This window comes from Triturus cristatus, chromosome 3_1 (assembly GCF_964204655.1).
Source record: "Triturus cristatus chromosome 3_1, aTriCri1.1, whole genome shotgun sequence".
Classification (NCBI taxonomy): domain Eukaryota; kingdom Metazoa; phylum Chordata; class Amphibia; order Caudata; family Salamandridae; genus Triturus; species Triturus cristatus.
The window spans coordinates 254,892,324-254,964,412 of NC_140583.1; positions in this window are offsets into that span (position 1 = coordinate 254,892,324).

The window sequence follows — 72,089 nt, forward strand, 5'->3', positions numbered from 1 at the left end:
TGTTTTGCCTATTACCCTTGCGCGACGCTAATCCATTTCTGAACATGCTGCGTTTTGAAGAAAACTGTTACAATCTCTCTCCTGCATTAAAAAACTCATGTATGCACATATTCTTTGCCAGGAGGAGCTCGGGGAAAAAAACATAAAAACTGTTTCCCCATGTCCAATTGGTAACCTTCACTTTGCAAGGCTTATTTTTACATATTAATTAGCATATTTTTGTTGTAAGCACACAACCACAATTATTCATGACTGCCTTTTTGTATTTTAAATGTCTCTGCATTGTCAACTTTAAGGAGAATGTGAGTTTGTTTTCACATTGAATGTGAGAAAAGATGAGACATGGAGAACATAAACCAGAGAATGTTTTAGTAGAACAATAGGGCGCATGCAAAACATGGGCTTTACTACAGGTGCACCTTTGAACTCTGCATCAAAGCGAGCAGCTCTTTCAGTGAATTAAGCTACGAAAGCCATATTTTCACGTTCCCTGTATCATGTTATTTGCGTGTACACAGATGCAGGGTATTTAGCTGCTTTCATGGTGTCCACTGCAGGTGTAAAATGATCATATCTAGGTTTTCATATCTGTATAAGCAAAAACTTTGGATACAGTGAATCTAAATAGAAATCTTTTGAATAGTAGTTATTATGAAGAAAATATGGCATGATCCAGCTCCTTTCATTCTTGGGTCTATATTAGACTGTAGTTAGACTCTTAATTCTACAATGGCTTTAAAACAGCCTGGATTTTTTATTGCTTTTTTTATTGTTTAATGTTTCTATGTCATAACAAATTGGTGGGTTAGTCTTAATGGTATGCCTCAGTACTTCGAGGTTCATTATTGTCAGAGCATGCTACAACCACACCACATAACAAGTTCTGAACAGAACAAATTATGTCTGTGAACAGGCCAAACCACAATGAGCATCGAGCAATCTGATAAGGGAAAGGCGAGAAGACACCAGTGACCCACAGCAGTGGGAGCGCAGGCTCCACAGGCAAGCTCAAGTGTTACCGACCTAAAGCTGGCCGCCTCCACACTACCTGAGGGGGCCTGCACCGAATATATGACGTTACAATGTAAACAATTACAATGCATAATTTTATAACACGGTTTTTACATCGCAAATACCATAACATCGCATGATTTTACAATGCATGCCGTTACAATGCATTTTTAAAAACTACCATTACAATGGATTCCATTACAATGCATACCTTTACAATGCATACCATTACAACACATAATACTTTTAGGGCAACAATAGGGTAAGTGTTGGCTAGTTTAGGGGTAAAATTACTATTCCCACTCCAGTGAGTGCAACAGTAAGGAAAGTGTTGAATAGTGTAGGGGTAAACATTACTATTCCCATTTAACCCAAAACCCATACCCACCTTAAAACTATAAAATCTCCATTACTTACCTTATAATGTGTTGTAATGGCATGCATTGTAATGTTATGTGTTGTAATGGCATGCGCTGTAGTGACATGTATTGTAATGGCATGCATTGTAATGGCATGCAATGTAAAGGCAGTTGTGTTGTAACCATTACATTATAAAAGCAGTGCGATGTAATGACTGAGATGTAATGGATGCTTCCCCCTGCACCGCCACACCGCCTGAGCCAGGCCGTGTGGTCCTCTGATCCTCTGGTCTTCTCTTGTCTTGCTGAACCAGAGGCCAGCCAGGGGACTACGGTATTTCGAGAACATGCTCGGAGCCTGCTCGTTGCCTGCAGCAGCTGTTGCACACCCTGCCCCGCCTCATACCTCTCCAACCCCACCTCACTCAAGAAGATTAGACCAGTTAAAAGATTGCAGAGGTTGCAAAACATCAAATTGGCCACAAGACTGATCTTATTCTGTGGCAGAAATTAACCAGAAACAATCCACCTCACTAGGGGTGGGCGATAAACTCCACCACGTGGTGGTTAGTAAAGGTTTTGCCAAAGGTGCGCAGATTAGACCAAACACTGCGAATTCCACCGGAGGAGCGGAGTTTACCACCCACCCCTAATACTCACCCTCAAAGATGAATAATTAGAACACATAGAACAGTCAGGGAAATACCAATAGCGCCTAACAATAAGAAAGAATTTACATTCCTCAACACTCACTAATCACACATAAAAAAGACATCTTCTTAATATACGACAACCTCAATAATGATAAAGAAATATCATTAATGCTACACAAGGAATGATGTTTGTTCGTAGATTTATATAGCGTATTCTATCACCCATGAGGTTATCCAGGCGCTGTCCATGGGCACGGGAAGATTAAGTGATTTGCCCAGAATCACAGGATCTTGTGACAGGACTCGAACCCGGATCCCCAGCTCTCGAGTAGGCAGTGATGAGCGCTACGCCACATTCTCTCCCCTGATGGATATTGTATCAAACATATCTAGAGTCAGAATAATAACAATAATATTGTTGTGTTGTATCGTTGTAATTTATATTATTTTTAAGTATATTTTCTGTATTTTTTTTACATTAAGAGATTGTATTTCTTTCACAATGTTTTTGCATATTAATATTAGAAGCAGGATGATGGTATTATAAAGGAATAAGATGGGGACTAATTTAAAGGTTTTAATTTTATGTTTGTTATTTTTTAAATTGTGTATTGATGAGTATTTATGTTCTTATTTTATATTAAATTATTTTCACAAGGTTATATATATAATTTTTTTAGTACATTTTGTTTCAATATTTTCATATTTTCAAAAAATTGTAATAAGAAAGTTTTTCTGTATATAACATTCTATATATAATTTTATAATGAGTTTTTTGTTTGTTGCTATTTAAAATTATTTTTGTAGATTATATTTTTAATTTAATTACATGTATTTAATTAATTTTAATATATGCAATGGTTTAATTAAAGACATTTGTGTTTTTTACTCATTGGGTGGTGAAAATGTATGTAATGTAACTTTTTTATGTATAATATTGTCAGTGTTTAACTATCTTTTTTACATTTAATTTGTAATGGATTATATTATACAGGTATGCCTCAGAGGGCAGGGCACAGTGTATGTAAAAGGTAGGACATGCACCTTTAAGTTTTACCATTCTATAGTTCATATTTGTTATTTTTTTAAGTAGTACTCCTAATTTATCTTATTGGTATACTTATATGGCTTTCTGTAATATACAAATTTCACTGCAATGTCTACTATAATTTTGTATGAGTAATTGGATTTCATATATAAAAGTCCAGCACTGTCCCCAATATGGTAAAATGTGGGGAAGGAATAGTAAATCTGCCCCCCAACATCCAACATTTTCACCAATGTTGTTACATATTGAGTGGAAGTAGTAAATCTAAACCCACCCAAAAGTTCAACACTTTCCTGAATGTGGTCATGTTTGGCATGGGAATAGCAAATATGTAATTCCTAAAGTCCAACAATTTCCCCAATGTGGTAAAGTGCACAGTGGGAATATAAAATGTGAACCACTCAAAGTCTAACACTTTTGCCAATGTGGTTAACTCTGGAGTAGGAACAGAAATGCAACCAGGCAAATGTCCAAAACTTCCTCAATGTAGTTAAGTTTGGAGTGGGCATATCAGATATGAAATTCCCAGAGTCTTACAATTTTTCCAATGTAGTTGAGTTAATAATAATTATGACACTTTCTCCAATGTGGTTAGGTTTGGAAAGGGAATAGAATATGTGATATCCCTAAACTTTTAGCATTTGTTTGTATTTTTCGCTTTGTACATTGAGAATCTTTCACATTTTATTGATATATACATTTTCTGCAAGGCTGGTATACAGAGGCAATGTGTCTGGTGGAGGATGAATGAGACATGAGGTGGAATAAATATTACACAACCTTGGTATTTTGCACCCAGACCTTCAATAGTACCGTCAGCTGGTAATGGAGCAAACCTTTTCAGGGTGATTCATCAAGCAGGGACTGAGGAAAATGGGGGACCCAAGATGTTTGATTTTCATCTTAATTCCTATATATTACAATTTGCTCTCTGATACAGAAACAATGGCTGAAGGGAACTAAAACAAATTTGAAAGTGTTAAAAGTTTACTCAGGATGCATACTTGTTTGTGATTTGGTGTGAATCCATACAGCCATTCTGGAAAAAAATTGTGTTTCTAGAGGGTCTCAGGTTGTGCTTGAAGGGGTTAAAAATTAGGTATATCTAGACTACTATTTTCTAGGTATGCTCTGACTGGCCAATTTTGAAGGGAATAAATCAATCCTTATTGGATGGCCAAACATGAACAAGATTCCTATAATATACTTTGATCTAACTATGTTATGTGTATTTGAACAGCGAACAACTCATCCAGGAGGGTATCTTGGGGCTGAAAACAGAACCGATGTAGGCCAAGCCAGGGCTGTGACTTAGGTGGAGAGGCATGTCTTCAGTTTCTTGTGAAATTCAAGAACTGGGGAAACATCTCTGCTGTGTAGGGGCAGGGTGTTCCAGGTTTTGGGGATGTGGTAGGAGAAGACACAACCACTGGATCTGGTTCTACATATGCTTGGAATGTGTGCGAGCAGGAGTCCGGCTGAGCAGAGCTGCCTGGTAGGTTTGTAGAAGTTGATGGGATTGTTGAGGAAGATGGGGCCAACATTGAAGAATTTTAAGTGTGCGTGAGAAGTTTGAAGAGTGCCCGTTTGTGGCCTGGAAGCCAGTAGAGGTCTTTGAAGTTCAGGTGTGTTGGTGTTAGGGGGTAGTGTGAGTCTGGCTGCTGTGTTCTGTATGCTCTGCAATCTTCTGATCAATTTTGCATTGATTACTATGTAGCATGTTGCCTTAGTCCAGCTTGCTAGTGATGAAGGCCTGAGTGAAGGTTCTGCAAATTATATTAGGAAATCCACTTGAAAATGAGAATCTTCTTGAGTATATTGAATGTGTGGAAACAGGAGGAAGAGGCTGTGTTTACTTGGCTGGTCATGGCAGGCTGGTGGTCAACTTCTATTCCAAGGTTCTTTGCATGGCTGTCCGGGTTGAGCGGGTGTCCAAGTTCCACAGGTGACCATGTGGAGTACCATATGGGGGAGCGGTGTGGCACAGCAGCCAGAGCGGCTGACTCCGGGGCATGGGGCTTCCGGTTCGATCCCCAGCACCGGTAGCAGCTCAGCTCAGCACCATGTGACTCTGGCCAATAGCTCATTTAATCTCCCAATTTGCCCCCAGTACCTTGAGACCCTTAGGGGTGATTAGTTTGTGCTTTACAAATACCGGATTATTGTAGCAAGGTGTTTTTGTCGAAGATGACTACTGCTGACATGTTTTTCTTGACCTTGAGGCAGTTGGATTTCATCTTTCTGGCAACTTCATACATGCATGCAGAAATGTTTGTCTGTGTATTTGATGTATTGTCAGAGAGGGAGAGCACGAAGAGTGTGTAATTTAAATAGGATATGAAGCGGACTCAGCAAGCACAGATGATGCTGGCAAGTAGGACCATGTAGACATTGAATAGTGTGGGACTAAGGGAGGATCCTTGTGTTACTGAGAAGATGAGGTTGGCGGCAGCCGAGGTGAAAGGAGTCTGGTTCGTTGACTGGGTGCAACCTGTAAGGATGAAGCCAATCTGAAGGAGCACGGGTCCTTGAATGCCAGCTTTGGGCAATCATTAAATGAGGATGGGGTGGGAGACGGTGTCTAAAACGGTGGATAGGTCCAGTAGGCATGAGAGCTTCAGTGTCTCCTTTTTCCATGATCAGTTAGATGTCTTCTATGGCGGTAATTAGGGCAGCTTCAGTGCTGTGGTTGGGTCTGAATCCATATTGAATGGTGTCGCAGAGGTGGTGTATTTGAGGTGGCAGTTAGATGTTTCTTCATGATTTTCTTGATGACTTTCTTTGGGAGAGGGAGCAATGAGTTGGGCGGGTATTTGACTAGCATCTTAGGGTCCACTGAGGGTTTCTATATGAGGGTAGATCTGTAGAGTGCTTCCAGGCATCCGGAAAAGCAGCTGCATTGATCGAGTTGTTCAGGATTGGTATGAGTGCCAAAAAATAACCCTGCACCCGAGAAATGTGATTATATTTTATAAACAACGTAGTGTTACTTGTTATACTTGAACACAACAAGGTATCACATTAATTCAGCTTCCCATAGTACATATAGCATTTAATGATGAGAGACTTGATTGTAGTTTATTTTCTGTTCGTCCTTTATTGTATAACCATTAGTTCCTTAAAAACATATTACAATTGCTCTGCCGCCAACACGTTTCATCCCTCTTGGGACTTCTTCAGGGTAGTAAAGTCGAACGCGCTCTGTATCTTATTAATTCCGTACTATGATTTGAGATTTTTTTGTCAGTGTAGATTCCACTCTATTTCATGAGGATTCAAAATTCTCCCCCAATGTCAATATTGCAATGTTGCCATTCTCATGTGCACGACGCACGTCCGTATCGCTATTACACTATTGGTATGAGTGCCATGCTGATAAAGTCTTGTCCTTTACTGAAGACATGATGAGTGGTAGGGGTCCGAGAGTGACAAGTGTCACCGCAGTGCTGGTGGGCCAGGTGGTCAATGTGGTCCTCTGGGTGTATGTTGTGCTGGACTGGAGTGTCCCTGTGTCCTGAAAATTTAAATGAGAGGTTTTAGGAGACAGAAGAGGGGTTTGCTTATACCCTGGACATTGTAAGGTGGTCCCAGAGGGAACCCCACACCCAAACAGAGTCAAACCTAAAAAAAAGATTTTGGGGTGTCCCAATCCGAAAGGACTCTTGCAGAAACCAGTGTGACCCCCCTTGCTCCTACGGGAGTACTGTGGAATCACAGAGGGCTATAGGAAATTGAACCCCACTTTGCATGTAGCAGTCTGCGGGAAAGGCAGCGGTGGGATTGCAAGCCATTTTTCATTTTACAGCTTGGCATGAGTGGCACTCTGCTATCCTATGCTTAAAAAGTTTTTTCTTAAAAGTTTGTCCCGGGACAAAGCTGCACTCTCATCGATTTACGGGCAAAGGCAAAATCTGCAGAATCAGGAACCGGCACATTTGCTGAACTCGTTTCGGATTCATTCATCTTTGATCACAGGCAGCCAGCTTGCGAAATGCGATGCAACTACAAACCACCACTTGATTAACAGCTCCTTTTATTAGTTGCATTGGCAATTTTATCCAAGTGCATTCTGGAACTGATGGTTCTTAGAGTCTCAGACCGTAATGGGTGTTGCAATTTCACCAACTTTATTCATACCCATAGCCCCAGTGTGTTGTAGATTTTGCCATAATGTGTTGTAGACAGCCCTCCAAATGTTCCGTGACAGTCTCTCCAAATGTAAGGCTTCACAGACCTGCATATTGCTCACGCAGCGTTGCAGCCTCACGGTTGGGCCACAGTAAAAACATTTCCAAAAGTTTTTCCAGGGACAAATCTGCACTCTTGTTGATTCAGGGGCAAAGGAAAAATCTGTAGTGTCAGAAACTGGCACATTTCCCTAACACGTTTCTGATCCATTCATCCTTGTTCACAGGCAGCCAGCAAGCAAAATGCGATTCAACTACAAGTCACCACTTAATTAACAGCTCCTTTTATTGGTTCCATGTGCATTTTTATCCAAGTGCATTCTGGAACTGGTGGTTATTAAAGAGTCCCTGACCCCAGTAGGTGTCGCAATTTCACCAAATGTATTAATTTCCATAGTCCCAGTGGGCTGTAGATTTTGCCATAATGAAGCTTATCAGAGCCCTTCCAATGTTTCTTGATAGTCTCTCCAAATGTAAGGATACACAGACCTGCATATTGCACGCGCAGCGTTGCAGCCTCATGGTTGGAACACAGTTACATTTTTTCCAAACGTTTTTCCAGGGACAAATCTGCACTGTCATTAATTCATGGGCCAAGGCAAAATCTGTAGTGTCAGAAACTGGCACATTTGCCTAACCCGTTTCTGATCCATTGGAGTAAGACCTCCGACCCTCGGTCTAGGTCCACTCTCTCCCCGCAGCGCCGCTGTGCCGTCTCTTGCCTCCAGACACCACCCTACTCCTTGGGAGGTTTGAGGCTGCTGCCCGCTTCTGCGCCTGCTGTCCGCTTCAACTGGGACCAGACTGCCTGCAACCACCGTAACCTTTCTCAGCCATTTTTTCCTTAATTATTCCCTGTTGTGCCACTTTTATTGTGCTTATCTGTGTCTTGCTCTAATTCCACCACTGTTTTTATTTTATCGTGCCTGCCTATTCCTTTCGCCTTTCACCGCTGCTGCCCCGGCGGCCCCTCCCCCCTGGAATTCCCCACAGGAATTTCCCCCTGGAATTCCCAGCTCCCACCCCCCAGCCTCTCCTCCCTCTCACCTCCCCTACTTAACGGCAGCCACTGTGCGGTCGCGCAGCGGATGCGTGCAGTGGGCACGCTGCCGGCCCACCAAAGGCAAACACGTCTGCGCCCGTCCGTGACCCTACCCAGGCCAGCGCCAGGAACCCTGGACCTCCAACTACCCATCGCTACAACACCACCACCCTCCTCGCACCCAACCCTGGAAAATTTTGAGAATGCCAACAGGCCTCGCCGAACACGATCCACAGCCAGTTCTCCTGCCTCCACTGCTGCCAGACCCTCACCGCGACCCCGGCCTCCAACACAGCCGACGACAGTACCGGCGACACCCTAAAATGCATCCTCCTCAACATACGCTCCGTACACAAACATGACATGGAAATCTCGAACCTACTCGACTCACTCTCGCCCGACATCGCCTTCTTCACAGAGACCTGGTCCAGCGCATCCTCCACCCTGACAACAGCACCGCCATCCCTGACGGATACAAGATCCGGAGAAAAGACCACCCCAACCACCCAGGAGGGGGCCTCGCCATCGCCCACAAGAGAACCCTCCACCTCACCACCTCAAGCGAAACCTTCCCCTCCGCCGAACACCTGCACTTCCAAATCAAGACCACCCCCAAAACTACACTCGGAGGAACCCTCGTCTACAGACGCCCTGAACACTCCGCCACCACCATCACCGACTTCATCGCACCCCAAGCCATCGCCTCAACAAACTACATACTCATTGGAGACCTGAACTTCCACCTCGACAATCCCAACAACCCCAACTCCACTATCCTTCGTGAAAACGTTGACAGCATTGGACTTAAACACCTCGTCAACACACTGACCCACAGAGCAGGACACACCCTCGACCCCCATCTTCGCGGCAGGAAACAGCGTCCTATTCAGCCACACAACGCAGCGGCCACAGACCAACCACCACTGTGTACACTTCGCATTCAACAAACTCAAAGCACCCAAACCAGCCCCAGGCCTACCACGAAGGAACTGGAGCAAGGTTACCGATGAGCAACTTAACTCCACCCTCACCCGAGACAACCACACCTGGGCACCCGACGCAAATGACGCAGCCTGAGAACTCCACACCTGGATCTCCAACTGCGCAGACGCGCTCACCCCGCTACGCAACCCCGACAGACAAGGTCCCAGGAAAGCCGCCTGGTTCACCACCTCTCTGCAAGAAGTCAGGCGCAACTGCAGACGCCTGGAGAAGAACTGGAGGAACACCAAGACAACCGAAAACCACACCACCTACAAGGACGCCATGACGGACTACCACAACCAGATCAGAGCCACCAAGAGGAACTTCATCCACAACAAAATCCTGGCCAACTCCACTAACTCCAAGGAACTTTTCAGTGTCATTCAAGAATTCACCAACCCACGCAGCGAAGCCACAGACATCACCCCATTCCAAGACCTCTGCGACAAGCTTGGAACCTATTTTCACCTCGTTTTAGGACACCCCCGCGCCGCGCGGCCACCAGCTGCTGCGTGTGCCCCCCCTTCCTTTGTGCCTCGCTGCCCGACTGCCGGCTCGTGACCACGCCCCCTCCTTCGAGCGGCGTGGTCCGTGATCAGCGCTCCTCTCCCTGTGCCCCTGGTTCTCTGTGCAGACTTGTATTTGTGCTTATTTGTGCTTATTGTTGTTTTTCCGCCGTATTGCCTGTAGAATTGTATTTGTGTTCATTGTTGTTTTTTCCGCCGTATTGACTGTCTTTTTCCCGCCTGTTGCCGCCCTCCGTCTTCCCTCCCCGCTCCCCGCTTCCCGCCACCACCGCTGACCCCGCCCCTTTTTTTCCTTCTGTTCCCTCCCCGCTCCCACCTCCCAGCTGCTCCGCCCACCCGCGCACTTGGCCATATATGGCGACCGTGCGACGCAGGTGAGTGTGACCTAGTTTTAGGACACCCCCGCGCCGCACGGCCACCAGCTGCTGCGTGTGCCCCCCCTTCCTTTGTGCCTCGCTGCCCGACTGCCGGCTCGTGACCACGCCCCCTCCTTCGAGCGGCGTGGTCCGTGATCAGCGCTCCTCTCCCTGTGCCCCTGGTTCTCTGTGCAGACTTGTATTTGTGCTTATTTGTGCTTATTGTTGTTTTTCCGCCGTATTGCCTGTAGAATTGTATTTGTGTTCATTGTTGTTTTTTCCGCCGTATTGACTGTCTTTTTCCCGCCTGTTGCCGCCCTCCGTCTTCCCTCCCCGCTCCCCGCTTCCCGCCACCACCGCTGACCCCGCCCCTTTTTTCCTTCTGTTCCCTCCCTGCTCCCGCCTCCCAGCTGCTCCGCCCACCCGCGCACTTCGCCATATATGGTGACCGTGCGAACGCGCAGCGGTCACGCGCAGCGGGCGCGCCGATTGTGCGCCGAAGGCGCGCCAAAGGCAAGCCCGTCTACGCCCGTCCGCGCCTGGACCGCGCCCAGCGCCAGGACCCCTGGCCCACGAGGACCCCGGCCAACCCGCCTGACGTACACCGCCGCCACCCTCAGCGCACTCAACACCGGTCGACTCCCAGGATGGTACCAAGCCACCCCACGACGCACCCACGGACCCTTCAGCTGCCACGCCTGCAAGTTCACCTGCATCCAGACCTGCCTCGCCAAGCCGAAGAAGAACACCAGCAGCAACCACCTCAAGTGCATCCTGCTCAACACCCGCTCCGTCCACAGACACGCCATCGAACTCTGGAACCTCCTAGACGCCACAGCCCCTGACGTTGCCTTCATCACGGAGACCTGGATGAACGCCTCCTCAGCGCCCGACATCGCCATCGCCATCCCAGAAGGCTACAAGATCACCCGGAGGGACCGCAACGCCAACCAGGTGGGAGGAGGCATCGCCATCATCCACAAGAACACCATCCGCATCACGACCAGCACCGACAACACCCCACCGTCCGCCGAACACCTGCATTTCCAGATTCACACCGACCCGAAGACCACCCTCAGAGGCACCCTGATCTACCGACCTCCGGGACCACGCACTCAATTCAGCGAGGACATCGCCGACTTCGTCAGCCCGCACGCCCTCCCCTCCGCTGACTACATCCTCCTGGGGGACTTCAACTTCCACCTGGAGAACAACAACGACTGCAACACCAGCACCCTGCTCGACAACCTCGCCAACCTTGGACTCAAGCAGCTGGTGTCCACCCCCACCCACCTCGCCGGACACACACTCGACGCAATCTTCTCATCCAGCAAAGACATCGCCTTCAGCCACGCCACAGAACTCCACTGGACGGACCACAGATGCATCCACTTCACCTTCAGAAGAACGACGATCCACCACCACCAGCAACAGGTTGCCCGAAGAAGCTGGAACAAGATCACAGCCGACCAGCTCGCCGCTTCCCTGAGCCAGCACCCTCCGGCCAGCTCAGTGAACCCCAGCCAGGCCGCCGACAACCTCTCGAAGTGGATCAGCAAATGCGCAGACGAACTCGCCCCTCTGAGGACCCCGCCCAGCAGACCCGGCAATAAGAGAGCCCCATGGTTCACCGACGAACTCAAGAGCTCCAAGAAGAACTGCTGAGCCCTCGAGAAAGCCTGGAGAAAGGAACCCACGCCGGACAACAGGACCACCCTCAAGCTCGCCACCCGGAAACACCACCAATTGATCCGCACCGCCAAGAAAACTGCATTCAAGAACCGACTGGACAACAACGCACACAACTGCAAGGAACTCTTCAACATCGTGAAAGAGCTCTCCAACCCCAACGCCGGAAACAACGACATCACCCCATCGCAAGACCTCTGCAACTCCCTCGCCTCCTACTTCCACAACAAGATCGCGGACATACACAACAGCTTCAGCACTCAACCGACGCACGCCACGACCGCAGCAACGCCACCCACCACCACCCTCCGCGCCTGGACCCCGGTCAACACCGAAGACACCATCCACATGATGAACTCCGTCCACTCCGGATCTCTGACCGACCCCTGCCCTCACCACGTCTTCAACAAAGCCGACGCTGTCATCGCACCCCACCTGCGGGACATCATCAACACCTCATTCGACACCGCCACCTTCCCCGAGAGCTGGAAGCACGCCGAACTCAGCGATCTACTCAAGAAACCTACAGCAGACCCCACCGAACTCAAGAATTACCGCCCCATCTCTCTACTCCCGTTTCCAGCCAAAGTCATCGAAAAGACCGTCAACAAACAGCTAGCCGCCTTCCTCGAGACGAACGGATCCCTCGACCCATTGCAGTCCGGATTCCATGCCAACCACAGCACAGAGACCGCCCTCATCGCCGCCACTGACGACATCCGAGCCCTGATGGACAACGGAGAAACAGCGGCCCTCATCCTCCTAGACCTCTCCGCTGCTTTCGACACGGTCTGCCACCGCACCCTAGTGCAGCGCCTCAGCAACGTCGGAATCCAGGAGAAGGCACTGGAATGGATCGTCTCCTTCCTCGACGGAAGAACACAAAGAGTCCGCCTACCACCGTACAAGTCAGAGGCCACCGAAGTCATCTGCGGCGTCCCTCAAGGATCCTCGCTGAGCCCTACTCTCTTCAACGTCTACATGAGCCCCCTCGCGGCCATCGCACGCCAACACAACCTCAACATAATCTCCTACGCCGACGACACCCAGCTGATCCTCTCCCTGACCAACGATCCCGCCGCCGCCAGAGCCAACCTGCACGAAGGGATGAGAGAGGTAGCCGAGTGGATGACGACGAGCCGCCTGAGACTGAACTCAGATAAGACGGAGGTCCTCATCCTGGGCTCCTCGCCCTCCGCCTGGGACGACTCCTGGTGGCCCCCCGCCCTGGGCACCGCACCCAAACCGACGGACCACGCACGCAACCTGGGTTTCATCCTGGACTCCTCCCTCTCCATGACCAGGCAAGTCAACGCCGTCTCCTCGTCGTGCTTCAACATCCTGCGCATGCTTCGGAAGATCTTCTGGTGGATCCCCACAGAGACCAGGAAGACCGTCACCCAGGCCCTCGTCACCAGCCGAATGGACTACGGCAACGCACTCTACGCCGGAACCACCGCCAAGATCCAGAAGAGACTCCAGCGCATCCAGAACGCCTCAGCCAGACTCATCCTCGACATCCCACGACACAGCCACATCTCCGGACACCTAAGAGACCTGCACTGGCTCCCGGTCAACAAGAGAATCACCTTCCGCCTCCTTACCCACGCACACAAAGCTCTCCACGATCAAGGCCCGAGCTACCTCAACAACCGCATCAACTTCTACGCTCCCAAACGCCACCTCCGATCTGCCAGCCACGACCTCGCCGCCGTCCCACGCATCCACAGAGCCACTACAGGAGGAAGGTCCTTCTCCTACCTGGCCGCCAAGACCTGGAACTCCCTCCCGGCCGACCTGCGCCTGACCCAAGACCACCTCTCCTTCAGGAAGAAGCTCAAGACCTGGCTGTTCGAGCAGTAGCGGCACCCCCCCCCCCCAGCGCCTTGAGACCCTACGGGTAGGTAGTGCGCTCTATAAATGTCTTTGATTGATTGATTGATTGAAAAAACCTCTACGACAACTTCATCGACCATCCACCAGGCGCCACAGATGGCCCCTCGCCACTTGGAAACACCAGCCAGCCCACCATCTCCAACTGGACACCGATCACGGCCGAAGACACTGCCTCGACCATGAAAAGCATCCACTCGGGGGCCCCCACCGACCGATGCCCCCAACAGATCTACCACAGTCGCGGCCGCCATCGCACCCGAACTACAACGCACCATCAACACCACCTTCAAAACAGGCACCTTTCCAGGCGACTGGAGGCACGCAGAAGTCAGACCCCTGCTCAAGAAGCCCACAGCTGACCCTACCGACCTCAAGAACTATCGGCCCATCACGCTCCTCCCCTCCGCAGCCAAAGTTGCAGAGAAACAGTCAACAGGAAACTGACAGGATTAATTGAAGAGAACGCCATCCTCGACTCATCCCAATCCGGATTCCGAAGCAACCAAGCACAGAGACCGTCCTACTCGCCGCCACAGATGACATTCACACCCTACTGGACCAAGGCCACTCCGCAGCCCTCATCCTACTTGACCTATCAGCAGCATTCAACACCGTCTCCCACCGCACACTAGTCACCAGACTACACGACGCAGGCATACAAGGTACAGCCCTGGACTGGATCCGATCATTCCTCACCAGAAGAAGCCAAAGGATCAGATTACCACCCTTCCTATCCGATCCCACGAAAATCACCTGCGGAGTCCCACAGGGTTCATCCTTGAGCCCCACCCTCTTCAACATCTATATGGCCCCCCTCGCAGCCATTGTTTGACAATATGGCCTCAACATCGTATCCTATGCCAACGACACCCAGCTCATCCTCTCCCTCACCAAAGACCCCATTACTGCCAAACTCAACTTCCAGAAAGGAATGCAAGACGTCGCAGTCTGGATGACCAACAGCTGCCTGAAGCTCAACGCTGAGAAGACAGAAGTCCTCGTCCTCGGTACCACCCCTTCTGCATTGGACAGCACCTTGTGGCCGACCGCCCTCGGAAGCCCAGCTACCCCCTCAGACTACACCAAGAACCTCGGCATCGTACTCGACTCATCACTCACCATGAACCGACAGGCCAACGCTGTCACCTCCAGCTGCTTCAACACCCTCTGCATCCTCCGCAAGACCTTCAAATGGAGCCCCCCCTGAGTCAAGGAAGACAGTCACCCACGCACTCATCACCAGCAGACTTGACTATGGAAATGCAGTCTACGCCGGCATCAACAAGTCCCTACTCCGCAAACTCCAGACAATACAGAACACTGCCGCCAGGCTCTTCCTCTGCCATCCCCGACACGAACACATCAGCCAACACCTACGAAGTCTCCACTGGCTCCCCGTGGAGAAAAGAGTCACTTTTAAAATCCTCACTCATGCCTACAAATGCCTGCATAACAACGGACCCAAATACCTCAACGACAGAATCAACTTCCACGTACCCAAAAGAAACCTCCGATCTTCCAACCTCGCACTGGCCGAAACCCCCACGCATCCACAGAGCAAGAGCAGGCGGAAGATCCTTCTCTCACTTTGCAGCCAAGACCTGGAACGATCTATCAGAAGACATCAGACGCGCCCCCTCCCTGAACACCTTCAGGAAGACCCTCAAGACCTGGCTCTTCGGCTAAACAGATCTGCGGACCCCCCCCCCCCCCCTCTGCGCCTTAAGACCCTCACAGGTGAGTAGCATGCTTACAATTCCCTGATTGATGCCCTGATTGATTGATCCATTCATCTTTGATTACAGGCAGACAGCAAGCGAAATATGATTCAACTACAAACCACCACTTGGTTAACAGCTTCTTTTATTGTATGCATGTGCATTTTTATCCAAGTGCATTCTGGAACTGGTGGTTCTTTAAGAGTCTCTGACCCCAGTGGTTGTCGCAATTTCACCAAATTTATTAATTTTCATAGCCCCCAGTGGACTGCAGATTTTGCCATACTGAAGCTTATCACAGCCCCTCAAATGTTCTGTGGCAGTCTCTCTAAATGTAAGAACACACGGGCCTGCATATTGCTCATGTAGTGGTGCAGCTTTACGGTTGGACCACCGTTTACGTTTTTCCAATAGTTTTTCCAGGGACAAAGCCACACTATTGTTGATTCACGGAAAAAGGCAAAATCTGTAGTATCAGGAACCGGCACATGTGCCTAACGCATTCCGGATCCATTCATCCTTGATCACAGGCAGCCAGCAAGCGAAATGCGATTCAACTACAAACCACCACTTGAATAACAGCTCCTTTTATTGTTAGCTTGTGCATTTTTATCAAGTGTATTCTGAAACTGCATATTGCTGACTTAACGGTGCAACTTCATGATTGGATCACAGTTTAATTTATATACATATGCATACATATACATGTATACACATATACATATGCATACCCATGACACATATACATACATATATTTATATATATATATATAAATATATGTATGTTTATATGTGTATGTGTATATATATATATATATATATATATATATATATATATATATATATATATATATATTTACTATAAAGTTAGGTAGGCACACTCTCAGGAACAGCAAAAAGTTGTCACAGTGTTGCAGGAAGCTGTTTATTCACACAACACATTTCGGCTGCCCAGCAGCATTGGTCACATGTGCATACATCACCACGAGGGTGTCCTTAAAAATGCATGGTAGGAATAAAGAAAGGGACACAATGAACTCTAATGTGTTGGCTATATTGGAACATGGGTCTAAAGAGACCGTGAGAGTAGTACATGCCATGGTGACTGTATATCATGCCAAGTGTTAAAGTGACAAAGCCAAAAGCACAAACAAAGATAACGACAGATAGCCCGGTGATTAAATCAATCGAAATTGGCACCCTGATGGTGAAGGCTAGCTGTGTGGGGCTAAGTGCCCCCTAGGGGTAGCAATGCTACTACTGACCTGGACCAATACGCATCAACTGGCAGGCCCGTAGGCGTGTAGGCATAGTGCCTGAATGTCGCCGCATTCAAAGGTGATTCCCATGAGATATGGGTAGGTCTGGAATGAATGGCAATGTGGTGAATGTCAAAATGATTACTCAAAATGGGTGTGTCATGGGTACCGGACAAGTGTCCCCACTCACGGTTAACAATAATTGCATAATGCATAAAGTTCCACTAAAATAAGCAACTGAAAAAAAATATCATGCAAGAATCTTATCTGTGATGGAATTCCAGAAGTGAAGATGAAGGAAAGGGTAGGGAGGCCCGTGCAGGTGAGTTTGCGGTGAAGGGCCCTTCCTTTCCTCCTACAAAGAAGAAAAAACACAAAAGAAAGTTCGCAACAATGTGCAAGGTTAAAAACACTTAATGTACAAGTTTCATTCTCATTGCAGATGAAAGAAGAGTACGGTTAGGTATAGAGGTGAAAAAATCATTCCTCTTTGAGGTGAACTGCAAGTTCTTCATCCTGGCTAAGCCCTCCCGGGATTGTTGTTTGGAAGTCAACTACGTATTTGGACTACATTTTTCTAAGTTTCAGAGTACTATCCTAACCCCTGTGATCATTGGTGATCTGTTCAATGGCTCAGTAAGTAAGTTGGGAGGAGTCTGGGAAATGCTTGACTTGGAAGTGACGGGCTACCAGATACTTAGGATCTTTGGTATTTACGGCCCTCGTGTGTTCCAAGATTCTCTTATTGGCCATCATGGTGGTGCAACTTATGTACCAGAGTTTACATGGACACTCAGGGCCCGATTCACAGAACAAACTTAAGACTAAATCCTAAACTTAGTACCATTCTGGTATTCACAGAATGCACTTAGTACTTCTGGTATTCACAGAATGAACTTACTACTTTTGCTATTCACAGAATGAACTTAGTACTTTTGCTATTCACAGAATGGATTTACGACTCCTAAACTTACGTCCGCACTCGGGCCGGAAATTCCGGTCCGGAGGCGGAGCTTCTGGGCCGGAGGCGGGGCTTCCGGGCCGGAGGCGGAGCTTCCGGGCCGGAGGCGGAGCTTCCGGCCCGGAGGTGGAGATTTCAGCCATAGCTAAATCGGCCGGAATCCCCACCTCCGGGCCGGAAGCTCCGCCTCCGGCCCGGAAGCTCCGCCTCCGGCCCGGAAGCCCCGCCTCCGGGCCGGAAGCTCCGCCTCCGGGCCGGAATTTCCGGCCCGAGTGCGGACGTAAGTTTAGGAGTCGTAAATCCATTCTGTGAATAGCAAAAGTACTAAGTTCATTTTGTGAATAGCAAAAGTAGTAAGTTCATTCTGTGAATACCAGAAGTACTAAGTGCATTCTGTGAATACCAGAATGGTACTAAGTTTAGGATTTAGTCTTAAGTTTGTTCTGTGAATCGGGCCCCCAATGATGTAGATGATGAAATTGGTGCTGCAGGTGAAAGATTACTTTCTTGGTATGCCCTCGTCTCATTTCCTTGCGCTTCAGGCGGTTCTTGCATGCCTTGCAAAGGCTGCAGGGAAAGAAACCTTGCAGATTATGCATGTTGCCCCCACTGGTCGTAGTGATCTCACTATGAACTAACATGTCCCTGAGGCTGCGCCCTTTCCTGTAAGTAATGAAAGGTCTATCTTCCATGCTGTTACCTATGGTAGTGTCACTTCTGAGGATGACCCAATTTTTTACCAAACTCTGCTTGACATTGCTGGCATTGCCATCACATGTCAGGATGATCCTGGTTCCATCGTCAGAGCATTCTGTTCCGGTGTTTGTCTTGTCAGCAAGTATCTCCTGTCTAGTGATGCTGTCTGCTCTTTCACTGGCCCTCTTTAGGACCCATTTGAGGTACCCTCTTTCCCTGAATCTCATCAACTTGATTTCACGTTCATGTTGTTAAGCTGTCTCGGTGTTGCAGTTCCGTTTGGCTGTTAGTAACTCCCCATAGGGGATACTTCACTTGAGAGTCGCGGGATGGCTGCTCAGTGCATGCAGTAAGCTGTTGCCAGCTGTACTTTTGCGAAAAAGCTCAGTGTGGATGGTTTTCTGCCTGATGCTAACCTTAATGTCAAGATACTCAACCGTGGTGTTGCTAAACTTGCCTGTAAATTGTATGTTGCGGTTGTTGTCATTCAGATTTTTGATGCAGTCAATGGCCAATTTCTCAGTATCTCTCCAAAAATGAAGAGGTCATTAATGTACCTGAGCCATTCTACAACACGGCCAAGATCTTGAGAAGACGTAAGACTCTCGTACAATTCCTCCTCCCACAGGCCCATGAACAGGTTAGCAAAACTTGGTGCAAAGCACGAGCCCGTGCCAGTCCCTGTAGATAGCACCATTGAACAGGAATATATTATTCCTGAGACAATGTGCTATCATCTCCAGGATCATGATGGTGTGCGCCCTGTACCTGATTTGTCTTCTGTGTAAAAAGTGGCGACGCGCTTCAAGTCTTTGTTCATTGTCTATGATAGTGTATATTGAGTTGATGTTGAGGGTGATCAAAAAGTAATCACCCTCCCATTCAATGTTCTGTAGTTTACACAGAAAGTCCTTTGTGTACCTGATGTAAGTCAAGTTTGAATAAGTGATCCCTCAAAAAGTGGTCAACTTATTTGGACACATGTTCAAGAACACTGCCGCTGGACGAAACTATGGGACGTCCTGGTGGGACAAGAGGGTCCTTGTGTATCTTGGGGAAAAAGATACAAAACCGGGACTCACCGCACCTGCCACCTAATTTAGACCACTTCTCGTATGACCTGAATATCCATTTTAAGCAAGGAAGTGCAGGGGTCAAAGGAGCCATAGACAGACTACTAGCCTCGGAGTCTGTACTAGGTGTTATTTCTACTACTTCCTCGTGCCCAAGAAGGATGGAGGCCTCTGTCCTGTCCTGGATCTCAGCCCTCTCAATGCGTTTTTGCACAAGGACAAATTCAAATGCTCATCCTGTCTCAGGTTCTCTCTGTCCTTGATATCAGGGCCTGGCTGGTGGCATCAGACCTGAAGAACACTAATTTACACATCCCCGTCCTGCAGGCCCACAGATTCTATCTGCGGTTCACATTAGGACATGAGCACTTTCAGTTTACCGTGCTCCCTTTTAGCCTCCTCAGTGCCCCTCTGGTGTTCATAAAGGTGATGAAGAGGTCGCTGACCATCTTCAGAAATCTGCTTTCAAAAGCCAGCCTTCCCCTACTTCAGTGACTAGCTGTTGAAGGCAGACTCCCCACAATTAGCTGCTGACCCCCCTTTGCATGATGGCATACCTCCTTACATCTTAATCAACCTGCAGACGTCACATCTGACTCCTACGCAGAACCTGCCATTCATTGGTGCTATTATTGATGTGGTGCAATTGCCTGCCTTTCCTCAGGACCAGCGAGTCAAGAATATCTGAGCCATGATCCTGATGTTTTAGCTTCTATCCTGGTTCTCAGTGAGAATGACTCTGATGCTTTTGGGCTTACTAGCCTCTTACATCCTACTTGCAAACCAGGGCATTTGGCACAAGTGAGTCTCAGTGTGCCCAGTACCAAAGGAACCTGTCAGATTCCATGCAAATGCTGTAGGAGTCATCAAAAGACCTGCAGTGCTAGCTACTCAACTGCAATTAGACCAGCAGCAGAACCCTCTGCCTGCCCCGACTTTAATTGCAGGTGGTGACGGATACATTGCTACTGAGTTTGGAAGCTCATCTGGGAAAGGTGGCTAACAGAGGACTCTGGTCTCCGGCGGAGACCCACCTGCTTCAACATTAATTTGCTGGAGTTGTGGGCAATTTGCTTGCTGTTAAAGGACTTTCTACCCTCCTTCAAGAAGCAACTGGTGAATGTTCTCATGCACAACACCACCTCAATGTGGTACTCCAACAAGTAGGGGAGGTTGGGGTACTAGGTCCTCTGCGTAGAGGCTCTTCATCTCTGGAGTTGGCTGAATCATCAGGGGATCTCTCTCACACCACATGTGGGGACCTTTAAATTCCAGAGTGGACAAATCATCCAGTGGCACCTGGGTGATCGCGAATGGTAGTTGCACATGGAGGTGGCAGTGGGCACCTTTGCCACCACAGTGAATACGCAAAGTCAACACTCTTAAACACTAGAGTTCCCTAGAAGGCACTTGCTCAGAGTTGGATTGCACCCTGGGTGGAGCACAAGACTTCTGTATCCCTTCGCTGCATTGCCTCTCCTGCACTGAGTTCTGAAAAACATCTGGAATGTACAGGCCAAAGTCATTCTAGTGACTCCAGGTTGGGCCAGGAGAGTATCCATCCTCTGCTCATGCTGTCACTTTGGGATGAAGTACGAGAGACATCTTTTGTACTCCCAACAGGGTACTTAGTTTTTACACTGATTGTACCAGAGAACACTGGGTGAATGTTCAGATCTTGAGGAGATTTCTACGTGGAAGAAGGGCAAGATGGTGAACAAAAGGCAAACACAACCACCTACCTCTACCACAAGTTCTTCTGGCTTTTTCTCTATAAGAAAGATCTCCAGCCCAGTGTAGGACTTCTTTTATACTTAGGGCGCTTGAGGACCATATGAGAGATTGCACAATTGGCAGCGAACCAGTTCAATTTTAGGCAGCCAGCTGGGCATTGCGGTACCAGGGGTCAACTGGCTCATCTAAAAAAAAAGAAAAATGCAACTAACTCCTCAAAAGGATAGAGACAAAAGTTGTCGAACCGATAGAAGGAGGTAAAGAAGATGTCACTGTCTTGCACAGAAACCCTGTCGTTCTTGGTGTCAGCTCATCACCTACAGAAACTGTAGCATTGCACAAGGACAAAAGGTACACAGTAGTCACCCACAAAGGAACCAAGGAGCCTACCTGCTGCCCATAGGACACTTGCGGTGGTGGTTTCCTCACAAAGAAAACAATTGTTCCAACAACACACTATCAAATCTATATTCAGCTAGAACCCGCTGTAACACCAAACCCATAAGCTAGTCTATTTATACAACTGGAAGCTGGCCAAAATATTAGCTCTTGTGCTCCTCTCCTTTTCTTCGGTGGAAAGAGAGGAGTTCCTTCCATTTGTGGAGACCCACTGTCCAAAATGTAAGGTTCCAAGCCAAACTAATTTTACATCATGGGGTTTGCTGTGCTGCACCATCGAATACTGGAGTTGTTTAGTGAAGCAATGAAGCAGAGCACTGTTCAGTTTCGGTCCCTTAACCTCACGCCAGACATGGGGAGCATTTGTCAAACCATAGACCACATCTGCATCATTTCACACTGGGGCTGCTTCAACGATGTGGTGCAATACAAGCCCCCGCACCCACCATGCTGTGCGGGGGGGCTCAGGTTTACCTGCAATGGGGGGGTCCTTCATTCATCACTGCAGCCTCTGTGCACACTCATGCACAGTAATAGAAGGAGCCCCCCTCCTGTCAAAAAGCTGCTCCGTGGGAAACCCCAGCTCAGGGCCTTCCCTGAGCACAAAGTATTGTTGACAATGTTGCAAAATAATTGTTGCAAGCAGAGAAGGATGAGGCGAAAAGAGAGCTGTGTGTCTCTGCAGCTGAGCATGTGAGCAGAGAGGAAACTACACAAGTACAGCGAGTGAAGGGAAGGCGGAAGAACGGAGGAGGGGATAGGCGGACACTATAGGCACACAAGTGAGAGATAAGAGAGAAAGTTGTAGGGGTGAGTGGGGCGAAAGAGACAGCGGTAAGAAAGAGATAAGAGACATTTGTGAGAGGTGATAATGAGAAACAATGAGAAAAAGTAGAGCAGAGAGAGTAATGTGAGGCCTCCTGCAGGCCGGCCGGGCAAGGGCCTCGTGGAGGTAAAGGCAGCGCACAAGAATGGACACGGCACTCTGTGGTGATGGTCTGGGCCGGAAGTCACGAGCGACCTCCGCCCGTTTATTTATAATCTCTCTGGCCACGCCTGGCCAGAGAGTGCTACAGTGTGTGTGTATGCTTCCTGCCACCTTACTTCCAGGTGGACAACTAGACCGCTACATCCCATCCCAAATCAGTTCTTTTCTTTCCGACCCAACTGGGTACTCCATGCAAACTCAGATAGCTGGCTGTTCGGCTGTGGATTGGGACGTAAGTTGTACCTGTGTCGCACTGTCTCTGTGCCCCTGGTCGGGCTGGCAGTCCCGGACTCACATGGTGTTTCTGTCGAGCTGTTCTCCTCCGTTCTCACCCTGGCCGGGGACCTTGGACGTGGACTGATGGGGTGGTCACTGTTCGGATCTCTGTCCGCCACGTCGATGCACGGAGTTCCCTCAGCTCTGGGATGATCTTCCTCGGATTCCGGGACTTCTTTGAACCATGATATATTCCTGGTTACTACCTCGCCGTTCCTTTCAGCTGTCACCGCCGTGCCTCTGACCTCCTGTACCAACCATGATCCTACTTCATACGGTGTTCGGAACTTTCCTCCGGGTCTGCGATTTCTTATCTACACGCGGCATCCCAGCCTCAGAGTCCGACTCTTTGCTCTCCTCCGTTGACTGGCTCTGATATTGGTCATGTTCCTCCTGTGCTGAGTTGCGGCCGCATCGTATGGTTCTTGTTCCCATGTGTCCGACACTGGGAAGCTGTCTCGCCGAGGTCCTGCTAACATTAGCGACCACGGGGTCCTCTGAGTCGTGGAGTGTGGTGTACTGTGATATTCTCGTAGAAACTTCTGCAGCACTACCTCGGGGTCCGACTGTTCTGCCATAGCTATGCGCAGGATCTTATTCATGAAGCGCTCTGCTGTGCCATTGGCCTGGGGCCATTGAGGAGTTACACGATGGTGTTTTATTTTCAGCTGCCCCATAAACTCCTGGAATTCTCTTCCTTGAAACGGAGGCCCATTGTCTGTTTTGATGGATCCAGGCAGTCCAAACAGTGAGAATATTTTTAAGAGTGCTGGAGCGAGGTGATTGAACGCTGTGGACGGTAATACCTCCACACACGGGTATTTCGAGTAGCTGTCTACCAGCACTGCTGTGACCCTCCCGTCAGGGAAACTCCCAAAATCTAGACTTACACTTGCCCACGGGGCCGGTGCGGGGTCCTCCGTGATTATTGGAGCTGGTGCCTCGGCAGTCCCAGTCAATTGGCACGCTCGGCAGTTTCTGACTACCTGATCCACGGCCTCTTCCAGCCCGGGGAACCACAGCTTTTCCCGCAGACGGGACTTCATTCTGTTGGCCCCTTGGTGGCCTTCGTGTGCTAGGCTGGTGATTCTGTCCTGTAGGCTTTGTGGGACAACAATTTTTGACCCTCTCAGTAGGACGCCGCTCTCCGTGGTGCTTAGTTCATCCCGCACTCTCCATATCTTCCCAAGACGCACTCTCTCTGCTTCGTTCCACCCTTGCACATTGTTGAGAAAACCGTCCCACGCCCCTGTCTTTATAGTGTCGACCGTCCTTTTGAGGACCATGTCTGATGCCATGTTTGCACTCACTTCCTCACACGACACTGCTTGGGGGCATGCCCATTGGGATACCATATTCACATAGTCTTCGGTCTTTCGTTCTTGCGACTTGTCTGCTTCCTTTTCTTGGCTCGGGTGGCGCGACAGAAAGTCTGCTGGGTTTTTGGCACCTGGGCGGTATACTAATTCCATCTGATATTGTTGTAGTTGTATGGCCCATCTTTCGATCCGTGGTGGTGGATGTGGGGCTGTCCCTCGAAACAACGGCAGCAACGGCTGGTGGTCGGTCACCACTCGGACCGGGTGTCCCCAGATGTATAAGTGGAAATGGTTACATGCCCACTTGATAGCGAGGGCTTCCCGCTCAATTTGTGAATATCTGGATTCTGTTGTGGTTAGAGCTTTGCTCGCGAACGCTAGCGGCACCCAGGTGCCAGGTTCTGTCTCTTGGGTCAGGACTGCTCCCAGTCCTACCGGGCTCGCATCTACGATCAACTCTGTTTGCCGATTGGTGTCAAAGTACGCCATCGTCGTGCTGGCCAGCAACGCTGTCTTGATCTTCTGGAAGGCATCTTCTTCACGTTTGGACCATTGCCATCCGGCGTCCTTTTTTTGGGATTTGGGATAAATCTCCCGCAGTACGTCGCCATCCCCATAAAGCTTCGTACCTCTGATGCAGTGTTCGGTGCTGGTGCCAGTTGGATCGCCTCCGACTTCTTGGGGTCAACTTTTACTCCCTCCGGGCCAAACACATACCCAAAGAATTCAATGTGCCGCTGGAAGAATTGGCATTTCTCTTTGTGTAATGTCACTCCGTACTCTGCTAGCCGCTTCAGAGTTGCTTTTAGTCGGCGGTGGTGCTCCTCAAGTGTGGCAGAATGTATCAGAATGTCATCACTCACATTCATGACTCCTTGCAGTCCCGTTAGTACTTCCTTCACTGTATTCTGGAATATCTCTGCCGCGGATGAAATTCCAAAATTCAATCTGCGGTATCTTCGCAGCCCCAGATGTGTTGAGAATGTGGTGATGTACCGACTGTCTTTATCCAGCTTTAGCTGATGGTACCCAGCATTCAGATCTAATTTTGAAAACCACTGTGCACCATTGAGATCGGCTAGGATGTCATCAACGGTGGGTGTCAAATGTCGTTCTCTTTTAATGGCTTGATTAGGCATTCTCATGTCAATACATATGCGGATCTTGCCAGGTTGGCGGGGCTTTTCCGCAATCACCATTGGGGACACCCAAGGGGTCGGGCCTGATACTTTCTCAATGACGCCTTGCTGTTCCAACTTTATCAGTTCTTGCTCGACCAGTGGGCGTAGGTGAAATGGAATTCTTCTGTGAAGTAGGGCGATTGGTTTCACTGCCGTGTCAATGTGTAGTTTGATGGGAGGTCTTTTAATTGTGCCTAGTCCTTGAAACAGTTGTGGAAACTGTAGTAGAATTTCTTCTGTTTGTGTTGTCTTAACCGCGTTGGCAAACGTGACTAGCGACAGGTCTTCTGCTGTGTGGCTCCCAATCAAAATGTCCGCTTCTTTGTCCACCACGTGGAACGTAGTGGTGACCTCTTGATCTTCTGCCTGCACGGTCACCGTCATTTTCCCCCTTAGCGGGAGTGGTACTTGGCTCCCATACGTGAAGATTCTCACTTTGGAAGGCATTAGTTGAGGTTTTTCTCTGAGCGCTTTGTAGTGTTGAGACCCCATCACATTCACAGAAGCACCAGTGTCTATTAGTGCAGTTACTCGTGTCCCAGCAATGGAGACTTCGCAGGTCGGCTGAGGACGACGTCGTCGTTTGAGGTCACACACGAACGACACGAAATGGCACTCTTCGTCTTCTTCCTCGGAGGAGGAGGCTTCCACGTACTGCAGGCGCCCTGATCCAGCTCGTTGCGGCGTCGTCTGCGCCGTCTCCTCCAGCGTCAACTGCTTCACTTGTCTGTACGGCGTTTTCCGTCCTGCCCAGCTTCTCAGACGTGAGCCTCCTCTGCATACGCTCGCAAAATGGTTGAGAGTGCTGCATTTGGTGCACGATTTACCTTTCGCAGGGCAGTTTTCTGGAGGGTGGTCTTCTTTCCCACAGTATCCGCACTGAGATCTTCTGGGTGTTCGGGTGGGCCACCTCCCTCGAGTGCCACGTGCCCCTGTGCGAAGTGCATCTGCCCTTTCCGTCTTGACAACGACCGTCGGCTCCGCAGCAGTATGGAGGGCTGCTTCCATCGCCGACGCGCGGACATCTGACAGTTCATGTGATCTGGCTAGGATGAGTATGTCCTCTAGCTTAATGCGTGGTTGACGGAGTATGAGCGTTCTTAGCGTTTTGTTGCGACACCCCTGGATCAATTGAGCTCGGGCTTCCTTCACAGGGTCATCCTCGGTGCACGTGCTCGCCAACTCTCTCAGGCGGGCATGAAAGGCGTCCATCGACTCCCCTTCCCTCTGCTTTGCTTGTCGCAGTTTGAATCTCTCATAGTCAGGATTCAGCTGGGGATCAAAGTGTGCATTTAAGGCCCTGACCGCAGCATCATAGTCAGTAGCCGGCCCAGTATTTGGCAGGTGTGCAAACAGTTTATAGATTTCATCCCCAGCAAAATGTAGTAGTAACGAGCGTTTCACTTTGTCGTCTGTTTCTCTAGTGGCAATGAAGTAATTGTCAAGGCGGCTCAGCCACACCTTCCACCTTGGGGACGCCGTCGCGGGGTCGATGAGCTCACTGAAGGGAGGCAGGGTGCTTACTTGGGTGTGAACCGGTGTCACAACAGGCGCAGGCGTCACTTGTTGCCTGCTCGTGCTTGCTGCTTGGTCCACCATGGTCACGGTGAGACAGTGTGCCCTCTAGACTCAATTATCTTGGGACGTATGCTAGCTTCAGCGTATAGCAATGCCGGCGCGGCCGCGCCGTGCTGCGCGGCGGCGAGACAGGGTAGGCCCAGTGCATTCAGCATTTACATCAGTCAAGAAAATCGCTTCCGCTGGCAGCAGGGCCGCTTACGATATGTCCCCCACACTGCTGCACTGCGCAGGCACACCTTCAGATCCTCAGATGCAGGCCTCAGTGGTGGAGAGGGGTAACTGTCCCTGTTGCATTAGCCAATGCTTGATGGCCGTATCAGTAACACCTCGGGAAGGCACACCGGCAGTTTGGGGCCCAGGGAGACCATGCGCGGGACGCGCGAGTAGCAGCGACGTCCGGACACCACGTGCTCGCTGGTAGGCCACAGCGCGTGCACACACGTACCGCCTCACCGTTGGATCAGCGCTGCTCCTGATGTGCACTACTTGCGCTGCTGAGGGCTCCGGGCGACGCGGAACTTTCACCGTGGCAGACAGCCGCTCCGGAGACAGCTGCTCCGGGACACCAGGCGGGCAGCAGGCTCGGGCAGTAGCGGGACAGGATCCGCAGCCTCAGGGCAACGATCGTCGCCACAGTCAGTCGACGCCCCCACCGAGGCACACGCTGACGGGGCAGCACAGGGCAGGTGTCGCCCACCTTCGTCGCCAGTGTGAGGCCTCCTGCAGGCCGGCCGGGCAAGGGCCTCGTGGAGGTAAAGGCAGCGCACAAGAATGGACACGGCACTCTGTGGTGATGGTCTGGGCCGGAAGTCACGAGCGACCTCCGCCCGTTTATTTATAATCTCTCTGGCCACGCCTGGCCAGAGAGTGCTACAGTGTGTGTGTATGCTTCCTGCCACCTTACTTCCAGGTGGACAACTAGACCGCTACAAGTAACACGCTACCCGGGTTAGGTGAGGAATGGGCAGTTCAGGGGGAGGATGGGAAAGACAGCTATGAGAGAGAGGGAGGAGACGGTGTGTGTGAGAGCAGCAAGTGAGAGCTGAGAAGGCAGAACGGCAGCTTACTAAGAAAGAGGTGATAAAGATGCATGTGTTAAAGTGACATCAAGGAGAGAGTGAGGGGAAGGCAGATGAGAGAGAGAAAGAGACAAAGGGGAAGACAAGCGAAAGAGATAGAGAGGGATACTAGAGACAGCTAAGAGGGTGTGAAGAGAGGTGGAGAGAGGGAGAGTCAAAGGTGGAGAACAGTCAGAGAGAGATGGGTGATAAAGAGACAGACATTAGAAAGGGACATCTGAGAGAGAGAGAGCGAGGGGGCTAGAGAGGTGAAAGATAAAACGATAAAGGATATGTGTGTGTGAAAGAGATGAAGGTATCGAGACATGATAGACCGCTGAGAGAGGAAAGGGGAGGCAGATGAGCACTGTTAAAGAGACAGGAGAGACAGATATCTGAAAGAGAGGGGGGTGCAGAGAGGTGTGAGCTTGAGAGTTGATTCAGAAAGAGATGAGAAATACAGCTGAGGGAGAAAAGGACAAATAAAAAGGGATGAGAAAGGGACAGCTGAGAAAGAGAGAGAAACAGGTACAAGAGTTGACAAAGATTCAGGCAAGAACGAAAAGGACAGTTGAGAAAGAGGCAGTGGGAGGTGGGAGAAACAGCTGAAAACAGTGATAGGAGACAGGAAAGAAAATGATTAAAAGAGGCATAACATAACAAAAATCTTTGCTGTTAAAAGAAAAAAACTTCACAAAAACAGGAAAAAAAGTTTTCTTTTTACATTGGTGTGACACCAATGTAAATTAACTTAAATGGTCAAGAGTGTATCACACAAATAATTAATCAAGGAGGACCCAGCTACTTGGTGGTGATCAGTAACAAAGAAATAAAACAAATTTAACTTTAGGGTCAACTGTAGAATTTGCAGTGAGCAATCCATGGTATCTAGGTCAGCATTGGACACCTCCAACCTTTCTAAAAAAAAACACGATGCATTCCTCCCGTGCCTAATCTTGCATTCCCATGAACAGCTGTAACTGAAGATGCAAAGCTGAACTGCTTATGTATGTTGCTTTCATGGGAAAAAAGAGACACATAGTGAGATGCGCATTGCACTTGGAACAGGTAACTTGCTTGAATGAATACCAAATGATGATTCATGTGATGGATGTGCTGGACTTATCCTAGTGAAGCTTGGTATTTCGTGCTTGGATGATTGATCATATAATTCGGATGAACGCTAAGAGTCTTTAATTGCACTTCAGCATCTCTTTGTTCTTCTGAAACTTCTCAGTTTACTTAGACTAAGTAAAACTAAAATTCGCTTTATTTTCTTGTCCAAGAGGCCTGTCTCTTTCTGGAGGAAATAAAATCTGCTAGTCTCGACAACAAAATGCGGAAGAAGGGCCTAAGCCTATCTACAACCATGGGAAAGAAGAGGCCTCAAAAAGACCTACCCCCTGTGGACTTAACAGGGGTTATTTATTTATAATACTGCAGACTAGTGGCTTGAAGTCATGGTCACCCAGAACACAAGCTTGTCCATCCCCCCACTTCTAGAACAAACTTGGAACCAAAGTGTTCTCCACAGAAGGAGTATGGTGGACACTAGGAATGTGCGCATGGAGACACAAGGCATGGAGACCCCAGGCACAGACTTTGTTTTTTCTTTTAGTTTCATATTGCAGAAGAATAATCCGTCCATGCTGTGTTTGGGTCTGTTAGAGTTACTGGAAGGGGACTGAAAGGAACAAGTGTTTGGCTTGGGGGTTGGACAAGCCTTTGAACTCTGTCTAATATAACTGTACTTCCTCCACTGTTGTTGTAAGTAGTATTCCTCCTTAACAGTGAGTGATGATGCTGACTAGGTGCAGAGGGTAGGGCAGTACACATATATCGATACTACTGCTGACTGATGCCCTAAATATCTTGAGTGAAAATGTTCTTGGTAGTCACCAAGTACAACTTTACGCTCTGCAGCTTCCAAAAAAGTGGTGATACCAAGAATCTATAAGGCCTCTTGAGGCAATAGAGGCTTTGTTTACTCTGCTTCTCAGCTCTGGAACCAAATGCCTGAGCCCTTGAGAGGCCAGTCTAAGTTGCGAATCTTCAGCAAACATCTGAAACCATGGCTTTTTTTGCTCCCACTGTAGCCTTTGGACCAAGCAGATAATTCTGATAGTAGAAGCTAGCGGCAAGACGCCTTCGGGCATATGTTGCGCTCTATAAATATCAAATCATATCATGGAAGGGTGGGTGCTCTCTGGTGACATCAGTCATGAAGACGAGAGGCTGATCGCAGGACTGGAGTAGAGGTCTGCATCGGGGTTAGCCTGGAATGGGAGCTCAGGTTAAGTAAAGAGTAGACTAGAGTGAGGACGATGAGGGTTGGCAATTAGATAATTTATTTGTGAGCTATTGTGGGCTAGGCTCGGAGCTCAGCATCTTCTGTCACAGTAGGTAGGTGGGGCATCCTGGTTTACATATATTACAGTAAAAAGTAGAACTTCTGATACAGCTCTTACTACTAATAATAATGATGATAGTAATAACCATAATAATAACAATAAAATCCCATAAGCCCGAGAGGGAAGGCCAAAGGTTCATGCGCACTTGGAGTGGGCAAACCACTCCTCCCCTGTCCTGCTCAGAGAGCAGAACAACCCCTCCCGCTCTGGCCACAAAGCAGCAGAAACAAATAAAATGATATTAACATTGAGTTATTATCATATTATCTTTCCTTTAGTTACACTGCTTAAAAGCAGTGGGGCAACGCTACTCCGCCTTAGCGGAGGAGCCGCCACTGCGAGAAGACAGAGCGACCACCAGAGCCCCCATCACCATTGAGATGTTCCCTTTTTCCTCCACAGTTCCTGCCCATCAAGATCAGTCTAAGCATAACTTACTCCCATTCTGCCTGCTACTGACATCCTGGATGACCTTCACACAATGTGGATAAAGGGGAAGGTTTTCTAAATATCCCTACACGGCACTATGACTTGACGTCCAGTCCACTCCCAGACCTCCTGACATGCCACACTAGTCTCAGTCTGAAGCAAGTATTCCCCTCTCCCCACTTATAATGTATAAGAAACTATAATGTGTAATATATCTTGGTGAGTAGCTATTAATTTATGCACACATAACGATGTATTTGCATATAATTAACATTATTTATTCATTAAATTTGGGTTTTGTGCTGTTCTAAACTTTATTTAATGTCTAAACAATTATGTCTTCGACTTTTGTTTGTCACAATTTGTATACGGCTTAGTTGCACGTGCGCCCATCCTCACGCATAGTTGTACAACATATGTATCACACACACATACACACACACAGGCTTTAGTCTTCTTCTGGAAAATGGTTGCAAAAGTGGGGCTGCAACGTTCAAATCAGGTTCAATAGAGAAATCTGTAACTTTCCTTGTTGGTTTGCTGTAAACCCAATCTTGTGCTGAGTCCTTACCCAGCTGTAAGAGACCCAATGCCATGTGGTGCACTAGCTGGTCCTGGCAAACATCACTATGTAGGCTCAGCAGCAATTAATTTGTTCTAGTCGCTGCAGGTGGTGGGTTTGGCACTTTTTGGTGGGATGGGGTTTGGATTTTTTTTCATCATCAGACTTTGAATCAGAGAAGAAAAGAGAGAGGCAGAAGGGATAGAAAAAAGGAGAAAGATAAGAAAGGAGTGCCAACTGGAGAACAGAGTGAATAAAGAATCTGCGAGAGTGAGATAAAGAGACAAGAAGGGTAGAGACGTGGAGGAAAGAGGAATGAGGTCTAATAAAGACTCTGAAACTTTGGTATTTGGTAACCCAACATTGGGCAGTGCTGGCTTCAGGGTCCTAAATAAGATTTTTGGCGCTCAAATAATTTTTTTTAATAAACAGTGACACCGAGACTTGTCATTTTGCTTTTTCGATTGTAGGTGCTGTCTAAAATATCCCAGCATGCTAGCGTGTTTGGCTAAAAAGCTAAAAATGGCCGATGGTGTCACGTGAGAAATGAGGGTCCTTATTCCCACCTATCAACATTGTAAAATAGCAAACAGACATACCCTATCAACGGCTTCTTGTGCAACCACACGCCAGCCTGTGTATTCACTAACTATATTGTATCAGGCACGATTCATTAAAGTAGCATCACATAACAATATTCATGCCTTGCAAAAACACAAAATCGACTTTAAAAAGAGAAAGCACTGGCAGCTTTCACTATCCCAATAGAAAAACATTGAAATGCCAGTTAGGAGGGACAGCTAAACAGAGACTTGTGTGTGAACCTGGCAGAGACAGCCACTGCCCCCCCCCCCCCACCCCCCCACCTCCTTCAAGGCTGGTGCAACACGTATCCCAGTGCTAGAGAACTTGATAGAGACAGTAGTAGGTAGCGTAGTGCTCTGAGGTGCATTTGTTTAATCTTCAAAAATCGATATCTAGGTCTTAATAAATGGATGGACGTTCAGCTCTAAACCCACCTACATTCATGATGACGGGAGGACATTGACTTGCTCTTTTACACACAGTCAACAGTGTAAGCCACATTAAAAGCAAAGTCAAAGTGTCTCGGTAAGAGTCGTCGCTGGTGAGATGCAGCAGCAGCACGGTTCGGAGGTTGTAAACAAGCCCTTCAGGAGCAGAGGCTGCCCCCTGTGTCAGGGCTGCTGCAAGGCCTCGCTGTCGTTTCATCATGGCGCTGATTGGCTGAGAGGGGTGATACAGTGCAGGAGCGGCGCCTCTGCGCCTCCTGGGTGCACTCGGAGCCAGGTCCCCAGAGGAAGGACTCAGGAGCTCGCCTGCAAAAGCTTGGAACGGGTTGCCAGTTCCCACAGTTATGACTGTCAGCAGGCCATAATGCTTAGTTTGAGGTCTGGTGCTTTATGTGGAGTGAAAGTTGGGAGAGGTTGGGGTCTGACGGCTAGAGCTGCCGACTTTGGTGCTAAAAGGGGCGTGGCGAATGGGAAATACACCAACAGACCAGGTTCAGACGTGAGACTCACCACTTTGTGAAGTCTAAAATGGCTTAATTTTAGCTGTCTCATGTTTAATATTGCCTCCACTTCTCTACAGGTCAATGGGGGAATATTTCCCCAGTTTTTTTCAAAATCGTCCACTTTCCTGTTCTAAAATGTTGGCACGTATGAAGAAGCACAAACATTACTGTGGGTTGTGGCAAAGGTGGTGGCGTGTGGAGTGTATCAAATACTCATGTTCACCCCTTTCCTCCGCTGTCTTCTTCAGTTAATCTCCCTGTTAGACCCTCGCTCTTTTTCTTCTTACATCTTTCTGAATAACTCCATCTGCGTACCTCAATATTTCCCTACACTACAATTGCCATGTGTGTGCCCTTTGCTCTGTGTGCTCTGCGGAGGAATAGATTGGATGTGGTAGTAGTTTGTACACCTTTTTCAGGCACTGCTAAAAACTCGCACTGCCTTCTTCGCCAGAAGTCTTAATTGTGCACTGTCAAACACGCACTCATAACCTTAACTCGCCCAGCCATATGGAGACAAATCAATTTACAATATGTAGCATACGAGTCCTATGTTGCATACAAAAAACAACTATTAAAACATTACATCTTGATAAATGCAAATACTTCTGGGGAATGCAAGATTAATCAAGCATTTGCAATGCAACAGGTCTCGCATTCACGTGAGTTTGAGCAATTGGCAATGTAAATGACAATGTATTTTATTTATGTTGTGGGTTTTAAAACATAAGTAAAAGGCACTGTCATTTACAATACTAATAGTTGAAACTCTCGCAAATGTGAGAGCTATTGCATTGCAATAAAGGGTCTTCTCGATCACTTGTTAGATTGTAAATATCTGAGGAAGAGACCAACCTGCAACGTCTTCAAAGTAGTGATAAATAGTGCCATGAAGAAATGTAAATTGATACTTGTATAGCGCACTACTCACCCGCAAGGGTTTCAAGGCGCTTGTACGAATACCACTGTGGAACCCATCCTGGCTTTCCCTGTGAAGCGCCCACTCCTGGGCACCCCCAAGGTGGAGGCCAGGCATCCTTAGCGTTGTGGGGGCCGTTGTGGAGATTAAGCAAGCTATTGCCCAGAGTTGGACTCCATGATTGGAATGTCACCGAGGCGAGAATGATCAGGTCCGTGGAATTTTTGAGTCCAAGACCCGCCGAGGCGGGGAATTGAACCCTGGTCCCGGGCTAGACCTCTGCATCAGGGTCTGCCGCTCTAATCATTGAGCCACACTTCTCATCCAAGAAGATGTGTAAGTGTTGTAAATTACACAGACACAAAGTGAGAGTTACATATGATCCAAGCTATAAACACTAACAAAGCGCTCCAACACCTTTCGCTCTGTGATTACACTGTTGCGGCTCAAGAAGAAGAGCGGCAGGGGGGTACTATTTCCTGCCCTCTCCGTGACTTGAGTGTGCAGTGTGGCATTGCGTAATGTCAATGCGATCTTTGGCCTAATAACAAATACTCCAGCTGCAGTAGGGCCCTGGCTTCACCTCCTGGTGCAGAGCGGGCTGTGCTCTATGGCAGACATGAAGAGAGGGAGGAATGGTCTCTGCTGCAGCTCTGGCCTCGTACAGTGCTCCTGTTATTACTTGTGAGTGAGAGGCGCTGAGGTGGTGGTATTGGTATTGGTGGTGATGGTATTGGTGGTGGTGGTAGGTAGTGGTATTGGTGGTGGTGGTATTTGTATTGGTGGTGCTGGTATTGGTGGTGATAAAGCTGGAATCTTATCTTATCGTATCTTACCATCTAAAGAATCCTCAGGGAGACTAAACCTTTTTACCTGCTGAATAGTGTGAAGGGAAGAACATCCAATTTCTCAATATAGCAAATTAAACTTCAACTTATGCTCCAAAAATCACTGACTCCGAATTCCAAATTTAGGGGTTTATCACAAAGCTAAAAATAGTTGCACATACAAACACCTCATCACAAGGTTAAGAACAGGTGCGGTGCGTCCATTGGGGCGTTGTGGCGTTGCCCCCCCGCCCCCGCACCCGCTCCCTCCTCGGTGTCTCTGAACTTAGTTTACTTAAGTTCAGAGACGCCGAGGGTGGGGAGAACTGACAATGCATGTCAATCAGCATGACGTCGGACCGTGGGCGGTCCGGCGTCACGTTGACTGACATGCATTGTCAGACAAGCCAGGGAAAGGCAGCACAAGTGCGCATGAGTGGGCATGGAGAGTAATTTTTAGCCCGTGCCCAGTCATGCGTACTTGTGTTTTTACTGCCTTGCGCATGCCCATTAGGAGACCGAGGGGCTCCTAATGGGCAGGCGGCGGGCGTAGCGCAAGCTGTGCCCTCAGCCAATCCTGGCGCTGCAGCAGCGCCAGGATTGGCTGAGGGGTTGCCACTCCAGTGCTGACGTGGTGTTCCGGTTTGAAGGGGGCAGAGGCGCCAACGCGGACCAGGAGCAGAGGCGGTCAGGTAAGTTTTTGTTTTTATTTTAATTCAGTTCTCCCGCTGCTGGTGGTAGGGTTGGGGTGGTGTTTAAGGTTAGGTGGTAGAGTTGGGGTGGTGTTTAGGGTTTAGGGATGAAATTTGCTAGGGTTCCCGGAGTCTAGGGCTCAGGGCCCAATTCAGGTTCGTGCATAATGGTGTTGGGAAGGTTTTAGGGTGGTTTTGCAAAATTCCATCCAGATTTGGCTGATTTTGGGGTGTTTTTGTGGGTTTGCGGGGGGCTTGTGTTTGGGTGAAAAGTCGTACCCCTTCCAGTGGATGGATTTGTGTAATTCTTGCTGAGATTCTTGTGAATGGCTGGAACTAGTGTCCCAATGAGTTTGAAGATGATCGAAGTAGTGGAAGTGCGTAAAAAGAGCATTTTTTGTGAAGGCCCGGATTGCAATGTTATCCAATGGGCGGTGTTGGGGTGCGTGGAGAAGTGTTTTTTAGGGGGTTCCAGTGGATCGACAGGAACGGGGCTGCTGTGAGTGGCTGGAAGGTGGAATTGATGGGTGTGCAGGAAGTTTGGGAGGAATCGATCGATGGGAAGGGTGTTTTTTGGCAAAGTCGAGGAAGGGAAAGAGCTGCCATAGGAGCCCATGTTAAACGTGAGTTTTGCATGTTTCCTCCAGCACTTTTACGCCCCGCCATTTTCAAATGTCACCAGCCGCCCCTGGTTAAGAAAATAAATGGGCACTAATACAAAGAATATCCTACGCAGGAGTCTCATCCGACTCAGAATAAGTAGAATAGTTAATTCCAGAAGCATCAGGCAACCGATACCTGCTCCAATCTCTATGTTAAACTTCATTAACCTGAAAGAAAAACAGTTAATCTTTCCCTACACTATTTCTAAGGTGACATCCCTACTTAGCATTGTTCCCAGACAAGAGAGAAAAAGGTGTCAGTAGTGAAGACTTCCTTAGAAGTACACTCACTTTGCTTAAATCAATAGCCAAAGCTATAGAGCTTGTTCTGAGATGCTCCGTCTAGTTTTCCCATCTAATCCTCAATTCCTTCACCCTCAGGGCACTGTCCCTAATTCAAAATCACAAAAACAGTAGAACACGCCCTTGTCACATCTCTTCGGCCAGGTCTTCCTTCTTTATTTTTCCATCGAAACTTTTACTTCATCCAAAGACCGTTGGAGTGACCTTGGATCCCAGGCACCTTCTCCGCTGAAAGTATCGTATCTGCATTTCAAAGTACTCCCATGTTGCTTCTCCTACCATCCTAACTCCTAAAACAAAGGGTTAGTCTTCCTAACGAGTCATGTGTCCTTGCACCTGTAACAGAAATGTATAATCGAAAAACTTTCCACTTGCAGAATTTGCTAACTGCTTCTAACAGAGAGCCTTCCCAAGGGAACACTTTTCGGTCTACAATATTCAGCTAACATAAGGGACAAATAGGCCTTTCTCTTAAACGTATATGTGATCAGGCCTGTGCACATTTAAACACACAATTCTAAGATCACACTATAAGCATTGATTTCATTATACTTCATACATGAATAAGCAAAACTACACGTGCAGACTTTAATGTGGTGCACGTTTAAACCTAATGCATCACATTATACGTGAACTAATTCAATATGCATCATCTAAAATACTTTTTCGATTAAACCAGCAGCGGTTTCTTTATGAGGGTGTGGGGGCGTTGCCCCTCTGCCCCGTATTAAACAATTCCATTTCCATTTATTAGTCACAGCAGTGTGCGGCATTGCCCGGGTGCAGCTCGGCCGAGTTGGTGAACAGTGAAGGCCGTGACCGGACTGGAAGGTAAGTAGTACGCCTGCTCATTTTTCTTTTTTAAAAGTGTCTTCCTGGTGCCTCATGTCATTGTAGCTCAGCCGTGCTTAAGACACATTGAGCTAACATTGTCGGATCCAACATCTATGAATGGCCAGGTGTTTACTGAAGAAAGCGGGGGTGGGGGGTGGGGGTCGGTTCGTAGGCCGCGAATCGCATTTCCTCGGCGCTGCTAAGGCTGTCTAGGATTGTACGAAAATAGTAAAAAGCTGAATACTCACTAAATTCGTTAATGCATTATTTTTGTTTTACAACTGACCCAGATATAAAGTGTGCTGGCTTTGTTATTTATCTCTCAAACCATTTTGCACAATTTTGTATTGTTCTGCCAGGCGCTAGCAATGTCGGAGCAACCAAGTAAATGGCAGGCTTCTAGCTTCATTGGGCCCATTCTCAGTTTATTAAGTGGAGTCATTTCAAGTCACACATTACATTGATAGTTGAAGCGATTTCACACCCTGTTCATGCTATAAAAACACAGGAAATTACATCACGCAAGCTTTAATCCCGATGATCGGCTACTAAATTTCTTTATTGAAAACTCGAGCCAGTCTGCTGTATGAAAAGGACAAGTGGCAATTAAAATCATCATCAAATCTACAACTCTACTCACTTTTAAAGATCAGCACTCAGAGATTAATTTTGTTTAAAAAGGTAGTAAAGCTGCCCATAAATCTGCAAGAGGCAATACACGATCAACCATTGCCGCCCTTAATTCATAGTTCTCAAGCGGGCACATTGCATGAGGCTGACTTCTAGCCAGTCCTGGTCACCGAGCATACATGCAAGGCGGAAGATGAAACTATAAGTCCCTGCTTGCCTTCGGTTATTGGTGAAAACAATGGAGTTGTGCCAAGCAGGACAGGGAAGTTGGCGGGTCGGCATTGTGAAGATTTGACATGTATTGTAACCGTATGAGTTGAATAGCAACAGAAGTTCTTTCCATAAGGCTTGGTGTTCCCAAATATCTCTCTATCAGCAAATCATGTTAGTCCAGTGCATTCTGGGACATGAAGTCCTCGCTTTCTTTCATTAGATGCTGCTCCCACGTTTTGCATTCAACATTTCTTTCTGTTAATACCATGTGCTTACCCAGAAGGCCCTAGACCCTATGCTTGGTGCCTGACAGGCCTCCGATGCAGCATGTGTAATTTCTTCTAACACAGCATTGCTGGAAGCGGGAGCTGGTAACAATATGCAGGTTGATTCATATTCTCGGACATGACATACAGTATGCTATTGTGGACGCACCCTGAGCCCAGAATGTGTTGGAACAGCAGGAACAAGGCCTTTTCACTGCTTGTTATATCGTGTTGAAATGTATGACCCCCTGATCTCTGCACAGCTGTAGTGACTTAGTGAAAATGAAATGCTTTTCTTCAGACTGAATATATTATGGCAGGAGCAATGCCATAATATATTCAAGCCAAAGGTCATGCAACATTTTCTGGCAAAACAATGTACTTACGTGTGGTATTGAAACTTGAAAAGTCCTACCTTTTTTGGTCACAGAATGTTGTTATGAATATTATATCTGCCAGTCTGTGTTTCAAAAATAGTAGTTGCTCTTTGCGCCTTTTGTATATTGACACATAGCTGAGGGAAGAAGTGTGTGGCTTCCATGATAAGTGACACTATCATTGTTTCTCATTTATCTTAAACAGTTACAACAATTTACAAAGCCAATTGTATTGTCCGGTTTTAGGTGTATGTCAGTTGTTGTGTTATATAACTGGATGCAAAGACATCTCAGAAATATACCAAAATACCGAGCAATTGGCACATTATGGGAATCACAGAAATGCATTTTACATGTTCCCCTTTAGAGCGCCCTCACGTTTTTTCACCCAACTCCAAAGTTGATGTCACATGTAATGCAGGACAATGGGCAAGCACACACTTTAAAGTGCTGAAGTTGTCGCACTGGACAATTTCCACATTATAGTAACAGTTTAACATATTAATGTAGTAAGATATGAGGCCGTTTTTAAGGTGTTTAATATTTCAAGAATATGCGTTCTCACTGCTTTATAAGCCTAATTTATCACATTAATTTGCTTTAAAATGCACCATTTGCCAATTTTTTTTAATTGGAAGGAGGCCCTACCATGGACTCATCTTCGAACCCACGCTTGTCCATTAAGCTCGATAGTGTCTCTCGCGTACATAAAAGTCATACCCAACTGTTATGCCACACCACTTCTAAATGTCACCAACCGCCACTGGATTAAACACTACATGGATCTTCATAAATTACATGATTGCATTTCTATTCGCACTAATGTATGCTACTTTGATACTACATTTCTAATAACCACACGTTATTACATTTGACTAGATATATGGGTGCGAACTACCTGTGATTATGATGCACCCCTACAATTTTCCGAATAATATGACGTTCCATCAGTTCCCCCCTTTGATGGCTAGTGTCATCAAACCTTTACACAATTTCCTTGAAGACAGAACCGACCTAAACAGAACTTGTTGCCATTTTCCCCCATCGGAATCTCTCCAAATTCTTGAGGTTCTGATAGTGGCTGTCCTGGCCATTCTCGTCTCATTCTCCCTAATAGCTCTCTCAACTCTGTTTCCTTTATACCACTTATAGGCTCTGATAAATCCCCACAAGCAAAACACATGATGATGAGGGGTCTCAATACATAGCCAAGAAAACCTCTCCCCAGATTTGCGAACCAACTTCCACCTGACTAAATCCTTTACCAACCTTTTCTCAAACTCCTTCTTCAGTCAAATCCTCTATCTCATGGTGGATCGTAGTGATGTTACTTCTATATTTCTCCAGCTCTTTGCTATTGTCTGGTATATAAGTACAGCACTCTTGAACTTTCAACAATTTACAGACTCTGCCCTCTTTTGCTAATAAGACGTCTAAAGCAAGACGGTTCTGCAAAACCATTGTCCTTATCGACAACATTTCTCCATCCAGAAGTAACAGCAACTTTGCTGTATTCATCGACAACTCATCAACCACAGTCGCCAATCTTCTAATTTTCACATCATTCAGAATTACTCCCAAAGTTGGTATTATTGCTCCAAAAACATCTCCAATCACTGCTCCTGCACTTTCAGCTCTTTTCACTCTCGAATGCTTTCCACTTTCTAAAAGTTCCAAATCGTCTGCATGGTAGATCTTTGGAAATATATTCCCCAAATAACACGTACCATACCAATTCGCAGGCAACCTAACATAAGCATTCTTTCCACATACATAATATACAGTTGGTATCACTTGTACAGAACCTTGCAGAAAGTTCTTAGCAGAATCTTCCGTAGTGAAAACGTGATCACACGTACTTTGTCCCACTGAGACCTTCTTGTAATAGGTCTGATACTGTCTCAAACACAACTTTCCTCTCTGCTCCTTGTCCAATGCAATAGGACCATAAATCCCCTTTGCTCTGTGAGACCTTTCTTCTTCGGTCCAATCTACTAGACTGTGTCCTGTATCTTGTGTCTGTGTTAGTTTTCTGTATCTATCTTCTACCTGATCCACAAACTTTTTCTCTACTTCTGATAATGAGCATATTAAATTGTGTCTATGAGCATATGCTGTATCTAGTTCCAAAGACGGTATGAAATACTTCCTAAGCCTATCTTCTTGTTTATAGTAATCGTACTTGTTCAAAAGCTTGTCAGCTGGAACCTCAGGAAGCACTGCATCGTAGTTGGAAAAGAAATACTCAAACTGACCTCTTTCATAAAATATACTGAGCAACAAACTACATGAAATCCCATACGTCAGTGGAAGGTGGTGATACCTAATGCCCTCATCCACTGAAGCTGGTAACTGCATACACACATAACAATCTTTCGCATCCATCAAATCCACGTATTCATATAGCAGCCTGGCATACGCATTAAGCTTAAAATCACCGCTACATAAATCTATGTGAAATCTACGACTCTCTTCGATTAGTAATGCTCTCTCAGCTCCTATGGTGACATCCTTTTGGCTAGAAGTGGTGGGTGTAGGGGTCCCTTGCACCTCCACTACCTGCTCATGTGGGACTATATACAAAACCACAACTACTATAATTATGGAAACTATCACACCACCTACGAATGTGCCTACTACTAACTTGGATCTACAATCTGTACCTCCAGCCTCCATGATTTCGAAAAAGTTCTCAAAAGATCTTGATTTCAACAGCAAACACTAAAGAGTCTCTTTTCTCTTTCACGCGTCGCTTGTTAACCGGTTCGAACAACACTCCGAAAGACTGGAAATCCCCCCTGCAATTTCAGTTCCTTATTTACACAGTCCACAACAGACTCCCTAGCCCTCTTTCTTCGTTTCTGCAGAAAGTCCCTAAGTTTTTTCTATTTCCACTCGGGCCTAGATTATCTTCTTTGTAGACTCTTATTTACAACAAGTTCACTTTTAGTCCAAAATAAGATCAGTTCCAAGAATCTCTAAAACGTGCTGCAAAAGTTCAAGACGAAGAATTATCGTTTCATGAGACGGTGGCTCAAACTCAAACGACGGAAAGGTCAATCTGTGCAATATCAGATGGCGAACTCTACTCAGAAGTGGGGGATTCGGAACCGTGAGTCAGCACTCCTTCGATTTCAAGTACTGGAACCACCAATCCCACGTCGATTTTCACGTTAAAAACCTTGCTGATCACAGTGACGGACCTCAACCTCCCTGAGCTCACCACTCCTGGCATCAGGCACAATGTACGTCCACTCCGGGGTGGCGTATCTCTGACACGGCACTCTTGTTCTTGTCGACGCTCTCGGACCTCCTTGAGCCTGTTCTCCGTCACTTGTTTCCGATTCAGACATCTCAGACACCGGAGCGAGATCTCTTTCAGGTGTCAACCTCAGATTCAGTCACCTCTGACTTACGGGCCAAATCTTGTCTGGTCACACTTCTGCTCTCTCCCTGAATACCCTGTGCACCCCTTCCTTCTTCTGCTGAATTTGACTCTACTTCACCCACAGCAACACCTCCTTCATCTGAGTCAAAATCGGGGATCTGATTGACGCAACCCCCTTCAGCTTGTTCTGCTGCTCATCTAGCTGTGTCAGCGACCCTCACAGCTTGACTTGCCCTCTCATGTGGCCCTTCCACATCAGCTGGATTTTCATTCACGAGAGGGGCTGTTTCTTCCAAGAGTGCTGGAACTCTGCGGGTATGGGAGGCATGCACCCAGTTTGGCAATCCTCCGCACTTCACTGCTGTGTTTGTTACCAGTATTACCTGGTAAGGGCCTCGCCACCGAACATCCAGGCAACTCTCCCTCACGTGCTTACGAACAAGCACCCAATCCCCGGGACACAGGTCGTGGCATAGGTCACTCGTGGCTGGAACAGTTGCTGCTTGCACCTGCTGAGACACAAAACAGACCACATCAGGTAGTCCTTTGCAGTAATCGAGAATTAAGTCATCAGTGATGTTAATCAAAGCTGTAGCTTGTACTTCTGGCAATCGCATCGCCCCCCCATCAGGATCTCATGTGGGGACAACCCAGTTCTCCTGGCTGGAACACTGCAGATGCTCATGAGCACAAGGGGTAATGCAATAGGCCACTTCAGAGACGTCGATGTGCACACTTTTGCCATTCGAGCTTTCAAGGGCCCGTTAGCCTGCTCCACAATCCCAGAAGCCTCTGGTCGATAGCTGCAATGTATCTCTGGTCCACATTCAGTGCGGCACAAAGCAACTTCATGATTTCACTGTGGAAATGTGTCCCCCTGTCCGATTCCAAATAGGTCGGAAACCCGAACCTCGGGATAAGCTCCCTCAATAACAGCTTAGCTATAGTGAGAGTGTCACACCTGCGTGTTGTGTAAGTCTCCACCCATCGTGTAAAAACACACACCACCACCAGAATATACCTCAACCCCTTACACTTAGGCATTTCAATGAAATCCAACTGCATCCTATTGAAAGGTTCTCCCAACCTCCCAGTGTGACTCAAAGTAACCACAGTCTTCTTTCTAGCATTCATCTGTTGGCAGGTAACACACCTCTGACACACTGCTTCAGCAACCGCACAAAATCTCGGGTTGTACCACGTCTGTCTAAACCCTCGCACCATTGCATCTCTGCCAAGATGTACTGCACCATGTATCAACCTTGCCATTGGGCTCAATACATTTTCTGGTAACACTGCTCGACCATCACTTGAAACCCAAACGTCAACATCTCCTTTCTCATATCCTGATCTGATCCATCCATCACGTTCATGTTCAGTAACCTCATCCTGCAGTCGTTTTAGTTCCTCCCAAGTGTCTGCCATTGCTAACATCATGCTGAGCTCGGTTCTTTCTTGGCTCTCTCCTGTAAATATACATCCTTGCTCTGCACAGAAACAGGCAACTTCATCAGCGTAATTATTTCCCAAGGAGACAAAATCAGTACCCTTCCCATGAGCTGCACATTTTACACCCGCTATTTCCTTAGGACATTGCAATGCATTTAGTAGCTGTCTCATGTACTTCCCATTCCTAATGGGCGAACCAGATGATGTTATGAATCCCCTTTGTGACCATAACTGTCCGAAGTCATGAACCACACCAAACCCATACTGGCTGTCAGTGTAGATTGTGATTCAAATTTTTTCAGCGGCCAAACAGGCACGAGTCAAGGCAATGATTTCAGCTACCTGTGCAGAGTGTACTCCTTCTGAACAAGCAGCCTCAACAACTCCTGTGATGGTATATACACCAAATGCTGCTCTCAACTGACAGACATTGTCTCTTAAACATGAACCATCTACAAAGAAAATTTCATCAGGGTCAGGAAGTGGTTCATCGACAATGTCAGGTCTCGGTTTGGTGCATAGTTCAGTCACATCGAGACAATCATGGTCCTCACAATCTTCACCATCTGTATTCGGTGTAGGCATCAATGTAGAAGGATTTGAGACAGAACACCTTCTCAGAGTCACATTCTCTTCGGCTAGTATGACTTGTTCGTAGCATGTTAATCTATTGTACGTTAGGTGGTGTGTCTTAGTCCTTGTCATTAGCAACTCAACAGAGTGTGGTACGTACACGGTCAAGAGATGCCCCATCACAATGGTCTCAAATCTTTCAATACTGACACCTGTTGCAGCAACGGATTTCAGACACCCGGTCAATGCAGAAGCTACTGGATATAAAGTAGCTGAGAAATAGGCTACTGGTCTACCGACACCTCCCTGACTCTGAGTCAAGAATGACAATGCACAACCTTCTCTCTCTCAACAGAACAACTAGAAAGCCTTGTTGTAATCAGGCATTCCCAAAGCCGGGGCACGACACATGGCCTCTCCCAGCTTTAAGAACAACACCAAACAGTCGTGGTCCCATGGTACCGGATCGCTCACATCCTTGTGCGTCAGCCTCTGTAAGGGCTTCGCCTCAAAAGAGAAGTTGGGAATCCAATGACGAAAGTAGCCAACCATTCCCAAGAACATTCTGACCTCCGCTGAGTGGTAGGCACAGCCACATTCATAATTGCTTCAATTCGGTCTGGTGACACCTTCCTCTTGCCTTTCTCAATTCTGTGGCCCAAGTACTGCACTTTGCTCATACAGTGCCGCAACTTGTTCGGAGACACTTTGTGTCCATTCTCTGCCAAATGATTCAGTAGGGCTATAATATCAATCCAGCAAGCGCCTTCCGTTTCTGAAGCAATGAGCAAGTCGTCTATATATTGCACGAGAACTGAGTTCTGCGGCAACACAAGACTCTCAAGATTCATCTTCAAGATCTGATTAAAGATCAATGGACTCTCTGTATTCCTTTGAGGGATGCGACACCACGCTAACACATGATTTTCCAGCCGGAAAGCAAAAAGAAATTGGCTTTCCTCATGGAGCGGTATCGAGAAGAATGTTTGGCATAAGTCAATCATTGTAAACCACTCTGCTTCACATGGGATCTGAAACTATATCACTGATGGATTTGGTACCACTGGACAACATGGAACAACGATCGTGTTTACCTTTCGCAAGTCTTGCACAATCCTGAATTTCCCGCTTGGTTTCTGTAGTCCCATGATAGGTGAGTTACATGGGCTACCCTTTATCTCCTTCAGAATCCCCTGCTTGATCATAGACTCGATTACAGGTTTGATCCCTGCAAAAGTCTCGGGTGACAAATTGTACTGAGGCGTTCTAGGGAATTCTACATTCTGTTTGACCTGAATCTTCACTGGTTCTACCCCCTTGATTAACCCAATCTCTTCTCTGGTGAAGTCCCACACTTCATGTGACACAGAATCTCTCAGATCGAGTGGAAGTTGTTCCACTGTCAGCCCTGGGTACATTTCTATAAACAAGTGCTGATTGACAACCTTAAAGGTGGCATTATCGTCTATTGTCTGTACTTCAACTCCCTTAGGTGTACAATAGATGGTGCAATTTAATTTGAACAATAGGTCTCTTCCGAACAGACTTACTGGACTCGAGTCGCACACCACAAACTGATGTCGGTCTCGGAAAGTTCCTATTTTCACAGGAATCGGTTCTGTCAATGGGTTAGTCATTTTCTTGTTCGCTACTCCAACAACATGGATCGATTGTCCCATGAGAGGTAGGTTAGGAACTACTGCTGATCTTACAGTAGATCAGGTAGCACCAGTGTCAACCAAATAGGGGGTAGGGTGACAGTCAACATCTGCTTCCACAAACGGTTCCCTCTGGTCTACCTCCAGTACTGCTCCAAGTGTTTCAGTCCCCCCCCCTCAGGCACCGTCATGCCAACGGGTCTGGGCAGTACTCATCATACCCTTCAAAAAGAGGCATCTGCTGATAGGTCCGAGTTCCCTGTGGGATCCTCGGTGGCTGGGGAATTTGTACCTGCGGACTGAACGTCCCCCCTTTCATCGATATTGGCCTTGTCACTGTAATGACCTCTTCAGGCACAGATACCTGAGCTACCTCTACCTCCTGCTGTACCTGGTTTGCCAGGTTCAAGGAACACTCACTTTTCCAATGTCTGATCTGGTGACAAAGATGACACGCAGTGGTCTTTTTCAATGTCGCCACATCCATTCCCGTCTTAGGTCTACAGGTTTTCTTCTCACCTACCCTTGCACATTCTGATTCCCTTGATTATTCCCCTGTCTTCTTCCCAACGTCCTTCCACTAGGTTGGACCTGAGTCGTTTGCATTTGGACAAGCATCAATTTGTCTTTCAACTTCCGGTGCTTCAAGTCTACCTCGTCACTACAGTACCTTGCATACCGCAACATTTCATCTACTGGCTTGTTCTGCCAACATATCAAATGTTGCTGTATCATGAGACTAACCTCTGGCCTCAATCCCAAAACAAACTTTGAAACAAACTGTCCCATATCCTTGGGGTCTATGGTGCCTAGCCAACTGTACTGTTTGAAGGCTTGCAAAAGCCGTTCGTAATACTCTTTTGGTTCCTGAACAGTTCGGTCTATCTTAACCCAATCAATATCTTGAGGTGAGATCTTCAACTTCAACCATGTAACCACTTTTTCAAACATTTTCATAATTATAGGTGACGGACCATTTGTGACAGAATCCCTGTCTGGCTCAGAAGTCGGCCATTCAACAGCAACCTTACAGGCTGACCATAAATCATCTGGTACTACAATGCCAAACAATGTGTTCAAATCAATCCACAACACTTCCGAGATTTTAACAAAATGGTCAACCTGTTTGTACCATTCTACAGGCTCTTCCCTCAGCCGAGGAAAATCATTCGTAAATGCAGCCAAATTACCCCTACTCCAAGGCACATGCACGTATCCTCCATTTTGTACCTCTCGTAAAGGGTAATTCTCTATCCCTAAAATCCCCCCTCCCGGATGTCGCGTCTCTCCTACATTCTTTTTGGAACTCTTCTTCTTAGACCATCTTTCCTCCCCTTTATCAAGCATGATCCATGCGCACATCCCTATAATCAAATCTCTGATGTGTGTCCTCAATCCTATGACCCTCTTTTCTTCCAGTTCTTGATTACTATACTGCAACCTATGGCTTCCCTGTAACGCCTTTGTTTTGGACAAATCCACCTCGTACCTTTTTGCCAAATTGGTGAGCTTCTCATGTGCAGTCTTCGCTTTGTGAGTCACATCCTTTGCTACAAAAAAGCAGCTCATTTTGTTCATAAATTTCTATCCTGTCCAAAAGCAGATTTCCATTAAGAGAAAGTGGAGAAGTGTGGCTCAATGGTTAGAGTGGCAGACCTCGATGCAGAGCACTGGTCCGGGACCAGGGTTCGATTCCCGACGCGGCAGGGTCTTGGGCTATAAATTCCGCGGACCGGATATTCTCGCATCAGTGCCTATTCTAATCATGGGTCCCACGCTGCAACTCTGGGCAATAGCTTGCTTAGTCTCCACAATGACCCCAACAGCGCTGGGATGCCTGGCTTCGCCATGGGGGTGCCCAGGAGTGGACACTTCACACGGATAGCCAGGAAGGGCTCCTACAGCGGTATGAGTACAGCGCGGAGATACCCCCAGGGGTGATTCGGCGCTATATAAGCACATACACATTTACACATTTACATCTACCTCTGCTTTCAACCTCACTACATCCAACATCCTTGCCCTCATGGCACCTCTCAACATTTCTCGACAAGCTGTGCCATTCCGTTCATCATACTCGCAGCTCTGGTCTCGAGACCTACTCTCTTCTGCTATATTCCTAGAGACTGGTCTGTTTCCTGAATCATCTTGCTCACTATTCCCTGTCGTCCTACCATTCTGATTCCTCGCAGGTGGTACCCACATTCTCAGATCTGATCTCGACTCGGCCAAAGACCTTGGTCACACCGGTCCCACATCCACCTGTCCTCTAGAGGAGTCTGCAGTGGCTGGCAATGGCGTACTCCATTCTATAGGTCTCAGAGACTGTGCTATTCCCTTCGGTAGTGATTCTCTCTCCTGCAGTTGACTGTGCTAGACTGCCAGTTTTCACTTGGTCTGGGTCATATATCGATACTATGGGTCCAATGGTAACCGGTACTGTTCGAGTATCCGGTAACATCACAGCTCCTGTTGCTTCCGTACCTACTGGAGACTGTATTTTCATGTCCTCTGTCCCTGTCGAGATTTTCCCTACTACTCTCACATTTGACTGCGTCTGTGATCCACCAGTCCCTTCTACTGGTATCGACTTTCCTTCATGAGAATCTGGATTAAATGGAGGTGGTCTTTCTGACAACAATCTCTCTACCAAGCTGTCATCAGTATCACTGTCATCTTCCTCTATGCTCTTTGTCTGCACACCTCCTGTTTTTTTCTATTAGCGGATATAATCTATCCCCCTCAATTGTTTCCACTCTCCACCTTTTCTCCAATGCATCCCATCTCGTATCTTGGAATGCCCTGATCGACTTCTTCACCCTTTCCTGACTCCGATCTCTTTTCCTGTCATACGCTGCTCTAATCCATGCGTGTAGTGCCTCAAATTGTGTCGGTCTAGGCAGAGGTCGCAAAGAAGACATCACAGATTTCAACTGGTACAACACGTCTAACCTGAAAGTACCATATCATGGGAAAATCAATTCTCCCTCTCCTTGAGCCATTTTATGCCAATTTTCAAGCCAAATTATAGTATGCAACCCCACATTCTTAGCCATGTAATGTGCTGGAGTATCCTCGGGAGGGGCTTCTTCTCCTCCTCGAGTAACCACGTCTGTCTCCTCTACAGAATTCTCGTAAAACTTTATAACATTTCATGATGAAACTGATTTTCGTTCACACACAGTAATTTCGTTTACTTCCTGATGTCAATCCACCAATACCAGCGTGACTCACACCAACCGACATATCGCAGCGCTGCACCATCTGACGTCACCCTTTCTTCGCTCGCAGCAGTTCCCCTCCTTTAAATTTGCTTTTCACCCTTACACGCATCTCATTCACACTCTGAAGTAATTATCTGTCCACGAAACAATCGGACAATCACTTATCTGACTGTCTGTACACCAAACGACCGGATAGTCTCTCGAAACTGTTGACCTCAAATCTGGCAACTGTCTGTCCGTGAAACGACCGAAATATCGCCTCTAGATCAATTGATAGGATTCAAACTCTCGATGTTCCACAATCAGCAACCTACGACCAGCGTCGGTTACTCACATACTCACACAGACGCTCCCTATCATCCGTGGGTTGTCAACGACGTCTCATGACTCTCAAAATCTCTGGTCAACAATCTCAACTCTGGGTGTCTTCTACACCACAATCTCTTATCCCGGGATATCAAAATAAAATCTATTGGCCCGCGCGCTCACGGTCCAAACCTCAATCACACGACTCTCATTCCAACTCCACAAGACATCACACACTCAAATCAACACCGCAATCTAACAAACATCACCCTGTTCATACTCACACTACCACGAACTGCTACTTACGCCGCACCGCTACTCTCCGTCGGTTTCCATCAACCGCCGTCATCCTCCGCTTACAATCCAATGGATCACCATCGCTCGAACTCTATGAGACTCAGCAATCTCTTATCCTGATCTAGATCTCCCCTAACTATCAGAGATAACCATCCTACTCTGCTACCAACTGATAAAACTGGATTCTTATCTTATCGTATTTTACCATCTCTAAGAATTCTTAGGCCGACTGAACCTTTTTACCTGCTGAATAGTGTGAAGGGAAGAACATCCAATTTCTCAATATAGCAAATTAAACTTTAACTTATGCTCCAAAAATCACTGACTCCGAATTCCAAATATAGGGGTTTATTACAAAGCCAAAAATTGTTGCACATACAAACGCCTCATCATGAGGTTAAGAAAATAAATGGGCACTAATACAAAGAATATCCTACGCAGGAGTCTCATCCGACTCAGAATAGGGAGAATAGTTAACTCCAGAAGCATCAGGCAATCAATAACTGCTCCAATCTCTGTTAAACTTCATTAGCCTGAAGAAAAAAGAAACAGTTAATCTATCCCTACACTATTTCTAAGGTGACATCCCTACTTAGCATTGTTCGCAGCCAAGAGAGAAAAAGGTGTCAGTAGTGAAGACTTTCTTAGAAGTACACTCACTTTGCTTAAATCAATAGCCACAGCTATAGAGCTCGTTCTGAGATGCTCCTAGTTTCCCCATCTAATCCTCAACTGCTTCACCCTCAGGGCATTGTCCCTAATTCAAAATCACAAAAACAGTAGAACACGCCCTCGTCACACCTCTTCGGCCAGGTCTTCCTTCTGTATTTTTCCCTCAAAACTCTTACTTCATCCAAAGACCGTTGGAGTGACTTGGGTCCCGGGCACCTTCTCTGCTGAGAGTATCGTATCTGCATTACAGAGTACTCCCATGTTGCTTCTCCTACCATCCTAACTCCTGAAACAAAGGGTTAGTCTTCCTAACGAGCTATGTGTCCTTGCACCTGCAACAGAAACGTATAATCGAAAAACTTTCCACTTGCAGAATTTGCTAACTGCTTCTAACCGAGAGCCTTCCTAAGGGAACACTTTTTTCGGTCTAAAATATTCAGCTAACATAAGGGACAAATAGGCCTTTCTCTTAATTGTATATGCGATCAGGCCTTTACACATTTAAACACACAATTCTAAGATCACAATATAAGCATTGATTTCATTATACTTCATACATGAATAAGCAAAACTACACGTGCAGACTTTAATATGGTGAACGTTTAAACCTAATGCATCACATTATATGTGAACTAATTCAATATGCATCATCTAAAATACTTTTTCGATTAAACACTACATGGATCTTCATAAATGACATGATTACATTTCTGTTCACACTAATGTATGCTACTTTAATGCTACATCTCTAATAACCACACGTTAATACATTTGTCTAGATATCTGGGTGAGGAATACCTGTGATTATGATGCACCCCTACAATTGTCCGAATAACATGACACTCTATCAGTGGTACTGGTATTGGTGGCATTAGTGGTGGTATTGGTGGTAGTGGTGGCATTACTAGTGGTGGTATTGGTGGCAGTATTGGTATTGGTGGTAGTGGTATGGGTATTGATGGTGGTATTGGTGGTGGTGGTATTGGTGGTGGTGGTGGTATCGGTGGTAGTATTGATGGTGGTGGTATTGGTGGTGGTGGTATTGGTAAGAAAACAGGCTTTTGAAAACAACCTGTCAGATGGCTTTAGTACAGGTGGTGGTATTAGTTGTGGTGGTGGTATTGGTGGTGATTGTGGTATTGGTGGTGAAGGTGATATTGGTTGTGGTGGTATTGGTATTGGCGGTGGTATAGATATTGGTGGTGGTATTGTTGGTGATGGTATTGGTGGTGGCGGTATTGGTGGTGATGGTATTGGTGGTGGTGGTGCTATTGGTGGTGGTGGTATTGGTGGTGGTTGTTGTATTGGTGGTAGAGGTGGTATTGGTGGTGGTGGTATTGGTATTGCTGTGGTATTGATATTGGTGGTGGTGTGGTATAGGTGGAAATGGTATTGGTGGTATTGGTGGTGGTGGTGGTGGGATTGGTGGTGGGGGTATTGATGGTGGTGGTGGTGGTGTTGGTGGTGGTCGTGGTATTGGTGGTGGAGGTGGTTCTGGTGGTGTTGGTATTGGTATTAGCAGTGGTATTGATATCAGTGGTGGTATTGGTGGTATTGGTGGTGGTGGTATTGGTATTTGTGGTGGTGGTATTGATAGTGGTATTATTGGTGGTCGTATTGGTAGTATTGGTGGTATTGGTGGTTCTATTGGTGGTGGTGGTGGTATTGGTGGTGGTAGTATGGGTATTGGTGGTGGTGGTATTGGTGGTGGTATTGATGCGGGTGGTATTGGTGGGGGTGGTATTGGTGATGGTATTGGTGGTATTGGTGGTGATGACATTGGTGGTGGTGGTATTGGTATTGGCTGTGGTATTGGTATTGGTGGTGGTGGTATTGGTGGCGGTAGTATTGGTGGTGATGGTATTGGTAGTGTTGGTGGTTGTGGTATTGGTGGTGGTGGTATTGGAGGTATTGGTATTGGTGGTGGTATTGGTATTGGTGGTGGTGATATTGATGGTGGTGGTATTGGTGGTGGTGGTGGTATTGGTGGCAGTAGTATTGGTGGTGGTGGTGGTATTGGTAGTATTGATGGTTGTGGTATTGGTATTGGTGCATGGTGGTAATTGTGGTGGTGGTATTGGTGGTAGTATTGATGGTGGTGGTATTGGAGGTGGTGGTATTGATGGTGGTGGTGGTATTGGTGGTGGTGGTATTGGTGGTGGTGTTATTGGTATGGTTGGTGGTGGTATTGGTGGTGGTTGTATTGGTGGTGGTATTGGTGTTGGTGGTATTGGTAGTATTGACAGTGGTGGTGATATTGGTGGTGGTGGTATTGGCCATGTTGCTATTGGTGGTGGTGGTATTGGTATTGGTGGTGGTGGTATTAGTGACAGTATTGGTGGTGGTGGTGGTATTGGTGGTGGTGGTATTGGTGGTGGTGGTATTGATATTGGTGGTGGTGGTGGTATTGGTGGTGGTGGTATTGGCCGTGTTATTGGTATTGGCTGTTGTTTTGGTATTGGTGGTGATGGTGGTATTGATGGTGATGGTGCTATTGTTGGTGATGGTATTGCTGGCAGTGGTATTGGTGGTGGTGTTATTGGTATTGCTGGTGGTGGTATTGGTTGTATTGGTGGTGGTATTGGTGTTGGTGGTATTGGAAGTATTGACGGTGGTGGTGTTATTGGTGGTGGTGGTATTGGCCGTGTTGCTATTGGTGGTGGGGGTATTGGTATTGGTGGTGGTGGTGGTATTGGTGACTGTATTGGTGGTGGTTGTGGTGGTAGTATTGGCGGTGGTACTGCTGGTGGAATTGGTGGTGGTGGTATTGGTGTTAGTGGTGGTGATATTGCTGGTGGTGGTGGTATTGGTGGTGGTGGCGGTGGTATTTGTGGTGATGATATTGGTGGTAATATTGGTGGTGGTATTGGTGGTGGTACTGGTGATAGTATTGGTATTGGTGGTGGTGGGGGTATTGGTATTGGCAGTGGTATTGGTATTGGTGGTGGTGGTATTGGTGGTGGTAGAATTGGTGGTGGTGGTGATAGTATTGGTGGTGGTATTGGTGGTGGCATAGGTGTCATTGGTGGTGGTATTGGAAGTGGTGGTATTGATGGTGGTGGTGGTATTGGTGGTGGTGGTATTGGTGGTGGTGGTGTTATTGATAGTGGTTTTATTGGTGGTGGTGGTGGTCGTATTGGTAGTATTAGTGGTATTGGTGGTTGTATTGGTGGTGGTGGTGAGAAATCCGATTAATTTTCGATCGTGATCGAATCGACCCGCCATTTTGTGCTCCGCCGCCATTTTGTGTTGCCCTCACTCAGGCAGCACGGCGAACAGAGTCTTTTCTGCTTTTCCTGCAGCATCGTGTCGAAATAAGCCTTCTGCCTCTATTTACAAAGCTGGTGTTAGGACTGGCCGAGTACACTAATCCCCGTCTGGTTTTTCTAATCCCCGTCTCAACTATCTGTTGGTTCACACTATTCTCTTCTGACTTTATCTTATCGTCTGGCCTTCGCTGTCCTCTGCTAGCATTCTCTCGTTTCACAACTGTCCTCCAAAACACACAAACGTATCTCGCCACCTGCGAGTCGGTTACAAACCTGTTAATGAATTAGTTTGTGGGGAGGGGTGACAAACACAGTTGGAGGAGAGGTTTCTTCGAGTTCCTTGATACTTTATTCTCAAACCTTTCCTATTGGTTCTGTTCTGTTTTCCAACCTTTCTTATTGGCTCTTTCTTGTATGTTCTGGGTGTGTTTTTTGGTTAATGTATATTTCACATATGTACTATATAAGATTGTGCGCCATGGAGTGAAGTGGCAGTCTCCTGAGAACCTACCTCGTGTACTTCTGGGATAACTGTACTAGCTGCAGCTAATAAATCCGATCTTTTAACGCTTGACAGAGTGTCCCGTGTCTCTGTGTGGCTGAGCAGGTGAACCCCGGAGATTAAGGCGTACCCTGCGCCCCCAGGCCCATAAGGTTCTGGTTCTTCAACTGGCGCCCAACAAGGGGCGGCTTCAGTGGTAGTGGTTCTGCCTGAAGGTCGTGAGGAACCACGCAAGAAAATTCTGGAGGATTCGCGAGCCACGTCAAGCGACCCCTGTATGTCGAAAGTGGTCCGAGGTCTTTTTCAGCATGGTTACTCCTTCCGGACGGCTACTGACGACTGCTGCCCTGACTGCCGCCCTGCCTTGGCCCTTCCTTTGATGATGTATGGTAAGGCGAGACAATAGACGGGCCTCTATTGGCGTAGGAAGACATCCTTAGTTAAGTATTTGGTGGGTCGCTCCCACAATTTTGGTCCTTTGTTTCTTTGTTCCTTTGTTTCTGTGGTCCTTAGATTCGACTATTGCAATAGCCGAAGCCAAGGGGTAAGTGCATTTGTGCTGCGTAAACTGAGTTTTACCCCCTTGAAGTTTGTGAACAGTCCGGTGAAATCACGAGATGCCTGGTCTGACTAAGTTTGGAAAACTTTGTTGCTTTGGTTGTAATAGGGATTCCCGGCTTGAGGACTCTTGTCCGATTCCTTTGGTTGGAACTCCCACATATGAGCTCTATTCAAAACATGGTATTGGCCCCATTGCCTTTAACGAGGCATGGACCCGATACACGAAGAAAGATGGTGTTTTAAAATGGCCAGAAAATGGTAGTTTTGAGTCTGATGTGCTAGATAATTTAGAAGCAGTTTTATTCAAAAGAAAAGCCCGGCCGGCAATGTTTGACTCTTTCCGCCTTTGGCGTAAAGAAGCCAAACAGAGAGAAATTAAGCAAACAAAACGAGATAGGAAAGCACAGGGTATGACAATTATACAGGCTGCCCAACAATTTAAAGACGATGAAATTGATAATGCGATGGAAATTTCAGAAAGACAGCATCGTATGGCGATAGATAAATGCTATCCGGTGTTGCCTGTTTCCCCTTCCGATAACAAGAAAGATTTAGAAGAAGATCCCCTAATGTCTCATTTATTGAGATTGCCTCCGCCCTATGCACAAGGTGCCAATGCACCCCAGTTGTTACAGCCTGTTCAACCGCCAGCAGTACCTCCGCCTGTTCCGGCTCTTCCGCATTTGCCTCTTCCAGTATTACCGCCTCTACCAGTTTTGCCTTTAACTTCGACTTCTTTGCCCTCATCCCCTGATCTTCGACCTCCTTTGCCTTCCGCTCCTCCTGCAATTACCGGTTCTCCTTCTGTTAGTTCGCCTAATACCTTATCCCCTATCCTCATGTCCAATTCTCCGTCTGTGCGTAGGCGACTTACGGACACTGTCTCTGGTATTCTATCTCCTATCTTTGAAGCTTTAAATGTATCTCCGGCTTTTGCTCGAAGACAATCTCGTAGTCAATTCCCAGCTGCCGAAGAACGAGAAAATTTGAACTCTCTCGCACGTAAATGGATCGAAAGAGGTCCCCAGTACAGTGTGCCCGATATTATGCCTACCTTCTCACAATGGAATGCGCCTACGCAAAGATATGTTTTCAACGTAATGTGTGATACTCTCATTAAAGAATGGGAGGATGTGAATTTGAATTCGGTTCCACAGGGTCTGTTAGACGTTCAGGCTGACTTTGGTAAAGGACTTATTGTGGGTTCCAAGGTTGAAAACGCTGTAAGGACACTTATTTCCTTTAGAAACTTATTGTCCTCTCAGACTTTCCTTGATTCTGATCCGTCGGTTAGACTGACACTGAAAAATTATCCCATGAGTGAGGTTCCTCCAGTATGGAAGGAAGAGGTTGCAGCTCAAGGTAATAATCCAGTTATTCCCGCTCATTTTCAACGTATATGGGTACATGTCCCCTGGAAGAGATCTGAAGTTTTAGCACTTAAACAGACTCTACCGGATCCTCATAAAAACCCTGCGGGTTATTATAAAGAATTATCACAGACGGTTGATGCTTGCATCATGAATCTAGCTGATATCGATATGTTGATGGGGAATGTAGTCCCACAAACATTATGGGCTAGGATTCGTAAGGAGAATCACGCACAGGAATTAGGTGCTGATTGGGATGCTATAATTGCCGCAGATAGAGACCAAGTGGGTGGTGCGTAGCCTGATGGTTTGATATCAGAGCTCCCTGGTAGGGTTATTACATTAATGAAAACGATGATGCCTGCCTTGAGAGTTAATTAGGATAAATGAGCAGCATGCAAACAAAAGAAAGATGAAAGTGTCTCTGATTTCTTTACTCGTTTTGAGGAGACATTTATTGATCACAGTGGTCAAAATATGGCTACAGAGGGTGGACAGCGATTATTTGTGGACAAATTTGTATTTAATTTGCTTCCCGAGCTGTCACACAAATTGAAAGATTCTGGAAGCTCATGGGCTGTTTCTTCTTCTGCCCAGATATTGGCTACTGCACAATATTATGAGAACAGAGATAAAGAAGAAAAAGAAAAGCAAGAGAAAAAGACGAAAGAATTAAAAACAAAGGTGCTCTTGCAACAAGCTTATCCTCCTCGCTATGTTCAGCCTCAGTTTCAACAGCCTCCGCAGTTTCAGAGATTGTATTAAAAACCTGAGCCAGATATTCCGCGACCTTTGTTAGGACCTAATCAATGTGCCTATTGTAGAGAGGAAGGTCATTTTAAGAATAGTTGTCCGGTTTTATTACAGCGCAGTGGGGCATTATCTGCTCCACGAGGTCGTGGTGGCCTCCAGTCAGCAAATAGAGGTAGAGGTCGAGGTGTGTTGACTCAAGAACAGCGTGCCCTTCCTCCTCCTAATTCCGTGAATTACTTTGATCAGCAAAATGTTAGGTCTACACAGTACTACAATGAAGACCATTATTTTGAAGGTGAGAATGAAAGTCTTCATGCTAACTAGGACAGCCTTGGACAAAGTAAGGGAGTTGTGTTGGTTCCAGTAGATCAGTATGGACCTTATGTTAATGTCACTACAATGGGTGTTTCAGAGCCATTTCTTCTAGATACTGGGGTGATGAGCAGTTCTATCATTCATTCTAAACTCCCTGGGGCACCTTTGTCTGGCTTAACGAATGTATCTGTAGGATTTTCTGGCGCCCCTGTTCGTAATCCTGTTTCTTGCCCTTTGCCCATTTCAATTGGCCCTTATGATTTGGAAGCTCCGCTTCTTTTGACGAATGGTTGCGGTGAGAATCTGTTGGGTTTGGACTTATTGAAAAGAATGCATGCTACGATACATTGTTCTCCTTCTGGTGTACATCTTACTTTAGGACAGAAACTGACTTCTCCAATGTATTTGTCCAAAGATCAGTTTCCACCTGAATTGCTCTCTCTTCCGGCAACGCTTTGGGCCACGGGTCCGAACGATGTGGGCTGTCTTGAGATTCCACCGTATGTTGTCACTCTCAAGCCTAATGTTGAATAATGTTGAATTGCCACGTATTCCGCAGTATAGAATTTCCACTGAAGGTGAAAAAGCGCTTTTGGAAATCATTCATGATCTAATTCAGAAGGGTGTGGTTGAAGAAACGAGAGGAAACATATGCAATAGTCCTATTCTTCCTGTTCTTAAATGCACTGATCCTTCTCAGCCACCTGTATATCGTTTCGTAATTGATCTTCGGGAGGAAAACAAAATTGTTGTACCACAATTTCCTGTTGTCCCAGATATCACTGCTCTGTTGACAACGATACCTTCCACAGCGACTTTGTTTTCTGTTATCGATCTAAAGAATGCCTTCTTTTGTATTCCCATTGCAGAAGAGAGTAGGGATATTTTTGGCTTCTCTCTTGGAGGCCGAAGCTTCCGGTTCAAGCGCGCACCTCAGGGCTATTGTGAAAGCCCCTCTATTTACAGCCAAGCTTTAAAATGTCATCTTGATACTTTTCATTTGCCGTCTGGTGCTGCTCTTATTCAGTACATGGACGACTTGTTAATCGCTGTTGATTCAGAAGATATTTGCAAAAATGTGACTGTGGCATTGTTACGCCATTTGTTTAATCTGAATCATAAGGTTTCACCTTCCAAACTGGGTCATCTCCTATCAAAGGAGGGACGACGATTAACCCCAGAACGAATTCAGGCGATTGCGCAAATGTCTGTGCCATCCACACATAGGGAGGTACGTGCCTTTCTGGGTATTACTTCTTATTGTAGGCAGTGGATTCCGAACTTTTCTTTGTTAGCTAAACCTCTGTTGGCACTCACTTTGAAAGATACACCTCAGCCCCTTCCATGGACTGATGAGTGTCAGAGGAGTTTTACTGATTTACGTGCTGCTCTGTGTACCGCTCCTGTACTAGGTACTCCCGATTACAGTAAGCCTTTTACGCTCTATGTCCATGAGAAAGAGGGTTGTGCGTTGTCAGTTTTAACACAGCAATTTGGAGACAAGCAGCGGCCATGTGCCTATTTTTCGGCTACGTTAGATCCAGTAGCTAAAGCATTACCTAGTTGTCTCAAAGCGACAGCAGCAGCCGCAATTTCTATTCGACAGTCTGCTGGAGTGGTGCTAGATAATACTCTCACTGTTATGGTGCCACATGCAGTAGATACTTTGCTAAACAGAACAAAAACGCAGCATCTTACGAGTGCTCGTTTAACTGGATACGAGCTGACGCTTTTGGCAAGTCACATACATATCAAACGATGTAATACCTTAAATCCAGCTACTCTGTTGCCCCTTCCAGAGGAGAAAGGTGTTCAGGAGCAACATGATTGTTTCCTCCGTACTGAGGAAGAGACAAAAGGAAGAATTGATTTGAAAGATACGCCGCTAGAGAATCCGGATGGAATTCTATGGGTGGATTGTTCTTGTTTTAAGCTCCCTAATGGAGATACAGTTTCAGCCTGTGCTGTTACTACTTTACATACAGTTGTGGAAACAGAACGTATCAGACACAATTCAGCTCAAGCAGCAGAACTGATAGCTTTAACGAGAGCATGTGTGTTGTCAAAAGGAAAAAGAGTGAACGTGTACACCGACAGTCAATATGCTTTTGGTGTAGCGTTCAATTTTGGACGTTTGTGGAAAGAAAGGGGGTTCCTTACTTCACATGGCACTAAAATACAACATGGTCAGTTGGTGACTGATCTTCTTGAGTCACTTACTTTGCCCACCCAAATAGCAATTGTGAAGTGTAGTGCACACAAGAAGATTACAGATGATGTTGGTCGAGGAAATGTATTTGCATATGAAGTAGCGAAAAAGACAGCGAGAGACGCTACAAGTCGAATGTATGTTGTGGGCCCTGCAAATTGGGTCAGAGAAAGAGGAATGTATGAGGATACAGTAGAAAGTGTAAGGTCGATTCAGAAAGAGGCTACAGAGAAATAATTGAGCAAGTGGAAAGAAAGTACGGGAATGTTAGATGAAATGGGATGTCGGGTGGAATTATCTGAACACCAACGTTGGCTGTTACCAGATGCCTATGTACTCCCAGTAGCTACTATGGCGCATGGTCCAGCCCACTTAAGTGCGATAGGTATATGCAAGCTTCTGGCTCCAGTATGGCAAAATGAAGGAATCCCGAAGTGTGCAGACAATGTAATGAAACATTGTATTGTTTGTTTGATGTACAATCCGGGAAAGGGAACCCCAACTCCAGCGGGTCACTTTGCTCCTCCGACATATCCATTTGAGGTGTTGCAGATCGATTACATTCATATGGAACGATACAACAATCTCAAATATGTTCTGGTGGTAGTGTGCGCCTTTTCTAGGTGGATAGAAGCATGCCCTCTAAAAGATAATACAGCCTTATCCACAGCCAAAGTTCTACTAAAAGAAGTTTTCCCCAGGTTTGGTTTGCCGTGCATTGTCTGGAGTGACAATGGGAACGAATTTGTGGGACAAGTCATGCAAAAAGTTTGTGCGGGTCTTGGTATCAAGCAAAAGTTCCACGCGGCAAACCATCCACAGTCAGCGGGTTTAGTGGAATGCTACAACGGAACTTTAAAACTCAAACTAGCGAAAGTGCAGGCTAGTACAGGACTTAATTGGCCCGATGCTTTACCACTGGCTCTTCTGTCCACCAGAACTGCTGTACACTCTCGTTTGGGACTTAGCCCTTATGAGGTGGTTTTTGGGCGCCCAGCTAATATATGGGGAGTCCCTCGCCCTAAGAAATACTCAGACTTGCCATATCCAATGTTGATTGATTACTTGCATGAACTTACAACTAAATTGCGTGTTCTCCATCAACAGGTTCAGAGTGCTTTGCCGGAGGCTTCCACAGACCCAGGTCATTCTATTCGACCAGGTGACTGGGTTTGCATAAAGAATTTCCAAAGGACGAAAAATTTGGAGCCCCGGTGGAGGGAGCCTCGGTTGGTTCTTCTGGTCACGAGAACAGCAGTAAAAGTCGAAGGAAAGAAAAATTGAATTCACGGCGTGCATTGTAAGAAAGTGCCTTTGCCTCTACCCTTCGATCAATGGGTGCATAGGGGCATTAGTGACTCTGAGAGTGAGAAGGTTCCACGATTCGTACCTTTTAGCGATGCACGCCTGACTGGAACATTGTCTGAGAAAGGGGACGACGACATTCTTCAGGAAGCGATAACACCACATCGTCGCTTAAATACGACAAATCCGCGAACATTGTTCCAAGACCAATCTGCACCTGATAAAGAACATTATAACCTAAGACCTAGACTAAAGAACACTTAAGATTTTCTCTCTCCTATGTAGTATTCTATCCCGGTTGCAGGGTCACGGTAGGAGTCTTGGTTGTGACCTGAGTAGTGGCAATGGGCCTGCAGGACTTGCAGTGTCATAGGACGGCAGATTATCATAATTAAGTGATTGAGGAAGATTGCCGTGAGCATCCATTTAGAAAGATGGAAACTACATTAGGCAAAAGAGAGAGAAAGGATAAAATGAAAAGAGAATCCTGTAGATTAATGTACAGTCGTTTTAGTATAGCCTTATGTATTATTATATTATTGTGTATCCTTTTGGCGTGTATAAATTGGATTATTTATGCTCTGCAGAAAAAAGTTGTCTCTCCTTCTACCTCTTCGTCTTCTTCTACTGTCTCTCCACATCTATTTCATACCCTTCCTCAACATGAACACATTAGAAGAACCGAATATTACAACAATTCCTTTGTCCAGTTATTATATCAACACCAATTAGTGATCAATACAACTGACTGTTGGGTGTGTGGACTTATGCCACATACCACAGAAAAAGGAATGCCGTATTTAGTTCTTCCGTTCTCTTATGAGGGTTCTGCTTGGGCTTATTTTGTTATCTTCTCCAATGCCTATCAAAGCAAATTCAGACGATCCGCTAGTTCATATATTGGTGGTCCGGATTTTAGTCATAGTTCATTGATAAAGGGTATGGTAGCTATGGCTAAAATCATTGAAAATAGAAAGATTTCCATTGACGAAAGAAAAGCGTACACAAACTGGAACGTCATCCATTATGTCACTAGCCTTAGTGATAAGGTTAAAAAAGGAAAATCTCCACCAATTTGGACTATTCCTCATCAGGGAAATTTCTGTCTGCAAATAAATGATCAGTCTTCTGACATCATACAAAGAAACAGCTGTTCCCACACATACGTCTACTCCTCTCAGAACTCGCCGCCTCTAGTGCCATCTCAAGGCACGTATTTTATCTGCCACGATAGGGCTTACACGTGGTTGCCAACTGGTTTTTCTGGTACCTGTTATATAGCTTTCCTTCTTCCCCCTACATACACCGCTTCTGCAAATCATCATCGAAACAGATATGGCAGAGGGATTATTGATTCTAAAGACACAGCAGGACAAGAGGGAGGAGATTTCCTCAAAGGATTTCTTCCTTTTTGGGGTCCAATGGCCAACAGTAGAAATATAAGGCAACTGGTTCGTGTCGTTGTTCTGCTTGGGTTTTCGGATCAGATAGAACCCGCTCATCAGAGCCTCACTAACCCAGCCAGAACGTTACCCCCTCCCTAGGGCCTATTTACAATAGTGCAATCACATATATCTACCACCTAAGGACAGGGAATTCCTACTATACATACCAAGACCTCTTATGATCGGCGGCCTCGCGATCCCATACGGATCCAGACCTCTCTGCCCATACGACAGTATCACAAGTGGCGGCCTCGCGATCCCATACGAATCCAGACCTCTCTACCCAGACGGCAGTCTCAGCACAATCAGCGGCCTCGCGATCCCATACGAATCCAGACCTCTCTGCCCATACGACAGTATCACAAGTGGCGGCCTCGCGATCCCATACGAATCCAGACCTCTCTACCCAGACGGCAGTCTCAGCACAATCGGCGGCCTCGCGATCCCATACGAATCCAGACCTCTCTGCCCATACGACAGTATCACAAGTGGCGGCCTCGCGATCCCATACGAATCCAGACCTCTCTACCCAGACGGCAGTCTCAGCACAATCGGCGGCCTCGCGATCCCATACGGAGCCAGACCTCTCTGCCCTTACGACAGTATCACAAGTGGCGGCCTCGCGATCCCATACGAATCCAGACCTCTCTACCCAGACGGCAGTCTCAGCACAATCGGCGGCCTCGCGATCCCATACGGATCCAGACCTCTCTGCCCATACGACAGTATCACAAATGGCGGCCTCGCGATCCCATACGAATCCAGACCTCTCTACCCAGACGGCAGTCTCATACGACAGTTCATCCTATGATCACCATAACATACAAAAAGGGAATCAGTCTCACTATTCATCAGATCACACAAGGACTGCCAGTTCGAGCATAGCCTGTTCTCTGGTTCGAGGGGCTCCTCTTTCCCTTATTCAGTTACCACTTACCTGATCAGGGTTAACATCTGTTCATGTAGCCGCAGCTGACTAGAAGAATAGGCTACCCTCTCATACAAGAACACGCAGCACATGTTTGTTCACTACAAACTGGGTACTTTATTACTCATTACATACGCAATCACATAACATTACAATATAACACATAACCTGCAAAGAAAAGTGAAAGATTAAGTTGTACACTCTAATAAGAAAGGGTCGACATCACCTTAGTAGTATGTAGCCTGCACTCAGTGGTCATCTAGGTTCCCTTCTCGTCTGTGCCTCGGCTCGCCTGGAAGTCACACCTCCGCAGTCACGGATACATGTCTGCACCACTCTGCGCTGTTCTCTTCACCCTTCTCCGAGTCACTGGGACCTCTTCCTTATCGGCTACTCTCTCCTCTCTGGCTATTCTGCTAGGAGAGTATCTGTCTCTCGGTTCTTCTCCGCCTTCAAGATGGCGTCTGTCTTCCCTGGAATAAGTAGTAGCTTTACTGCTAACGGCTAGATGCCGCCTACGGACTGAACATGTAACTGCCTCAGACTTTCACTAATATAGAGGTGCGTTTCCTCATGGAAAATTCCGGCCTGTAACCTGCCGCCCACCAAATTCTTGTACCTCCCCGTACCAAGGACACGTTCCCAGCCGGCCGGCCTGATGTAGTGTCTTCGGCATGAAGAAAAATACAATCCTTCGATAAGGGCCGGCCTGAACCGGTTCTCTCCAAGCGAATAACACCTCATAACTAAAACATTACATTTGACCTAGAAGCATCCCAAGCTGCCGGAGCAGAAAGAAAGATGGAGTCTCTCCCGTTTGAGGCCTACCAGGCCTGAATTCAGCACAGCTCCATGAAATACCCTCACTACAGGACAGATTATCCCTAATACTAACAAATCTATCCCCTAGGCTATGTGTGCAAGCCCTGATCTATGGGGAAGAGCACAGAATCATGTCGAAGTGCCTTGTAAATAGGCTCCATTCACTACTCTAACCCTTAGACTTGAATGATAAGAGACTGAAGTCACATTCCATCATTGTTCCTCACAAGAAGGCCGGGAAAATCGAGCAGAACATTTCACCCTTGACTTCAGTCTATTACACATTCATTAAACAGAACTAATATCTGTGGAAGAATAATATGAAACAAGACTAACTGATCTATGTCTAGTACCAGGTGTGCAGAATTGAAGTAGTGAAGGAATACACTGAATAAAGCAACAGATAGAAATCAAAATGCCGATAGTAATCAGAATACCTCCTAATATCTGACGTAACATATGCAAATCAGGTAACCAATTAAAGAGCCAGTCAAACCAGCCCTGGTCAATGTGTTTTCTAACTTCTTCTGTCAAGTCATGTAGTTTATCAATGTGAGCTTGAATGGATTTTGTATGATCCGACAAGTTAAAACAACAAAGACCCTCAAAATCAGAACAATCGTGTCCATGTTTAAGCAAAAGATAATCAATGGCCGCTCGATTTTGCAAGATAGCCCTACGTTCACCCTGGGCGTCTAATAGCATGTCAGACAGGACTGTAGAAGTATGATTGATGGATTTTACCATCCAGCAGGCCATTTTCCCAATAGATTTGGCATTATAAACTGCCAAAGCAGGAACACCAACAATTGAAATAGCCAGGCTAAGGTATTCAGACTTGGAATATAAATGCAAAGATGAGTCACAATCCTCCTGTAACCTCACTGTATCTCGAATCACACGAGAGTTGGCATTCGGATGTGATGAAAACATTAACAAGCTCAGTCTAGTAATGGCACAAGGGCCTCCAGAAATATTTGCGGGAATATATGGCCAGGAAGTATTACCACATGAGAAAAGCCATCCGGCAGGTAGTAACATCGTGCGATAATGACTGGGGGTAACTACCAAACTCTTGCAAGTCATGTTATTCTGAACAGAAGTACATGTTTTCGGTGTCCTTTGAAGGCACAAAGTTCGTTCATGAGCGGTGAATGAAGTGGCACCTTTCAATCTTAAACGCATACATTCAGAAATCGCACTAGGATCACAAGTAAGGAAAAAACACAAATCACCCTGTGTGATATTATAGGTAACTATTCGGGACTGGATGGGGGGTATCGGGTCTGACAGTACAGTACACAAGGGGCAATACTCATGGGCAGCAAAATCGCCCAGAAGAACATTGGGGCGAGCATTCGATATATTAAAAATATGAGTCAAAGTCTCCAATGAAGCAGGGACAGCAACTAAACAAGTCGCTAGAATGTCCGTCACCGATCTCATCGGTGTCAAGCAGAAATGAGGGGCTTTAGTCACTTGTTTGGCTAATGTAATCCAAAAGTTCGACGACGAATCCCACGCAGCGAAGGAACGCGACACTCGGGTTCTCAACTCAGCCCGGGTTGATGGGATCCCTCCTCTCTCGTCGTACCAGCCCAAAAGGAGTCCAACGCCGACACATCCTGCAGCAACAGTCCAAAGAATGATCTGAAAGAGAATCAAATACAGGCATTATTCATTCTCGTAAGTAACATTTGTCAGCCGGGACTGCTTCCCAGCTATCTTTCCCTGGTCTCATAACTAAAATGGTGTTGTCTTGACCGGTTGCAATGACTTCTGCTTGTTCAGGGGGATTCTTAGGCGACTGCACCCAAACTCTGGCCCCAGGATTATCTGTGGAGCCAAAACCTTTCTGGCCTCGTACAGTTAGCAACGTTGGGGCAGTGCCTTTTGTGATCTCACCACTGAAAACAGGCATTATTAGCAATTGAGCCACTCGGTCAGTTTGATGTATCAGTAAGTCAACCTCACTGCTATTCAGCAGGAGCACCTTAATCTCTCCCTGATAATCACTATCAATGATTCCTCCAAGCACCTGAATGCCTTTTACAGCCAGCCCCGATCTAGGGGCGATTAATCCGAAATTTCCAGTTGGTATATGAACACCAACACCAGTTTCAATGATGACTCGATCCTTACTTTTTATAACGGTGTTATCTATGGCATGCAAGTCTAAACCTGCCGACCCTGGGGTCGCTCTACATGGAGCCAAAGCTCCGGGAGTAATCTCCCAGTACATCACGGTCTCTCTGATTTCATTGGGCTTAGCATCAACATTCGGAGGAAACAAACGCATAAGTGGGGATTCAGCATTTAGAAAAGGACGGTTATTCAAAATCAATAGCGCTTGAGGCAAAAAGTCTCGCCAATTCTTATACTTGTCATCTGTTAATTTACGTAACTGATCTTTCAGCAGTCCATTCAACCTCTCCACAAGACCCGAGGCCTGTGGATAATATGGAATATGAAACACCCATTCAATATTGTTTTCCACACAGAATTCCTGTACCAATCTTTCACGAAAATGGGATGCATTATCAGATTGAATTTGGAATGGCACACCATAATACATCATAATCAATTCCAATGTTTTAATAGTATTCAATTGGGTAGCTTGCTTACAGGGAAGGGCCACCAACAGGCCACTGTATGTATCAACAATAGTGCAAACATATTGACAATTCCTACTCATAGGAAGTGGACCAATGTAATCAATCTGCCAAATTTGAGCGGGTAATTTCCCGCGATGTAAATGACCTTTAACAGTTTGGGGCACTTTGCGCTGCCTGATATGCTGACAAATGGGACAATGTAGAATAACATTTTTAATTAAATCTAGGGGAATATAAATTCCTCGATCAGCAGCCCACCTGCTAGTGGCTTTCTCTCCAAAGTGTCCTGCTTTCTGGTGGGCCCATTTCGCCAATCCCGCAATATCAGAATCTTGCCTGTCCACCACTGCCTCAGCAATTTTAGATTTCTCATCTGCAATATTATGAAAGAATTTGTCAAGAGAGTCTATCGGGGTATGAGCATCCACATGGAAGATTGTAACAGTACTCTGTGGGAGCATTTCCCAAATCTCCTGCCATAATTCTTTTCCCCACAGTTCTTTTGAATGGATTTTCCAACTATGGGAATGCCAAGTCGGTAACCAGACTGCCAGTCCATTGGCAGTAGACCAAGAATCGGTGAAAATATGACATGTGCCAGGTAACTCTTGTTTCAGAACTTGATAAACAGCATAGAGTTCAGCAAATTGACTGCTCTTACCCTCACCAGTTGTACTCAGCAATTTTTGTGTGATCGGATTATAGGACACCGCCTTCCAATGCCGTTTCGTCCCTATGAACCTTGCTGAACCATCCGTAAACCAGACATGGTTTCTGTCCTCCGCCGACAAATCATCAAAAGGTCTACCCCACTTAACAGGAGACTCCTGTACTAAAGGTACGGAACATTCACTCTCAGTCTCAGTCGATGGCGCCCGTGCCACCTGCTCATGCAAAGATGCAACTCCTTTTTGTCCCACACGTGCCCTGTCTTGTATATACCATTTCCATTTAATCACACTCGCCTCTTGAGCGTGTCCAATTCGGTGAGTTTTCGGCGAACTCATAACCCACTGCATGATAGGAATTTCAGGTCGCAAAACTATACCATGTCCCAAAGTCAATTGCTCGGTATCCACCAGAGCCCAATAACATGCAAGTAACTGTTTCTCAAAAGGTGTATAACGCTCACCAGCATCAGGTAACTTTTTGGTCCAGAAACCTAACGGTACTCTACTCTTGCCTTGTTTCTGCCACAAACTCCAATTCGCATAAAGGCCTTGTACAGACACATTCAAATCCACATCACCATCACATACAGGCCATAAATCCAGAGCATGCTGAATTGCTTCTTTTGCCAGACTGAACGCATCTTGCTGTGGTTTATCCCATTCAAATGCATTCTTTTTACGAGTGACATGGTACAAAGGGGCCAGTATTTGACTCAAATGAGGAATATGCTGGCGCCAAAAACCAAACAAACCAATGAAGCTTTGGGCTTCTTTCCTATTCCTCGGAACTGCAAAATCAAGAATTTTCTGTTTAACCTGAGGGATCACTTCTCGGTGCCCCTCATGCCAATTAATACCCAAAAATTTCACAGCCTGGGACGGACCTTGTAACTTATCCGGGTTTATTTCCCAACCTTTCTCACGCAGGCACTCAATGACTCTGTCCAATTGGGTCTGAACTTCCTCTTGTGTTTCGCCTTGGATCAAAATATCATCAATATAGTGACATATCTGAATTTGCGGATGAACCGGTACCTCGGCCAAATGCTCTGCCACCAGCCGGTGACATATCGTAGGACTATGCACATAGCCCTGGGGAAGACTCTTAAACGTCATCTGACGCCCGTTCCACGTAAAACTGAATTGTTCCTGACACTCAGGGGCAATCGGAATCGAAAAGAAAGCATTAGCAATATCAATGGACGCATACCATGTACCTGGATGTTTTTGGATTCTTTCAATTAGGGTAATAACATCCGGTACTGCAACAGTCAAAGAGGGTGTGTGTCTATTCAATTCTCGATAATCAACAGTCATGCGCCAAGAATTATCACTCTTACGTACAGGCCAAACAGGATTATTCCAAGCAGAAGTAACTGGGGTTATAACTCCTGCATCTACCAACTCCTGAATAGTGGTACTAATCTCTTCATGACCACCTGGAATACGATACTGCTTCTGACGAACCACTTTTGTCGCCTGGGGAACTTTTATGGGGGGCATTCTTAAACGACCAACCCGTACAGGCCTGGACGATATATAATGTTTAGTTCCAAATTGGTAACATCCATCATCTAAGTGCAAAGTCATTCCTTTCAAAATATCAATTCCAATTATGAATTCTAAGAGTGGTACCACTAATACAGAGTATTCTTTTCTAGGAATTCTACCTATTCTTATTTCAAGTAAAGTTTGAACTGCGGGAGTTTCCTTTCCACCTAATCCGGTAATTGTAAAAGGCTGACCTTTAAACTTCTTTGATTTTCCATGAATAAGAGTGGCCTCCGCTCCTGTATCTACCAATGCTCGGGCCCTTTGGACATTACGATGTCTCCAATAAATATCAATATCTACATAGGGTCTATTATCTCTGTGAGCCCATCTGTGTACTGGAGCTTGACCTATTTCCTAGTCATGTTTACTGCGTTCTGTGTACCAGGATAAATCAGGATAAAGACTCTCACGTTTCCCAGGTATCGATACCTCCTGTTCATATCCATCTCCATTACGAAATGGATTCCTGTCCTCTGCATTGTACTGCGGGTTTCGATCGGCCAATCTGTGTCGATTCCCTCTCCTTCTCAACTCAGGGGATTGATCCCTATCATTCTACGTCTGCTGTTAACATAATCATCTCTCCCCCTCTCTCTTTCCCCCTCTCTCTCCCTGTCTCTCTCACGACGGGGGGACAAATCACATACATAACGTCGATCATCACGACGATCAGAGCGCCCACAGCGGTCGTCATCACCGCTACCGTCAGAAAAACCACGATCACACTCAGTCGTCCGAACACGCCGGGCACCCTCCTTTCGATCCAAGCCACGTTTGCGAAACATTTCCCACAAACGAGAAGTAGTCTCACCGTCAATGTCCTCCTTCCGCACACCATCGGCCATAAGACCAAAAAACATATCACGTCTAGTAAGTTTATTGTCACCAGGAGTACGAGTGTCAGGCCGGGATTGCCGTTCAGGTTTAAACCACTCACCCAACTCACCGAGTTGGCGTACCGATTCCAGCACCATAGACAATACGTTACCAGTCTGATTAATCAATAAAGTCATCATGACCTGCTTATAAGCAACAGGGGAAGAACGAATAATACGATTCCGCACAGAAGATGTCAACAAACCATCAAGCAACCTGTCAGCAGTATTCAGAAAAATTGCCGTTTTCATCACCTCCTCTTTGAGACGTTGTGCAGCATCGCGCAAAGTATACCACGGTTTGTCATTCACAGGCCAGTCAGATTCAGTAGGATATTTTTTTTTTTTTTTTTTTTTTTTTCAAAATTTTATTGAAACAATAAATCAGATACAAGCATGGGCCTACAACCACCAGGGCCGGCCGCTAGATTCAGAAATGATCGTACATTAGTTAAAGCAGTAGGCGACACCTGGGGCCCAGCCCCGTAAATGGCTCAGGATAGCTCGAAAGAAGCAGGAGACATACATTTAACATAAATAACAACAAAAAACAAAAGGCGAGGCATACAAGCAGAAAACGTGGGTCAGGCTACATCCGGGGGACTTTACTCCAAGACTTCAATTAGCTATCATCAGGAGGGAGTATTGAAAGATCGGGGGGGGGGTAACGGGAAAGGAACATCCATATATGCGATTATACAATCAGTTACGAGGAACCATCAAGGGTCAGGGGGACAAAGCAATATCGGTGTCCACTAGGGGGGGCGTACAGATACCCCCACGATATACGTTCCATTGCCCCCAAATTCTACCCCATGCCCCGGGTTTACCGCGGGCCACATATACAGTCTTCTCCCTGAACATACACCAGTCCATGTTTTCCTTCCATACTGACACGGTGGGTGGCCGCTGGGAGCCCCAAAGCTGCGCTATATCCCTCTTGGCAATCATGTATCCCAGGGCCGCCCACCGAGTCTGCGCCGCGTTATAATCATTGGGCTCCCACACATTCAAGACACAGCGACGCACCTCCGGCAGCAGCTCCACCCTGGTGACTTGCCCCATGACCCCATGAACCCGACGCCAGTATTCCGCCACCTCCCGGCACTCCCAAAGGATATGGAGAAAGGTGGCACTGAGCCCACACCCCCGCCTGCAGAGCCCATCCTCCGAGAATCCCATCGAGACACGACGGGGGCCCGTAACATACACCCGGTGGAGGATCTTTAGCTGAACCAGGCGGAGGCGGGCTGGAATGGCAACTTCCTTGGGGGACGACAGTGCGGACTGCCAGTCCTCGTCGTCTAATTCCACCCCGTCCCCCGTCCACGTCTCCCGAAGGCGCACCAATAGGTCGGCCCGATTGTTAATGAGTTTTTTATAAATTAAGGAGATAGTACTGTCGGGAACATGACCATCAAGTATGCGGTCCTCGAGGGGCGAAGAGGCAGGGATCTTGGTCCCCTCCCCAAAGACAGAGAGCAGGGCGTGCCGAACCTGGGCGTATCGGAAAAACTCCTTTTCCGTGAGTTCGTATTCGCTCTGGAGCGCCGCGAAGGTCTTCACCGCGCCCTTCATCCATAAGTCTCCCACTCTACTGATGCCAATCGTGTCCCAACGGTCAAACCCCTTCGTTGTCCAGAGGCTTCCCAGTCGGTCGGAGGCAAATAAAGGAGTAGCGCATGTTAGTCGCTCACTCCAGCCCATGGCTACATTGGCCGCCTTCCAAATCCGTACCGCGATCTTAGTGGGGCCCGTCAGAGTCCGTCCAGCCGAGCGGGAGTAAAGCGCCCTGTTATAGTTACCGCCGGGAAGCAGGAATTTATCCATCTCATACGCCGGATTCAAGCCAGGCGCATACGTGGCGTGGTTAATGGCTGATAGCTGCGAGGCCCAATAATACCTGCGAATGTCGGGAAGCGCGATGCCCCCGTCATACCAGGGGAGAGTAAGTTTGGCCAGGGCAATACGCGCCCGCCCGTCCCACACCAGTCTCCTCTGCAGACTCTCTACTTCCCGAAAGTAGGCTACTGGAATGATGTCGAAGGAGTTCTGAAGTGCATAGAGGAACCTGGGAAGGGACATCATTTTAAACAATGCGGCCCGACCCAGTGGGGACAGGGGCAGCCTACACCACCGGGCCGTGTCTTCCCTCAAACGTCGAAGTGGAAGCAGGAGATTGTGCTCATAGCGAGCTACCGGGTCCAACGAGATGTGTATCCCCAGGTATTTAAAGCCGGACAGAGATATTTGGATCGGAAGCCGAAGCGGCAGGAGAGGGGGGCCACCGGAGATAGGATAGACACAGGATTTAGACCAGTTAATCGTGAGACCCGAATTTCTCCCGTAGGAAGTCAGGACATCGAAGAGAACGTTAAGCGACTGCCGCGGCGAGGTAAGATACAGGAGGATATCGTCAGCATATAACGAGACCCGATCCTCAAAGCCCGGGGCCCACCGGATCCCCCTGATCGAGGGCTCCCAGCGGAGCCAAGCGGCGAGTGGCTCCAGGGCGAGAGCAAAGAGCAGAGGGGACAACGGGCACCCCTGCCTCGTACCCCTACCAAGAACGAAGGGCCGAGAGACCCGCCCATTAACCACCACCTGAGCCATGGGTCCCGTGTAGAGAAGCTTCACCCAGCCAAGAAATCCCTCCCCAAAGCCGAATTTGGTC